At 26.0% G+C, this 72,089-nt stretch overlaps 1 protein-coding gene and 1 long non-coding RNA gene across 3 annotated transcripts; one reads left to right on the top strand and one right to left on the bottom strand.

Annotated features, from left to right (window-relative positions):
* The first annotated feature begins 4,072 nt into the window (after positions 1-4,072).
* On the top strand, positions 4,073-39,225 carry LOC122498526. 2 transcript variants are annotated; one of them, XR_006301240.1, is made up of 3 exons: positions 4,073-4,374; positions 38,367-38,521; positions 38,679-39,225. XR_006301240.1 is itself a non-coding variant. In XM_043606301.1 (3 exons), the coding sequence occupies exons 1-3, from the start codon at positions 23,502-23,504 to the stop codon at positions 38,832-38,834; spliced, it is 375 nt and encodes a 124-aa protein (XP_043462236.1). In that variant the 5' UTR covers positions 23,439-23,501; the 3' UTR covers positions 38,835-39,225. The 2 variants fall into 2 exon arrangements, 1 of the variants encoding a protein (XP_043462236.1); XM_043606301.1 differs by lacking the exon at positions 4,073-4,374 and adding an exon at positions 23,439-23,565.
* Positions 39,226-47,114: 7,889 nt separating this feature from the next.
* LOC122498556 lies at positions 47,115-47,803 on the bottom strand. The gene is made up of 2 exons (XR_006301242.1): positions 47,571-47,803; positions 47,115-47,230 (listed from the first exon to the last, which is right to left on the bottom strand). It is a non-coding gene; the product is annotated as an uncharacterized LOC122498556 (long non-coding RNA).
* Between the last annotated feature and the right edge of the window lie 24,286 nt (positions 47,804-72,089).

Raw genomic sequence — 72,089 nt, forward strand, 5'->3', positions numbered from 1 at the left:
GAAATATGCTTTTTTGAATAACGTCATCTTTTGGGGAAGTTTGTATTATATATACGGAATTAATTTGTCGATCGTACTAATTGAGTTTTTGTATATAGTATGACTTTTAATTTAAAACCGTTTCTGTAAAAGGGGATGAACCCCTTTTTTACAAAACTGTGTTTAATTACTTTCATTTTGGCTGCCCAGCTGAAAAAGTTCTATAGAATATATCACTAGAATCATTCTATATGAATTCTAGTGAATATTCTACAGAATTTCACTAGAATTATTCTATAAAGAATTTCTACATGAATTCTACTAAATTTTAGTGATTTTTTAATAAGAAAGAATTTAAATTCGTGAAATAATATTTTTCAACTTTATATTATATTGTGTAATTAAATTTTACATTTGATATCTATGACAAATTTTATAGAAATCTGTACCAAAATATGGTTCAATTTACCCCACATAGAAAAATGTATATCTCAACATGCTTTAATAGTTTTCGGAGTCACTGATTACGAACTTTGCATCATATTTTCAAAATTCAAAATGGCGGATCCAATATGGCAGATAATAATAAAAAAATTTTTGATTAAAAATAAAATTTTTTTGAAAAATGTCCGCCATATTGGATCCGACATTTTGAATTTTGAAAATCTCATGCCAGATTCGTAATCAGCGACCCCAAAAACCTCCCGAGTAATGATTTTCATAAGGTGATTTCATAAACTTTTTTATTAAATGCACATTATCTACTTATTAAAAAACTTGCTTGTTTAACTAACATTTAAGGTTATGTAACTTTGATAAAACTTTTTTTTATTATTGATAACAAATATTTTTTTAAAGCTTAGAGCATTAGCATTAATTTCCACTTTAGATCATGTAATTCCGATGCATTGTTGACGAGTTATAAAATATTTAGTTACTCCGAGTATACTCGGGACGAACCGTATAGGTTAAGAATTTTTCAATAAAACTTTTCTTTAAATCAATTAATTTTCGAAAAAGTTCTTCGACAATTTTCAAAATCCATTTATTTACAATATTCCATTTTACAATTTTCAATTATTCGTAAATTTTTCAATTAAATATATATTAGAAAATAAAAACTTTAAATAATATAAAAAAAATTCAATTATACATAGTTTTTCAAAAAAAGTAATTTCAAAATTCAATTATTTCTAAAAATTCACGTTATGTTGCTTCTAATATTCAATTATTATCTAAAATTTGAACTGAAATTCATTTTTAAATCAATTTTTATTAGAAAATTCTACTAGAATTTAATTATTTAAATACAAAATAAATAATTTATTGAACAATTGAATATTTCTTAAAATTCAATTTTCATAAGGAATTTTATCAACATATTTTTAAATAATTGAATTCTTTTGACGATTTTTAATAAAATTTTTAAGAATAATTACATTAAAAATAATTACATTTTTCGTGGAACTCGATTAAAATTGTATTACAAATAATTGAAATCCTACGAATGAGTTTTGTTATTAATGAAAATAATAATTGAACTTTTCTAAAGAATTTCATTAAAATTTTCAAAAATAATTAAATTCCCGTGAAAAATTTGCAGAAATTAAATTACTTTCAACAATTTTAATAAAATTCTTGGCATAAATAAAAAATAACAAAATTCTTTGCAGATATTTAATTACTTTTACAAATTTTAATAAAATTTTCCGTAAGAATTTAAATATTTTCGTTAGAATAATAAAAATCTTTTCAGAAATTCATTTATTTAGAAAAATCTTTATATAAAATTCTTGGCAAGTATTTAATAATTAGTCTTATAAATATCAAAATTTTCTCAGAAATTTAAATATTCTCAAAAGTTTTGATAAAACTTTTTCGTAAGAATTCAGGAATTCTTAATACAATTTTTAAAAAATTTCTCGATAAGATTCAATTATTTTAAAAATTTTACTAAAATTTTTCAAAAAAATTCAATTATTCTTAAGAATTTTGATACAATTCTTTATGACGATTAAATAATTTTCAATACAATTTTAATTGAATTTCATGGAAGAATAAAAATGTTTTGAAAATAATTGAATTTTGCAGAATTATTTTCTTATTTATAAAAGATAATCCAATTTTTGACGAGAATCTTTATAAATTTTTGAACTTGATTGAATTTCTGCGAAGAATTTTATATACTTTTTAAAATAACTGAATTTATTAAATTTTTTTTAAATAATTGAAATTCTTTCAGAAAATTTTTTTAAAATTTTTGAAAATAATTGAATTTTGGAGAAGAATTTTATTATTTATAAAGATAATTGAAATTTTGACGAGAATTTTTAATAATTTTTTAAACAGAATTAAATTTTTGCGAAGAATTTTATTACTTTTGAAAATAATTGAATTTCTGCAATCAATGTAGTAGTGTTTATTAAAGAAATTTTTTAGTATTCCAATGAAATATTCCAAAGAATCTATTAGCACTGTTCCATAATTTTTTGATGAAATTTCAATTGAATATTTCTGCAAATATTTAACGTATTATCCCCTATTTTATTTTATTCCCTATTATTATCCCTATTTTTATTTCTTGTTTACAATAATTTTTTGCTATTCCAATAAAATATTCCAATGAAAAATTTCTAGTAGTATTCGATAATTATTTTTCAATATTTTAATGGATTTCAATTCAAATTCTCACTGTGATATTTACATCATATTTTATATGAACCATTTAGTACTGATTTCTCAGTAATTTTTTAGTATTTCAAGGAAATATTCCAAAAAAATGCTCTGGTATAGTATTCTACAATTTTCTTTCAGAAAATTTAAAGGAATTTTTCTGTAAAATACGTTGCCAAATTTTTTGAAAAAAATATAAAATATCGATACAATATTCCAAGAGGTTGTTTGCCTTGGAATATTTTTATTTTATTTTATTTAGTAGTATTCCAAAAAATACTTTTTTGTACGAAAATTTATAATGGAATAATGCTGGAATATTAAAAATATCAAATTTTTGCAATAATATAAGGGAATATATTTTTAACATATTTTGACGGAATATTTTTCGAATAATTCCCCATAAAATCTTGAAAAAATTCAAAACATTCCCTAAGTATTTTTACGAAAATTAGTATTTTTTATAGTCATGGAAATATAAAACATTCCTTAAATTGAAATATTCCATAATTGAAATAGTAACATTCCTATAAATAAAAATAGAAACATTCCAAAAAATACACAGGAAAAAAAAAGTCTGACTCCGTTTACACCTTAAATTCAGCCCATGTATTTCACATAAGTCTGTCCTTGTTTAATGGGGCTGACTCCGTTTACACCTTAAATTCAGCCTCGAAAACAGGCTAAAAGTAAAACTTTTTTTTTAGTGTGTACAAATAGAAAATGTTATTTTTCTTTTCAACATTTTTTATTTCGATTTTGAATTCTCAATTGAGAATATTATATAAGAAATTCGTCATCCACATTAAAAAAACTAATTTTACAAAAATTCAATGTCATCATATAGTATAATTTGAATTTTATTTTACATTTTTTCTTCTTCTATAGACTTTAAAAAAATATATGCAAATCATTGAATAACAAGAGATTCATATTAGCAGTCAGAATGTGCCGCCGAAAAAAAGAATAAATAAATAGAAACAACTACTAGACCTGTAGGTCAAAAAAAGGGGGTAAAGGATAATCAAACAAGGGGGGGAGAAAGGGGGAGGTTTCACTGAAAAAAAATCCACAGTTAACGCGTGCATCAAAAATAGGGACCCCATTCAGTTTATCCAAATTAATTGGTCGTAAATTAAGCGGCCCAGACTGACGACTGCACGGTAAAACGAGAGAGGGGGGAAGGCAGGGAGACTATGGTAGCTAAACATGAAGAAAGAAGATATAGTGAAAGGGTTTAACAAGATGATGGAGGGAGAGGTAAAATGAGAGACAAAGAGATATAGGGGGAAGTCGAAAGAGAGAGAAAGAGGAAGAAAGAGAGAAAGAGAGAGAGAGAGAAAAAGGGTGAAGAAAAGGGAAAGAGAGAGATAAAGAAGATAGAAGGAGAGAGAAAGGAAGAAGAAGAGTGAAAGAGAGAATAAGAGGGAAAGAGAGAGAGAGAGAGAGAGAGAAATAGAGAAAAAGAGAGAGGAGTGGCAATATATAGGAAAGGGAATGGCGCGGGTTGGAGGAAAGGTGGCTGCGCACGAGAGAAAAAGCGAAAAAGGCGACGCTATCTGGGGACAGTAGCGCATCGACACGCCATTATGTGGCGGTTGGGACTAATTTATACAAGAGAAAGAGGAAGACACCGCGGTTAAGTCAAGATTGAGTTTAAGAAGGACAGAATGATTACTTAAAAGAGAGGCCCCTAATTGGAAGGTAGCCACTGTTCTTTTGGTATGTATCCCCGATACTTCGATTCATGTCCATTCACTATTATACTCGCGCTCACGCTTCTAATGAACAATTTTCTTTTCTCCCTTTTTTAAAACTCCTTCCAAACACAAAGATGCAAAACAATTTTCTTTTTTCACATTCCTAACTCGTGGAAAAAAAATTTCTACAATTTTCAAAATATTCTAATAGATTACTTATGCTATTCGTATAGAAAGTAATAAATAAATACCTAAATAATAAATAAATTACAAAATAATAAATTAATAAATAAACAATAATAAATGAATACCTAAATAATAAATAAATTATAAATCATCAAACTAGCAAAAATTCCCGCGGCTAACTTCTTGCTCCCTTTTTTAAATAAAATTAGCAATTTTAAAAATTTTCTAATTTAAATTTTTGTTGAAAACACTAAAAAAAATTTGATTTTGGAGGAATTGTAAATAATTGCAGAAATTCAATTATTTAGAAAAAAATAAATAAAATTCTTCTTATAAAATTCAACTATGTAATGTTCCAAATTTGAAAAAAAATTCTCGTCAAAATCCCAATTATCTTCATAAATAACAAAATTCTTCTCCAAAGTTCAATTATTTTCATAAATATCAACAAAATTCTTATCCTAATTTCAATTAGTTTCAAAAATTTTTCTAATTTCAATTATTTTCAATTTCTACTATTTTAATAAAATTTCCCAAAAAGAATTCAATTATTTAAAACAAATTTTAATAAAATTGTATATGCAGACATTTAATTATTTTCATAAATAATAAATTTTTTTTAAGGAATTCAATTATTATTTTCGTAAAAAATAATTTAAAATTCTAGAAAATAATAATTGAAATATGTTATTCAGTGGTCACGTGCCCCATATACTTGACTATGGAAAAACTTTACACTGTATAACATGACCTTAAAATGATGAAAATAATTTTGATGAAGTTACAGTAACAATATTCTTATAATATATAAGAATAATTTTATCTCTCGGTCATCTTTAATTATTACAAAAACATGAAGAAAGTGATCACTCCGAGTCGAAGACTCGTTCACTTTCTTCATGTCTTATACAGTAAGAAAAGCTATCCGTCAGTCATAGGAAAGTATGGGAATCGCATAAGTCTGTCTCACTCCCACTCATGGGATATGACTGACGTGGAAGGTTTTCATACTGTATATTCTCATAAATTTTTGAATTTCAAGAAGATTTGAATTTGAATTTTTGAATATCTTAATTCCTGTGGAAAATCCAGTTAATTATTTTTTTCACTTTCATAACTTGAAAAAAAATCTGCATAATTTTCAAAATTTTAATAGATTATTTTTATGCTATTCATGTAGAAAATAATAAATAAATACCTAAGTAATAAATAAATGATAAATTAACAAATAATGAATGCATAAATAAATAATAAATGGATAGTAAAACAATAAATAAATAAAAAATTAATGTTAAATTAATAAATAATAAATAAATAAACAAATAAGAAAAATTCTCCAAAAAAATTTTGGAATATTTTCCACAATTTTAATGGGTTATTTCTAAAGGAATATTCTTTTTTTTCTAAAATAGAAATTTTAAAGAAATATTCTTAAATTATTTCGAATTATTTTTGTTTCAATATTCCTGAACATCCTGAATGGAATATTTGTACATTTTATAATACAAATTATAGTTAATAAAATATTCCTAAAATTCTAATGAAATATTTATAGGTATTTTGCATGCAAAAAAATATTTCTATTTGCATAAAATAAAAATATGATTGCGAAAGGGTTCTCAAAGATTGTTTTCTAAAATTTGAAATATTACTTAAATAACTGAATGCAAGATTCAGAATTTTTTTTGAATATTTCTGTAATTGTAGTTATATAAATAAAAATATATGGAATATTCGTATATTTATCGTGGAATTTTTATATTTTTTGTTAAAAACTATTTTTTTATGAAAATTAAATTTAGTTACAAATATTTCAAAATGTATGGAATATTTGTATTTAGAGTGGAATATTTATATTTTTATTAAAAAAGTGTTTTTTTATCAAATGTTAAATTAATTAAATAATTAAACAAAATTTTATCCAAAAAAATACTTATGTTTGCATATAAAAGAAAAATATTTCTTAAAATTTCTTGAAGACTGTTGTCTTAAATTTGAAATATTTCTTAAAATTTCTAAATTCAATATATGACGAAAATATTTTTGTGAAATATATTCCTAATGATTTTAGTGAGAAATATTTTTAAATTGCATTAAAATATTTCTTAAAATTATTAATGTTCCTTAAATTTCTAAATCTTAACATTCCAAAATATGCTGCGAAATATTTTTAAATTTTTATTAGAAAATATTCCTAAAATCCTCTAAAATATTACATTTTATCAATAAAATGAAAAATTCCCCCAATATTTCAAAAAAATTCCTAAAATCTCCTAGAGTATTCCTATTTATCAATAAAATGTTAAGTTTCCTTAATTTTTAAAAATCACTTCCGTAGAATATTCCTGACATATTCCTGGAATTTAATAAGCTGATAAATAATTCAATGCACCTATTCAATATATAATAATATTGCTGGAATATTATAATTAAATTAAATACTCCCTCAAGTATTAAAAAATTTCCTTAAAATATTCCTGGAATATTCCGAAACTTTAATGAACGAATTAATTAATGATTAATTGAAAAGATTAAAAAATTTTCGGAAAAAATTTCGTGGAAAATTTCCACATTATCAGTAAAAAATATTTCTAAGATCCCCTGTAATATTCCTATTGATCGATAAAATGAAAAATTCCCTCAATTTTTATATAATATTTCCGTAAAATATTCCTGAAATATTCCTCGAATTTAATGCGAAAATTTAATTAAAACGGATAATTAATTAAAAAAGTATCACCAATTTAAAAAAATATTAAAAAAGTTTACTTAAAAAGGAACAAAAAATATATTTCTTCTTTAAAATTGTAAAAAGAAAAATTTAAATTATGATAGTAATTCTCAAATTGCTTTGCGCTTTATATGTACCTACATATAATAAAGAAATCCATCTTACTTGCGGTTGAAAATGAAGAAATGAAAATAAAGAGCCGGCGCAGACTCCTTATTGCGAAAAGAAAGTTTTTGGAATTTCGATTGTCAATTTAGCCCAAGGTTACAAAACGCTAGACATCAAAGGCGTAAAAACCGATAAAATTAGGAGAAGAAGAGACTGATGATGGTGGTTGAGGTGATATAAAATACCTCAAAGTGTGGACGTCCGACACGGCGACAGCACGGAATGAGCTCATTAGACATGATTACTAGGGTGCGGAGATACTCCTTTCAATGAAGCACTCTCCCGAGAGTAGCCTGTACCGCTAATTAAACAACTGTTCTTTTCCTCATCCAAATTGCTCTCTGGGAATAAACAAATCAACATTGAATCAATTCCGAGGACATTAACAAACTCACATATATTACATATATTGTATATATACCGGCAGGTGTACTTCATATACGTCATTGTAATGGGAATTTTTAATTTTCAATTATTTTCAGCTGTCGAAATTTATTATTACTTCTGAAGCGTGTGTTTAATTACGAAACTATTAGTCCGGGAGCTAGCGACCAAAACAACTATCTCATTTCATACCGGCTGAAAATTTGAGTATAGATTACTGAAGACATATAAATAACAGAAACCCACGTCTGGCAGGCCGGTGCTGGGGCAGGGGGCGAATAGGTGAAAAATAATGTAAAATTTTCTCATTTCATACCGATTAAAACCTTCATAACTCGAAAGTTTACACCTACACGAGTGTAAAAATGTGCGTCTGGCAGTTCTGGGGTGGGGTAAAGTACGTCTGGCAAAGGGTTAAACACATAAAAAAATCGAAAATTTTTTTCTCATTTCATACCGATTAAAACCTTTAGAAATCGAAAGTTTACATTCAAATAAGTGTAAAAATACAAGTCTAGCTGTCGTGGGGTGGGGCAAAGTACGTCTGGCAGCCCTTCGAAGATGCGGCAAATGGGTCAATAGGTGAAAAATAACTTACATTTTTATTTCATACGATTAAAACCTTTATAAAACGAAAGTTTACATCTACGCGAGTGTAAAAATGTACATCTGGCAGTTCTGGGGTGGGGCAAAGTACAAACTTTCGAGTTATGAAGGTTTTAATCGGTTTGAAATGAGAAAAATTTACATTATTTCCTTGACAGAGTTTATCAGAATACAAATTTTTTCTAAATCGGAAATAAATTTTAAAAAAGTTCTAAGCACCTCCGTCTTTCGAAAAAAGTTCTTTTTTAATAAAAAAAAGCTTCAATTTGGTAAAAAAAAGCCTAAATTTGATATTCGACTCAAAAAATGGTGTAAATAAAATTACAAGACTAGCGTCGTTTTTCAACACACACATTTTTTTTTAATCGGAAATAAATTCTAAAAAAGATCTGAGCACCTCCGTTTTACGGAAAAAGCTCTTGTTTAATAAAAAAAAGCTCCAATTTGATGAAAAATGACCAAATTTGATATTCAACTGTAAAAATTGTTAATTTTATCAAATTTTACCAAAATTTTTTTTTGAATTGGAAATGAATAAATTGTAAAAATGTTCTGAGTACCTATGTGTTTCAGAAAAAGGTATTCTTTAATAAAAAAGGACCAATTTATTGAAAAAAACCCAAATTTGATATTCGACTAAAAAAATTGGGAAATAAAATTACAAGACCAACGTCGTTTTTCAAGACGAAAATTTTTTCTGAATCGGAAATACATTCAAAAAAAGTTATGAGCACCTTCGTTTTACTGAAAAAGCTCCAATTTGATGAACAAAAGACTAAATTTGATATTCAACTGTAAAAAATTGTTAATTTTTTCAAATTTCGCCAAAATTTTTTCTGATTCGGAAATAAATTTAAAAAAAGTTCTAAGCACCTCCGTTTTACGGGAAAAGCTCTTCTTTAATAAAAAAAAAGCTCCAATTTCATGAAAAAAGCCCAAATTTGATATTCGACTCAAAAAATGGTGTAAATAAAATTACAAGACTAGTGTCGTTTTTCAACAAACAAATTTTTTCTGCATCGGAAATAAATTTAGAAACAATTCTGGGCACCTCCGTCTTTCGGAAAAAGCTCCAATTTGATGAAAAAAATCCCAAATTTGATAATCGACCCAAAAAATTGTTAAAATAAATTGACAAGACCAGCGTTGTTTTTCAAGATGCAAATTTTTTTCTAAATCGGAAATGAATTCTAAAAATTTGTTAGCACCTCCGTTTTACGGGAAAAGCTCTTCTTTAATTAAAAAAAAGCTCCAATTTGATGAAAAAAGCCCAAATTTGATATTCGACTCAAAAAATTGTGAAAATAAAATTATTACAAGAGCAGCGTCGTTTTTCAACATACAAATTTTTTTTGAATCGGAACTAATTAAAAAAAAAATTCTAAGCACCTCCGTGTTTCGAAAAAAGCTCCAATTTGATGAAAAAATGACCAAATTTGTTAAAGAAAAATTGACAAGACCAGCGTCATTTTTCAAGAGCCAATAAATTGTTTCTGATTCGAAAATAAATTCTAAAACAGTTATATGGGTACAGTATTTCGGAAAAAGCTCATCTTTAATAAAAACAGCTCCAATTTTTTCCCATGCAACAAGAAGTTCTATGGAATTTTTAGGGGGAAACTTCCATGAAATTTTGCAACGTGGGAAGTATTTTGAATTTTTTTTTAATAAATTTTTCCTTTTTATTAATTATTTTAATATTTATTATTTTTTGTTATTATTATTTGAAATAAATTTTTTTATTTCATTATTTATTATTTCATCTTTACAATTGTAATTGAATTATGCGAAAAAAATAATTTTTATTAATATTTTTGAAATTAATTTGTATTTATTTAGGTAGGTATATTTTTTCAGTCATATTAATTTTTCTCTCTATTAAAATTATTTTTGATAGTTGTAACTTTATCTTGTTTATTTTAATAAATGAATAAACAAATAGATACAAAATTAAATTAAATTTTCCCCAATTTCTTATTGTCATTAAAATTTTGTATTTTTATTTCAAATAATTTTTTTTTATTTCATAATTGATTTTGTTTTATCTATTTCGTAATTCAATTTCAATTGCTCATTAATCATTATATTCCCCATGTCAGTTTTTGTTTCTTAAAAATCAATTTTCGTTCCACTCATTATTTCAAGTTCAATGTCTTTTTAATAAATCCAGTTATTGATAATAATTACCCAAAGAAAAAACAATTAATAACTATTATAAAAATTAATTTCACCTGAAGGAAAAAGTAATCATCAATAAATAAATAAGAAAAATTTGTTATTTATTAATATTTTTTAATTTCATTTTAATTGTTATTTACTTATTTATTTTCAAACCATTACTTTTTCTCTCTTTTGAAATTAATTTTTGATACACAGTTGTTAATTATTTTCAGATAATTATTATCGCAACAAGTGAATTATTAAAAAAAAGAAAGACAATAATTATCAACATGCGACTGCTATGGCGGGACTTAAAAAAAGTTGGACACTTTTCGAAAGACCAAAAGTGTCAGCAATAATACCGTTATAATATACTTTTAATAAGCATTGTGAGTTGAGTACAAAATCATTATTTATCGATACGTATATATAAGTTTCGTGAGAGAGATGCGAGTACATTGAAGAGCGCAAATAAGATTTTTGAAATCTTGTTGGCCGATCACGTTCGTCGTTTCATGGATAGAAAAACCGAGTCAGAAACCTGGGGCAATTAGTCGATATTTTAATGCGCAAAAAATGGTCTTCTCGTTATATTCTTGGTTCATGAGTGAGAGAGAAACTGAAAAAGAGAGAGAGAGAGAGGGAGGGAGAGAGAAAGAGTTGAAACGTTGACCACTTCCCAAAGGACCACCAGAAAAACGATTACGGCGCGGCGCGGCACCTTGTTAGCGCAAAGATTCTGCGGTTGACGGCTCCTCGGCACAATAACACGGACGTTAACCTTATTCACGTTCATCTGGCTAACATGCTATCTCAGAACTTGGCAAAATACACCAAACAATTTCCATTAAGAAATATCGAACACGGTGGTATGATACAACCTTCTCAACTGTTCGCCTTCGCCTCTTTCAAGATTTTGTCCTCAAACATTTTTACTATATACATACACATATACACTATATATGCCATTTATGTAGACACTCTCTTTCTCCGTGATCGTGTGAGAAAAAATATTCCTTTTTTTCCTCCTCCTTCTTCTTCTTCTTCTCTCGAATTATCATAATTAAATGTATTGCTTGAAATTAGCAATGTCTATATTGTATGTATATTAATTGGACGACTAATATGGGGATAAAGAGTTTATTTTTATTTCATTTAAAATTTTGAGAGAGAAATGAATTTTCAGAAAAAAATATTGGAAATGGTGAAAGAATTTATTGGAGTAATGGAGTAATATTTAAATATTCGTTTCATATTTTATGATATCTTTTAAGGAAATTTCGGTGCACAGAAATATTGAACCCCATGGGGTTCAATATTTTTAGTAGAATAAATTGATGAACTTCGAAAGATTTTAAATTAAAATTTTGTAAAATTTCAATTTTGAATGAATTTAATGAAAAATTTTAAAGAACTCCAGGCCCCCTCTTCCCCATTTGTCCCCTTATTTCAATTTTATCACCTCACCTTTCACCAATAAAAAATAAACAAGTTTTTCTTTTTTTGAAATATTTTTCAAAGTGTAATCATAAGATTTAGACTCAATGTTATAGAATTCAGTGCGTTTTATTTTTGATTTAGATTATTAACACCACAACATAATATAAATATTTTTTTTATGTTAATTATTTAAATAATATAGATAACGTAAAGAATTTTATAAATTATAAGGTGGTTCATTCAACAGAATGAAGACCTTTAGAAAAATAATTAATTAACATTCAAATAATTAAAATATTATTATTAATAATTTTTTCTAGAAATTCAAAAATTTTAAAACAAAACCTTCAATTTTTTCCATTTCAGACAATAATTTCTTTTTAAATAACTTAATTCCTGAAGAACTATCATAAAATTATTACTTTGAAAATAAATTTAATGAATAATTTTATTGATCCATTTCAAAATTAATTGAATTTTAAAAGAGTTGCGTTTACAATTTTCATAAATATAGATTAACTTCTAAGGATTTTAATTTCAAATTTTATAAAATTTCAATTTTAAATGAATTTCATTAGAAATTCTAAAAAACTTAAATTTTTGCAAATATTTTCTAAATTATTCTGAAATTAGTTAAATTTTTTAATTTTTACAGCTTTTACAATTTCTATTTCCCGCATAACTAGTATATTTTTAAAAGTAATAAAATTCTTCGCAGAAATTTAAAAATTTTAAGAAATTATCGTCAAAACTTGAATTATTTTTATAGGTATAAATAATAAAAAATTCTTCAAAATTAAATTATTTCCAAAAATTTTAATAAAATTCTTGCAAAAATTTCCAATTATTTGCAAAAATTTTTCTAAATTCAATGATTTTCAGTATACTATTTTAATAAAATTTTCCAAAAGAATTCAATTATTTATTAAAATAATGATATTAAAATTTTACGCAAAAGTTTAATTATTTTCATAAATAATAAAAAAATTTTGAAAAAGTTTCAAATAGAAATCTTTGAAAATCTGAATGTTTCATATTTTTAAAAAACAATTCTGTAGAATTAATTTATTTCAAAAAGTTTAATTGTTGTGCCCTTTTTGTCCCGTTTTTGAGGAAAAAAATTCCTATTTTCACCTTTTTTGAGGAAAAAAGGTACTGTGATGCCTGGAACTCAGATTTTTGAAAAATCTTAATAATTCAAATTCTTCTGAAATTTCTTCTCAATAGGTAATTCAATTATTTTCATAAATAATAAAAATTTTTACAGAGATTCAATTATTTTCATAAATAATAAAAAATTTTTGAATAAAATTCTTTATGAAAATTTAATTTTGAGAAACATTCAATTATAGGGGAACATAGTCTAGGTCGGCCACCTTTTTGACTTTTGTTTATAACTTTTTTTTAAAAATGAATTTGGACAATTGAAGTATATGGTTGGAAAGTCCTGTTTAATAGGAACATTTTTTCTGTACAAAGTAAATTGACAGGTTTAAAAATGAAAAAGTTATAAAGATTTAAAAAAAAAAAAATTTGTAGTCCAGGTTGGCCATTACAGTCAAGGTCGGCCATGTTTAAAATTCAAAGGGCATTAATCGTTAAAAAATAAAATAACATGTTTGGAGTTACGGAAAATTGATTCTTTATTGTTTACAGTTTGTAACTTAATGAAATAACAAAATAATAACAATAAACAATATAAAAAAATAAATATAAATAAAAAAAAGTTTTGCACTAAAATATTAATAAAATTAAATAAAAATATTAATAAGATGATCAATTATATTATGAGTTATACAGAATTGCAGTTTTTGCAAATGAAGTAGCTCGTCCTCAACTTTGCGCATTTTAAACACATAGTGGCCGACCTTGACAGTAAGTAACATTACCGAATTGTTGTAACCATAAAGAAATACGTTTCGGGATTCGATTTTTACTTTGTTTTCCTTTCAACCATGAGTCCCACAAATTTTCTGCATACTTGCCTTGAGGATTCAATTTGTTTTTTATCTTTTATTAATGGTTTTTCACATTATGCACAAAACTTTTTTTGAGCTTTTTTTGTACCGACGTCACAGAAAACACAATTTTCGATTTTCCGAAAATGTAATTGAACAAAAAGTTAGGTTTCACTAAGACAAGCTTCGACAAAAATGCGCGTAGGTGGCGCTAGTGAACTTGACAAAAAAACGCGAGTGGCCTACCTAGACAGTAGGCCAACCTTGACTACATTCCCCTACAATAAATTGTTTATTTTTGTATTTAAATAATTGAATTCTCGTAGAATTTTCTAATAAAAATTGATTTTAAAAATAAATTCTAGTCAAAATTTTAGATAATAATTAAATATTAAAATGTTTCATATTAAAATCTTTGAAAATTTGAATGTTTCATACTTACAACTAACCATTCTGTAAAATTAATGTTTTTAAAAAAATTTGAATGGATTTTTTTAAAATTATTTTTTTATTTTCTAAAATAGGTATATTTAATTGAAGAATTTCCGAAAAATCGAAATTTCATAAAATTGAATGGTAAACAAATAGATTTTAAAATTCTCAAAAAAATTTTTTCAAAAATTATTAAAAATAATATATATAATTGATTTATTTTGAAGAATTTTAATAGAATTTTTGTAAATAATTACATTTTTCGAAGAATTTACTTAAAATTGCATTAAAAATAATTAAAATCCAGAAAAGAATTTTATTATTTAGGTAAATATTGAATTCTTGCAACAACTTTTTATTTTTTTTTTTTTTTAATAATTGAAATCCTGTGAAGAATTTTGTTATTTATGAAAATAAATTCTTGCAATGAATTTTAATACATTTTTTTTAAAAAAATTGAATTTTTTAAGAAATTTTATTAAAATAGTAAATTTTGAAAATAATTTGAATTTCAGCGAAGAATTTTATTATATTGTAAAATGTAATTGAATTCTTGCAAAAAATTCTTGAAATTAATTAAACTTTTCGAAGAATTCATTTAAAATTAAAATTATATTAAAAATATTTGAAAACATAATGAAAATTTTTTATTATTTATGCAAATTACTTGTAAAAATAATTGAATTCTTGAAAAGAATTTTTTTTTAATGTTTTAAACTAATTTAACTTTTTTTGAACATTTTTATGGAAATTTAAATTATTATAAAACATGAAGATATCGATCACTCCGAGTCACTCGGAGTGATCGAAATTTTCATGTTTTATATTAATATTCTTATTAGTTGTTAAATTTTAAAAAAGTTTGAATTTGAAATTTTTTGAAAATTTTAATTTCTATGGAATAATAATATTGATTAAATATTTATTTAAAAAAGAATTTATTGATTATTTCGAATAGTTTTACAGTTAAAGAAAATTTTAATTAAATGTAATAGAACATTTTTTGAGTACTTACTACTTAATGATTTTTAGAGTGAATCAGAATATTCTTTAGGGTCTTGGAAAAAGTTAAAATTTTGCCTGGAAATCAGGGAAAAACAAAATTAATATTTTGTGTCAACTCTGGGATATTCCATCGCAAAAAAAATATTAAATTAATACTTTCTACTGGAATTCTGCAACGAAAATTTTGTCATGTCTTATAAATATTTTATCGAGAATATCAAATGATAATTAAATATTTGAATAAATTTATAATTATACTACTTCAGTATTTCCTAACGATAAATATACCAAGTAAATATATCTAAGAAGAATATTGGCAAAGATTTTTCGAAATTTCGATAAATTTAATTGGTTCTATTTTCGAAAAGGATGAAACGTGATGTATAAATGGCTTCATCTCTGATTCTTGAACCAAGCCTTTTACTGCCAAGTGCCAAAGAAGGATGGTGACAGGGAGTCATGAAAAAGTTGTTCTGTAGTTAACTTTGCGCCATGTATGCAACGTGGGAAGTCTCACTCTCCACTACAATACTTAGTAATTTCTATATAAGATTAAGAAAAGGTAAAAAAAAACCCTCAAGGATCATGTTTACTCAGAACAGTATAGATATTCCCTTTAATTTATTTCTTTATTCCACAATTGATATATTTAGCTCTTCAAATACGATCGGTGAAAAAAAAATTTATAGCCGTTTATAAACTAAAACCAGTTTTTTTCTGCAATTTCTCCACACAGATATGGTAACTTAACTTTGCAAATATTTCTTAGAAATATTCCCAATTTTAATAGTGGAAAAATATTACATGCTTGACAAGTATATTTAAAGGGGAGTAATAAAAGAAGAAAAACAATAAAAAGAAGAAAACAAATAGAAAAAAGGAAAAAAGATAAGAAAAAGAAATAGAATTGAAAGAGAACAAAGTATAAAAGAAAAAAAATAGAAAGAAAGAAAAGAATAGAAAAAGGAAAGAGAATAGAGAAAAGAAATATAATAGAAAGGATGAGAAATATTAGAAAGAAGAAAAATAATGAAGAGAAAAAACGAATAGAAAAAGAAAAAGGAATAGGAAGAAGAAAACGAATAGAAAGGAAGAGAAAGAATTGAAAGAGAACAAAGTATAGAAAAAAAATAGAAGGAAGAAAAAGGAGAGAGAATAGAGAAAAGAAATAAAATAGAAAGGAAGAGAAAGAGTAGAAAGAAAAAAAATAATAAAGAGAGAAAACGAATAGAAAAAGGAAAAAGAATAGGAAGAAGAAATAGAATAGAGAAGAAGAGAAAGAGTAGAAGGAGAGAAAAGAAAAGAAATAAGAATAGGAAGAAGAAATAAAATAGAAATGAAAAGAAAGAGTAGAAAAAGAGAAAAGAATAGAAAAAGGAAAGAGAATAGAAAGAAGAAACAGCATAGAAAGGAAGAGAAAAAGTAGAAAGAGAAAACAAAATAAAAATGAAGGAGAATAAAAAAAATAGAAGAAAAAGAAGAAACAAATAGTAAGAAGAGGGAAAAAGATTAGAAAGAAGAAAGAAAAAGAAAAGAAAGAGGATAAAGAACAAAAATAAAAAAAAGAGTGGAGAGAAGAAAAACTGAAGAAAGAAGAAAAAAAGATTTGAAGTTGACGCAAAATTTATAAATAGAGAAATGTTGAATATAGGAAATTAATTAACTAGCGGAACATTGAGTCGATTAATCACTATGATAATTGACATAACATGATAATTCATGATTTATTTAGGATCCTAATTAGCTGCGCCATTATAGCACGCCCGGACGAGTGGGTACACCTGTAAGTTTGTAGCCGGACAGGCGGAAATGATCGTTAAGAGAGGCGCACGCTCACGAGAGAATAAAACCTTTTCGTGTACATACTTCAAGTCCATTAATTGACGAAGGACGTCATTGGCGAACAGTGAAAAGACACAATATTTACCAAAGACGTTCCATAACTCTCTTCTTACCATTTTTTTTTTCAATCGGAAAGTGATTATTGGCGCTGTATTCTACTTCAGATCACTGTATTTCATTTTTAGCATCAAACATGTCTTTAGTTTTAAGTAAGCCATGAGCATTAAGCGAGCCTTATCTCTCAATTCAGTTTTAATTTTTAGAAGACTTTTTAGCTTTAAACAACTCCTGAGCCTCGAGCCTTAATCCAGTCTTAAGTTTCAAATGAGCTTTTAGCTTCAAACAAGCCTTGATCTTTATGTGAGCCTTGAGCCTTAATCAAGTTTTGAGTTGTAGACCAAACTTAAGTATTAGACGAGTTTTTAGCTTTAACCAAGCCTTGACGAATCAAACAAACATTGAGCCCAAATAGAGCCTCAAGGCTCTATTTATCGCTTAAGGCTTAGCCTTAAGCGAGTCTTAAAAGTCTTAGTTTAGTCTTCAAACTTCAGTCTTCAGCTTCAAACAAGTATTGAGCCTTAAACGAGCCTTATGTCTTAATTTTTTGAAAAGCTTTTAGCTTCAAGCAAGTCCTGAGCTATAACCGAGCCTTAAACCTTAAGCGAGCCTTGAGGTAGCCTTAAGGTAGCCTTGGGGTAGCCAACATTTTTTTACGGGGGTAGGCTCACTAAAGGCGCAATATTGGCTCTATAAAGGGGTAATATTGGCGCAGTAAAGTGCAGTATGGGCTCACTAAAGGCTTAGTGTTGGCTCTATAAAGGCGTAATATTGGCTCCATAAAGGCCTAATATTGGCACAATAAAGGCGCAGTAATAAATCATTATGAGCATAATATAGTAGCGCATTAATGGCATAGTATTGGTATTGTCACAGTAAAGGTTCAGTGCAGGCGTAATATTGGCACATTAAAGGTGCAATATTGATTCACTAGAGGCGCAGTATTGGTTCACTAATGGCACAGTATTGACTCTATAAAGGCGCAATACTGGCACAGTATCGGATCTATAAAGGCGCAATACTGGCACAGTATTGGCACTATAAAAGCGCAATACTGGCTCCATAAAGGCTTTCTATTGGCTCAGTCAAAAATCAGCTCACCCTCATTCAGAACTGGCCCAAAACTGTCAATCCAAACACCGCTACTCTATTGCTCACCCTTCTTGCAAACAACATCACTCAAAAACAAGTAATTTCTGATTGGTCCACAACAAACGTAAACTAGATATACGTATATATACGTGAAGGATATTCGTGAACATCCCTATATACACCGTAAACCGTGATGACAATCTCTTTGCAGGACCAGCTAGGTGTGGTCCCACCAGTAAACAGCGGATTTCCAGGAACGCGAGCCATTAGACCTTCTGGCTGGTGTTATAAATTGTACATCGTTTAATTAGGCTCTTCTCTTCGTTCTCCAAGGCTTGACCGTGTCGGGATCGCGTCGGTTATTTACCATTTATACTTGATCAGGAGAACTTCTTCTTCTCTTCTCTTCTCCTCCTCTTCTTCTTCTTTGAAATAGCTACCGTCTGTGAGGATCAAATTGGCTCAGAATTTTCAAAGTCTCCCACCCCCCTCTCACACCCACACCTCTCTTCATCACTTTGACAGTCGGTAGTGCGGTGTGTGTATCTTTTTCGAGAATTCCCCTCTCTCTCCTTTGCACTAACACGAAATTCTTTAAATTAAAATTACTCCCAAAATCAAAGACATCCGACTTCTGAATTTTTTCTTACCTTGTGATCTATGCGAACGCATTTATATTATAAAATAATTTTATTTTACTGTGAGTATAGTCGTTAGGTTAAAATTTATTTCCAATTTTTTTTTCTCTTTTTGAAGAATTTAACGTGTGTGCTTCTTTTGAAATTGATTGGAGGGACTCTTTTAAAAGGCCATTTTCGGTACCTGTGTATATTTTGCCATATAATGAATGCCTGTCGAGCAACAAATTATTTTGATAGAGATGTGAAGTTGAAGTAACGAGTTAGACATTCCAAAAGGCACGTTGAAATACTGCCGTTTTATATATAGAGACATTTTAATTACCAGGTATATTAGTTTGTTAGTTATATATATACGATTCGTAATCTAGTAATTAACTTGCGACTCTCTTATATAAGAGTATAGCGTTTCTTTGCGGATCCTTTTTTTCTCTCTTTTTGACGAATTTTTCTCCACGTACATACTAATCGCATTTAATGATTATTAAATAATTTTTTTAATTTTTATGTAAGAGCGTTTCATTGCTGAGTCTTTTTTCTCTTTCTTTGATAATTTTCCCCCTTATATGTATACTTATCATTTAAAGATTATTAAGTAATTAGATCAATTTTAATTTTTATTTATTTAATATACTTATATAGGTATCCACTTTCTTGTGAATTTTTTCTTCCTTTAGATGCTAATAATTTTAATTTACTTTTACAATTTTTTTTTATTATTTATTAATAATTAAATAATTATTTTTTTAATAATTCTTTATTTTTTATATTTTTACATTTCTTTTTTGGGGATTCTTTTTTCGTTTTGTCAATTTCTTATCATATATAGATACTAATATATTATTATTCTTCCAAAGGAATTAAATTTTTTTTTTAATTTTTAATTCAAATCAATCCATTTGTTTACAATTCAATTTTACGAAATTTTGATTAATCGGAAATTCTTTAATTAAATATATTTTAGAAAATAAAAGCATCAAGTAATTTCTAAAACTTTATGCTATAATGCTTCTAAATTATTATTTAAAATTTAACTAAAATTAATTTTTAAATAAAATTTTATTAGAAAATTCTACGAGAATTAAATTTATTTGAATAGGTACAAAAATAAATAATTTCTTAATTAATTGAATGTTTCTTAAAATTGAATTTTCATAAAGAATTTTATCAACAAATTTTTAAATAATTGAATTCTTTCGACGAATTTTAATAAAATTTTTAAGAATAATCACATTTTTCGAGGAACTTGATTAAAATTGTATTAAAAATAATTCAAATCCTACGATATGAGTTTTATTATTTATGAAAATAATAATTGAACTTTTCTAAAGAATTTCATTAAAATCTTCAAAAATAATTAAATTCCCGTGAAAAGTTCACAGAAATTTAAATATTTGCAAAAGTTTTGATAAAACTTTTTCATGAAAATTCAGGTATTTTTAATACAATTATTAAAAAATTTCTCGATAAAATTCAATTATTTTAAAAATTTTACAAAAATTTTTCGAAAAAATTCAATTATTCTTAAGAATTTTGATACAATTCCTTATCACGATTACATAATTTTCAATACAATTTTAATTGAATTATCTGAAAGAATTAAAAAATTTTGAAAATAATTGAATTTCGGAGAAGTATTTTCTTATTTATAAAAATAATTCAATTTATGATGTGAATTTTTATAAATTTTTGAACTTAATTGAATTTCTGCGAAGAATTTTATATATAATTTTTAAAATAACTGAATTTCTGCAATATTATTTTCCAAAATTCAATCTTTTTTAGTGTTTTTAACTAAAAATTTTCTATAAATCCATTATTTTTAATAATTAATTAAATATATATTTAAAAATTTAACTAATTTCAGAAGAATTTGAATTATTGAAATTTTTTAAAAATCTAAGTTCTTTAAAATTTCTAATTAAATTCATTCAAAATTGAAATTTTATAAAATTTCAAATTAAAACCTTTTAAAGTTCTTTTATTTATAAAAATTATAAATGCAACTCATTTAAAATTCAATTAATTCTTAATAGAGGCTAATTAATTAATTAATTAAGGTTAATTAATAGAGGCAAACAAAAAAGACACCAAAATTCAGAATTTTTTTTATAAATTCTAAGAATTTAATTTTTTTGTTTTTCTTCAGAAGATTTCAAAGAATAGTGCTAAATTGTTTATTTAATCATTTTTTAATATTAACTATTTTTGATAGTGCCCCAAAAAAAACCCCTAAATTTCAAAATTACAAAAAAATCGTTTAAAAATATTTTTTACTATTTTTATCAAAGTTCTTTCTTAGAATTTAAATAAATAACACAAATGTTAATTTTTAAACATTATGTAATTGCTAATTTCTTTAAACAAATTATTATTGTTTATTTACAACTTTATATCTAATTGAGCTACAGAGTTGCGATTATTCTCAATTTTGCAATTTTTCAGGCCGAATGTAACCAGTTACTAACAACAAACGAAGAATAATAATTTTACCAATTGTTTAAACAAATTACTATATTGTTGAACTTCCACTTTTTATCAAAGTGAGCTGCAGAGTTGCAATTTTTTCTGAATTTTGCAACTTTTCAAGCCAAATGTAACTAATTACTAACAAGAATCTAAGAATTACGATTTTACCAATTGTTTAAACAAATTGTTATTGTTAAATTTAAAGCTATCGCAATAGTAATTTTAATGATGTAAATAAAAATTTTCGTATACCTAACATTTTCATAATAATAAATTGTTCACAATTTTTACTCGATAATTCAGTCTTACCTCACATAAAAAAATAAAAATACCAATTCTACGAAAAAGTGTTTTTTCCCCATGTATTTTACATATGGGAAACTTTGAGCGCTTTAAGCAACCTCTAAATATTTTTTGAAAAATATTTAGAAAAATAGAAAAATATTTTTTGAAAACAATAGGGGTATTTTTTATATAGAACAATCCTAGGGGGTGAGAGCATTAAAATTCCGATTTTACTTTTTTCCCGTGCATTTTTGGACCACCCTTGTACTTAAGCTATAAAAAGTACGGAGAAAGAGATATTTTATAATAATTTAACATATAATTTTGTTAATGTTACTGTCAAATTATACTATTAATATTGTTAAAAATCTTAAGAAGGTATTGTATCCTATTTCTCAAATTCCGACTGATTACAAACAAATGCGCGTTCCTTGAATGAAAAAGCGACACCCGGAGTGAATATGAAGTTGCTAAAAGACATAATGAGTGCTATATGACAGAATGATCTGTTCTTGAAACGATGGCCGTTAGTTTTGCGGGTCCAATCTTTTAGTGAAGGCTTTTAAGTCTCCTTCTCTCTCTCTCTCTCTCTCTCTCTCTCTTTTTCTCCTGGTCCATATAGTGTTAGAGAATGTATAAGAGTAAGACAGTGGCCACAAAATAAGAAACCGGTTAGGATATCCAATTTACTTAACAACAGCCGAGAATCCAACACTTGCGGTTGTTCGAAAAGCGGCTCGTCTCTGTGTCTCCTGTCTCTTTCCTTCTCTCTCTTCTTTCTTTCTCTGTCTCTATTTCACTGTCTCTCGCTCTCTTGCATTCGTGTGGATCTCTCTTGCTGTACGGTAGCCAGCTACTAATTTCGACTTCATCAAGCGAGATAAGACTGGAATTTTTGCCACTGCCAGGAAAACCGGCCGAAAGTAGAGAAAGAGAGAATCTTCTCTCTTCTTCTTCTACTTTCGTAAAGTGAGAGAGAGAGAGAGAGAGAGAGAGAGAAAAGTAGAAAAAAGAAAGAGAAAACGAGTGAAAAAGAAAAGGAGAGGAAATAAGTGCGAGAAGCAAAAGAGCTACGAATTCATTGACATCCCGCTGTTTTAATAAGCTTTGGCTTTTATATACCGGAAAGCAATCACTGTTTAGTATCCATGTACCTTAACAAAGTATCGCCTCGTAATATCAGGAAAAAAGTGGCTCGCGCGACAGTATTTGACACTTCTCACGGAAACACAATCTATACGAGTCGCTCCTCCTTTTCTTTTTTTTTCTCAAAACATTTTCATATATATATACAGTATATAATAAAATCGACTTTCGTGACAGAAATCCGTTTCTGTCATGGACCGGTTGCTCCACTCGGTGTAAATTTATTCGCCAGTTAGTCGGGCCATTTGATTGGCCGATTGAGATAAAAGGCATCTCTCCTTTTCACTTGCGCTACTACAGCGGAATTGCTTATCAGATAATTGCAAACCGTAAGGTGGATTCGACCGGCCCTGAACTGATTTTAATTCGACTTAATCAGTTTTCCATATAATCGGGCGTGCGTGTGTAGAGGGGAAAAAAAAATTTTTTTTTATTATTTAAGCAAAAAAAAATGCGTTATGAATCGTAAATTGATTTCAATTTTTGATAATTCATTGGACGATATCAAAAGTGCGTGTGTTCCATAAGTGCGCGAGAGACTTTCGCTTCAATGGTCTCGCAAGTTTATTATCTTGAAATTACGGAGAATAACTTTTGGTCCAATAAACATCAAGGTTTGTATATATATAAATGTATCCAACAAGGCTATAAAAAATAATTTAGGACCCGCTTCTCTTTCACCTCTGATTAAACTTTATCTTCTTGACAAATCACGAGACAGGAAGATTCTCAGTTTATTGCGAAAATAAACCTTATAACGTTGAGGAAGATCTTCTTCACTCGGTGCCTCTCACTCTCTCTCTCTCTCTCTCTCTCTCTCTCTTCCTCTCGAGGGCCTAATTTAATTTAACTGGACTAATTACAGTATCATGTGAGTTCATCGCCATTAGCGTGTATGCTATTTTAGAATATTATTACAGGAGAGGAAGTAAGTGCCTTGAGGAATTAAAACAAAATTATTTTCCCCAGAAAAATACAGTTTTCATGGCGTGATTTTCTTCTAAGATATAAAGATATAATTTTTCCTGCTGTATGCTTTTTTTTTTTTTTTTTTGCTTTAAAAAATATTGTTTGACAAATCGAAAATATGCAGATATTTTTTCATGATATATAATAAAATAATACTACAAATTAGAAAATTTAAAAAAAATTATGATTAACAAATAAAAAATATACCCATTTTGTTTGTTATATTATTTTTCTATAACAAATTTCGTCTGACTAATGTAAATTATTATGTAAATTATTCTCCTTTTTATTTATAAAAAAGACTAGAAAATTGTTAATTGTTAAAAAATTTTTATTAAGAAGTAGAAAATATATCCATTTTATGCATAATTTTTATTTCTCAATAACAATATTGTTTACAAACTCATTTTTTTCTTTTGGAAAGAAAAACATTAGATATTCCCGTTTCTTAATATTTTTGTAGAAAATTCTCAATTTTTATAAGGAAATAATGTGCATCAATTCTATTTCTTAATTTCAATTGTTTTAATAAAATTCAAAGTTTTTTAAAAATAAAAGAAACAAATGTTTATAAATTATATTTGTCAATTAGAAAATTTAATTGAAAATGAAACTGAAAATTTTTGAATTTTTAAAAAATAAAGGAAAAAATTTTATTGAAAAAAAGTTAAATTTATTTACGAATATTTTTAATTGTAAAATTATTCGAAAACAATCATTCCTTTTGTAAATATTTAAAATATTTAAATATTATTTTTCCATAGGAATTAAGATTTATAAAAAAATTTTAAATTCAAACCATTTTGAAATTAAACAATACTTATAAAAAATTGTTATAAAACATGAAGAAATCGATCACTCCGAGTCTTCGACTCGGAGCAATCGATATCTTTATGTTTTATATAATAATTAAAAATGACCGACTGATAAAATCATTATTTTATATTATAAGAATATTGTTACTGTAACTTCTTAAAAATTATTTTCATATTCTATTATTATCTAAAATTTTAACTAAAATTCATTTTCAAATCAAATTTTATTAGAAAATTCTGCGAGAATTCAATTATTTAACCTTCGGAGAACACACCTCTTTTTCAGATCATTTTTCAATGCTCAACCAATTTTGAATTACTGTTCATCTGATCAACCTAAGGATTTTTAAAAAATATAGTTTAAACTCTATAAAATAAGTCTGTATACTTTAAAATCCTTATAAAAAATGTTAAACAATAGATAAAAAGCTTTTCGTAAAAAACCGAGGGTTAAATACAAAATTAAATTATTTATTGAATAATTGAATGATTCTTAAAATTTAATTCTTATAAGAAATTTTATTAACAAATTTTTAAATAATTGAATTCTTTTAACGAATTTTAATAAAATTTTTTAAAATAGTTACATTTTTCAAGGAATTCGATTAAAATTGTTTTAAAAATAATTGAAATTCTGCAATGAGTTTTACTATTTCTGAAAATAATTGAATTCCTAAAAAGAATTTTATTATTTATGAAAATAATTGAATCTCTGAAAAGAATTTTCATATTTATAAAAAAATTGAATTATTGCGAAGAATTTTATAAAAAAATTTTAAATAATTAAATTGATTCGACGAATTTTAATAAAATTTTTAAGAATAATTGCCTTTTTCGAAAAATTCAATTAAAAATTGTATTGAATTGAGAAAAATTTTTGAAAATAATTGAATTTATAAAAAGAATTTTATTATTGTTAAAAATAATTGAATCCCTTTAAAAGATTTTATTATTTACGAAAATAATTGAATTATCGCGAAGAATTTTATAAAAAAATTGTAGGTAAATATTTGAATTCCTGTGAAATTTTTATTATTTATGAAAATAATTAAATGTTTGCGTACAATTTTATTAAAATTGTTTTTAAAAAATCGAATTCTTTTGGGTAATTTTATTAAAATAGTAGATATTGAAAATTATTGAAATAAGGAAAATTTTTGGAAATAATTTAAATTTTAACAAGAATTTTATTAAAATTTTTGAAAATATTTCAATTTTGAAGAATTTTTTTATTTATAAGTATAATAATTGGGATTTTGTCGAAATATTTTTGTAAATTGTGAACATAATTGAATTTTGTGATAATAATTTTATTACTTTTGAAAATAATAGAATTTCTACAATCATTTGTAACTTCTTCAAAATTCAATTTTTTTTAGTGTTTTTAACTAAAATTCTTCTATAAATCAATTATTTTTAATAATTAATTAAATATATATTGACAAATTTAACTAATTTTAGAAGAATTTGAATTATTAAAATTTTTCAAAAATCTAAGTTCATTAAAATTTCTAATTAAATTCATTCAACATTGAAATTTTATAAAATTTCAAATTGAAACCGTTTGAAGTTCACTTATTTATGATAATAGTAAACGCAAATCTTTTGAAATTGAATTAATTTTGAAATATTTAAATAAAATTATTCATTAAATAATTTATTTTTTTATAGTTGTTCAAGATTTAAGATATTTCAAAAGAAATTTTTGTCAGAAATTGAAAAAAATTGAAGGTTTTTTATTAGAATTCGTAGTAATTTTATAGTTTGTGAGTCAAACGAAAAAGTTGCGAAATTTATTTATAAAATGACTGTGAACGAATTTTCTTTTGATAAAACAGTAATTTATTTTAAATAAATTATTTTCTGATTCGTAAAATCAACTGAATCTCAGTTTAAAATAATTGATTCAAAAAAAAAATATCGCCTACTAAATTAAAATCAGTGGAATTTTCACAAATTCAAATGTAAGTACTGGATAAAAATAAAATGCTAAAAGTGAAAATAAAACATAAATGTAATAAATAACAGAAGAATAAAATTAATACTCTCAAAAATAACAATATAAAATGTCTAATTATCTCGATCGAAGAATAAAAAATTCTCAACCAAAATCGTGTATCAAATAAAGAAAAATAAAAGTTGTTGTCTCGTTTATTTTTCTTAATAAATAAAATAAGAAAATATATAAAAATTGTAAAAAAAAGGAGGACAGAATAAATAACACTTTGTCTAAAATGTCGTGCACTGGATGACCACATATATATTTGTGAATTTTTAGATTGCAAAATCACGATAAGTATTGAGTTTATAATGGGGGATGCTGAAAAACAGAATGCGCGCATCCATTGTAAGTGCAAAACAACTCTTCCTCCTTTCGCCTTACTTTTTATATTCGGTATTTTCTGTTTATGTAACGCGTTCAGGTACAAGTATAAGTCGTTCAATGTTGCTTAAAGTGCAGAGAGAACAGGTTGCCTCTTGTCGAGGAGGTACAATGCCTGTTTTGTGGATCGAAAGGGATTCAACTCTCGTTGGCCACCAATTACACGCTCGGAATTTAAAGATGCGCGTAGTCTCTTCTTCTCTCTCTCTCTCATAATAAAAATAATAATAATAATAATAATAATAATACATCACAGAAAGAAAGAAAAAAAATTGGAAATTATGATTTACTCGAATTCGTTTTACCAACTTTTTTAATGCCCACCCAATGATTTAAAGCATATCAGCTATCAAGTTTTCTTGATCTTAAAGAATTAATTTTTTTATTTGAATTCATAGTGGGGGGCTAGGGATAAGAATAAAGAAAGCAAGTGAAACAATTAGTGAGAGATGAGTTAGTTTTTAAAGTTGCAATGTACAAGTTTATTGAATGAAAGAAAAGAATATAAAGAAGATGACAAAACAAAAGTGGTTGCGCGCACTCAAGTTTTACTTTCAATTTTCCTTTGCCGATCAGTTTAACGATGCTCGTCGATCTTTGCCACCAGGACCACCTCTGGTCCCAGGAATCAAGGGAAAAGGATGACCATGCCCGCGTAAAGGCATCTGGATTATAAATCCTTATAAATTGACAAAAAAGCGGCGATATCAGATGCCGAGATCTCTCTTTCTCTCTCGCAGTAAACCTTTGGTTGTTGGAGGAGAGAGCTTGGCTAAAACAAAAGTCACCAACCATCCCTTTCCACCCGCGTCTTGAAATCTCTGACACACACACACACACACAAACACATGGATATATATTCTTATTGCTGATATACAAGAAGTCACTAACTCGATTTACCTTTCTTTCGTGGAGGGTTATTCTACTATACCACCCTTTTCCCTTCTCTCCTGCACACACATCTTCGACATTCCTGGCAACTCGTTATTCCATTGGCAAATTCAAGAATGACTTGATATCGAAACTAACCGTCTCTGTTTAACATCGTAATTTATCAGGAAATCCGGCGAGGAATATTTTTTTATTGGATTCATGAATATTGTATAATGATTTGTTTAATGATTTTTATAGAATTCTTTCGATTGTTTGTGTATATACCCAGCTGAAAAAGTTCTGTAGAATTTCACCAGAATCATTCTATAGAATCATTGTATATGAATTCTGATGAATATTCTATAGAATTTCACTAGAACAATTCTATAGAATTTCTACGCACAGTAAATTGTGAGGTATTAAAAAGCGCTGCAGATTAAATTAACACCAAAACAGATTAAATTAATCCATTTTGGTGTTATTTTTTACTAAGAATAAAATATGTGACTTCAAATCAAAACCAAGCCAACGATTTGTCAAAAAAGTCTTAGTCAAAAGTCTTAGGCAAAGTCTAAGTCTTAATCTAATTATTAGTCCTAGTCTTATTCTAAGACTTTGACTTTGTCTTTGACTAAGACTTTGAATAAGACTAAGACTTAGACTTAGACTCTGACTTAGATTCACTTTGTTAATTGTTAATCTTAGACTTAGATTCACTTTGACCATTGTTAATCTTAAACTTAGATTCACTCTGACTTTCTTTGACAAATCGTTGATTTTGTTTTGATTTGAAGTAAAATTTCATTCCTATAGTTAAAAATAACATCAAAATGGATTATTTTAACCCATTCTGGTGTTAATTTAATCCTAGAGGAATTAAACTACTCGAACTAGGTCTATAAATCCCGTAAAGATCATATAGTAAATTTACTTCAAGTCCGTAAAATTCAGTTTTTTTTTAAAAAAAAGGTTCGTAATTTGATTAAAAAAGAACGAACAACAATTTTTAAAAATTCTCATAAAAATTTCAATTATCTTTATAAATAATAAAATTCCTCCGAAATTCAAATTATTTTCAAAAATAGTAAAACTCGATGCAGAATTTCAATTATTTTTAATACAATATATTTTAATCAAATTTCCCGAAAATTGTAATTGTTCTTAAAAATTTTATTAAAAATCGTCGAAAGAATTCAATTATTTAAAAATAATATGACGATAAAATTCTTTATGAGAATTGAATATTAAGAAACATTCAATCGCTCAATAAATTATTATTTATTTTTTTATTTAAATAATTGAATTCTAGTAGAATTTTCTAATAAAAATTGATTTAAAAATTAATTTCATAGTTAAAATTGTAGATAATAATTAAATATTAAAAGTTGTTACAAATGATTACAGAAATTCAATTATTTTTAATAGTAATAAAATTCTTGTCAAAAATTCAATTATTTTCAAAATTATTTAAAAATTTCTCGTACAATTTTCAATTATTTTCTTCTCCAAAATTCAATTATTTTCAAAAATTTTAATAAAATTCTTGGCAACATTTCAATTATTTACAAAAATTGTCCTCAATTCAATGATTTTCATTATCTACTATTTTAATAAAATTCTACGCAAACATTCAATTATTTTCATAAATAATAAAAATTTTACAGAAATTCAAATATTTACAAATTTTTAATTAATTTCTTCGCAATAATTCAATTATTTTCGTAAGTAATAAATTTTTTTTATGAATTCAATTATTTGCATAAATAATTGTTAAAAATTTTAATTAAATTCCTTGAAAGAATTTAATTATTTAAAAATTTATTGATAACATTCTTTATGAGAATTCAATTATTTAATAATTTACTTATTTTTGTATTTAAATAATTGAATTCTCGTAGAACTTTTTGATAAAAATCGATTTAAAAATGAATTTCAGTTAATATTTCAGATAATAATTGAAAAAAAGTATTATAGCATAAATTTTTGGAAAGAATTGAATTTTCAAATTAAAATTTTTAAAAATCTGGATTTTTCGTATTTTTAACTGACAATTCTGTAGAATTAGTTTTTTTCAAAAAGTGTAATCAAATTTTTTTTGAGATTATTTGATGTTTTTATTTTCTAATATATAATATTTAATTGAAAAATTTCCGAATAATCGAATTTTTGTAAATTTGAATTGTAAACAAATAGATTTGAAAATTCTCAAAGAACTTTTTTAAAAATTATTAAAAATAATTAATTTAAAGCAGAATTTTAGTTAAAATTTCTAGAAAATATAATAATTGAATTGAAATGATGAAAATAATTTTGAAGAATAAGTTACAATACCTAACAATATTTTTATAGTATAAAATAATGATTGAGTCACTTTTAATTATTATAAAACATAAAGAAATCAATATTATTCCGAGTCGAAGACTCGGGAGTGATCGATATCTTCATGTTTTATAATTTATAATAATATTCTTATAAGTCATTGATTTTCAAAAGGTTTGAATTTGAAATTTTTGAAAATCCTTATTCCTATGGAGTTCAAAAAATCTATAATTTTCTTTACTTATAGTATAAAAATTTGCCGGAGTTAATGACCAACAGAATTAGGAGTGAAAATGTCCAGAATTAAAAATCGACTCTAATATGGAGAGTTAATTATTATCTTTTTTCACCGTTCGTTGAAAAAGTAGATTTAAGAGTCATCAAAATTCTAAGAAGTTGTTTAATATTAACTCTGTGATTACAAAAAAACTCCTTAGGGATTACTCCAAAAGATATTAATCAACTCCAGTTAAGTATTAGTAAACTCCAATTGCGAGTAATGTGTTTACTCCTTTTAGTTGAACTTCAAAGGAGATTGAACAACTCCAGTCAGGAGTCATAATTTAACTCCCTTTGCTTTAACTCCAAAAGAGGCTAAATTAAACTCCAGTTGGCAGCGGTTTTTTAAATCCATTCGCTTTAATTCTAGTAGACTAATAAACTCCAGTTGCGAGTTGTAATTAAACTATATCCTTGCTTTAACTCCAAAAGAGTACTCTCTTTTGGAGTAAAGTAAGTAAGTAATTAAGTAAGTATAAGTAAACCCTAGTAGGGATTTATCTTTTAACTCCCTTTCGTTCCACTCCAAAAGAGACGAGTAAACTCCAATTGGGAGTTATATTTTAACTCCCGTTGTTTCAACTCCGAAAGAGATTAACAAATTCCAGTTGGGATTTTTAGCTTCTAGTAGCAGAAAGATGTAAAAAATAACAATTTAACCTTTTTTTTTACTTTATCGAAAATAAAAAATCCGACCCGCTTCGAAGAAAAAATGCACCTTGGGTTATTGTATTTTCGTAATAATTGCTACCGATTGTGAACCGCCATGCTGCATTTCCAAGTTTTTACCACCTTGCTCCAGCCCTCTCTAACTCGAGGTTTCCCCCCTCTTTCCCCCCCTTTTCATTCTGATATACTCTATCCTTTTCTTTGTTGATATGCCATGCTCGGACACTCTCCTTGTCTCCCTTCTCTCCCTCTACCGTGCTCTCCTACTCCAACGATTCATTCTTCTTCTCTCTCGCTCTCCCTGCCATCAGGAACATGGCCGTTTCAGTGGCGCAATTAGAGGCAGCCTGCGCGGGCGTGCTGACTACAATATCATTAAGATAGCTCCTCTCCTCTCTTTCTCTCTCTCTCTCTCTCTTTGTGTCGATTTTCTTCTCTTTCAACTATATTTCCCTCTTTTTCTAAAGCATTATCTCCCTGCCTCGAACTATCTCTCTTCATCTGCCCCACGGGCTCACGAGAGACGAAGATACAGCACAAGATAATTACTTAATTGTCATTCCCCATCGGTACTCGGTCCGCCCATTCTGGAATCAGCTTCCCACTTTCGCTCGTTTGCACGATCGTCGTATTAACGCCACTGTATAGGTCCATTTTTCATCCCACACATTTATTTTCATTTTAATCACCCTCTTTTGTTGGCCCTTAATAAAAATTATAAATAATTTCTTTCTCTGGGTTTTACTTTTTTTTATTTTTTGCCTTATTATACACATAAACTTGAGATTCAGATTTTTGTCTTTTATTAAAAATTTTTTAATTAAGGTAATTTTAATAATTATGTGAAAAGTAATTATATTTTTTTAATTATTTATTATTATATGGATTATTATTATTATTATTATTATTATTTGTCATTATAAATTTAATTATTTATTATAATAATTTATTATTATTATAAACTTAATTATTTATTACATCCTTTAGTTCATTTTTTATCACCCTTGCAAGCCTAAAATTAATTTATTAGCTCGATAATAATTTTTAAATTTATGAAATTATCTCTGGAATTTCCTATCGGAATTTCTCTGGGAGGAATTCCAAAGTCAACTTTTTGATATTTTTTAACATAAAGTTGGAATTTTCATGTCGAAAGAACTATTCAGAAATTCTATTGAAAATAAAAAAAAGATTTTTTAATACCCTACGGAAATTCCCTACGGAATTCCGTAAAAAATTTCAGTACGCAATTTCTGCAAATACTCCACATTATATATATTTTTGTAGAGTTTCTTTATCAGTTAAGGATTTTTTTCGTGTAAAATTAATAAAAAAAAAATTTTTTAATTTAAAAAATATAGTTATAGGGAAATAATATTAAATAGTATAAAAAACTGTTATACCAATTACAATTGGAGTTGGTAATAGTTTTTTAAACTTTTTAATATTATTTGCTTATTATTATATTTATTTAATTTTTTTTATTAATTTTACAAGGAACGGAATCCATAGCTAATAAAAAACTGTTACCAACTCTGCTAATTGGAATTGGTATAACAGTTTTTTATACTATTTAATATTATTTCCTTATAACTATATTTTTTTAATTTTTAATTTTTTTTATTAATTTTACACGGAAAAAATTCTTAGCAGATAAAAAAATTCTTTGCGGAATTCCGCATAGAATTTCCATATTTTAATAATTATATGAATTCACTGAAAATTATTTCTTTAATATTCCATAGAAATTCCACTGAAATTCTTTATAGATATTCCATTCATCAGCTTAGGAGATAAAAATTCACTAAAAATTACTAATATATTTTTTAGAAATATTCCTTCGATATTCCTCAGAAATTCCACTGAAATTTTTTAGATATAATTTTTTAAAAATTTCACTAGAGTTTTTTTTAGATATTCTAGTCATCAATTCTGAAATCTAGAAATTCACTGACAAATGACTGGAATATTATTACTTGGAAATTCCACTCAAATTATTTAGATATTCCATTTGTCCGTTATGAAATGTAGAAATTTACTGAAATATTTATCGATTATTTTTTAAAAATTCCTTTGGTATTCCATAAAAATTCCACTGGAATTCTTAAGATATTCCACTTGTCATTTTTGAAATCTAGAAATTCAATGAAAAAATAAATTATTTCAGTTTTTGATTATGAAAATTCCCCGAATATTTCTTAGAATTCCCTTTCATATTCCATAGTAATTCCAATGGAATTTTTTTAGAAATCCCATTAGCCAGTTTTGGATTATATAAATTCACCAAAAATTCCCAGCATATTTCTTAGAAATTCCTTTGACATTCCATAAAAATTCCACTAAAATTCTTTACATATTCCATTTTTCACTGAATATTTTTTAGAAATCCCTTTAATATTCCATAAAAATTCTACAAGAATTCTTTATATATATTCCATGGAAATTACTCAAAAATTCTTAAGACTTTCCAGTTCTCAGTTCTGGAATTTTCACTCGAAAATTCCAATCCATGTTTCTGTAGAAATTATTACAGAAATTTTTAACAATTTTTTCATAGAGAAATTCAACGAAAAAATTCTCAAATATTTCTCTAAAATTCCTTTGATATTTTGCTCTCCAAAAATTTCTCCAGTTCTTCAAAATTTTTTAATTTCATTCTTAAAATTCTAATTTAAAAAATGTGTAAAAATTCAACCAAAAATATCTTGATATTCCATATATACAAATTACATGCAAATTTCTTTTCCATAATTCTGAGATATTTAATAGAAATTCCATTTAAAAATTCCTACACTATCACATAAAAATATTTAACTTGAAAAAGAATTTTGTGAAAATACTTCGCTAAATTCTAAAATCTTGTAATTCTCCTAAAATTTCTATACGAAAAAAAAATTATAAAAAGAAATATTATTTCCACACTTTCAGAGAATAATTATTTCACAATAATATAGGTATATTAATTTAATGAGTCGTTTTTAATCGTCAAGTAATTACGTTTTCTTCCCATTAGTTAACAAATGATTATTAATTATTGTTATTAATAAGAATATAATTATCACTTGGGTAAGCATTTATATAAACGAGTCTAAACCGCACATGCTTATTAAAAAATTTAAGAATGTGTCTTGAATCTCATTTCAAAGGTCATTGACTTGTTTACTTCCATATTTTTGATAATTATTATATTCGCCTCATATTTTTTTTTGTTTTGGTCAAAAATTGATAATTGTTGAGTAATTCATTTACGGTTCAATGACCCCAATTAGATGATAACTGGTATATTATTTCATATTTAATTCCTCTTCTTTCATTAATAAGACTAAACTCATCATTCTTATTATCTAAATGATTTAATTTTTTTCTAATTACGAAATGATTATATTTTTTATTACTTTATGTTTAATTATTTCTAATGCTGTTAATTATTTCGTTTATTAGTTCAATAATTGACAATGTTTCAAAATGGTTTAACAATTTTTTAATTCGTTTCATTGGATCACAATCTTAAATTTTTTTAATTTTCTAATGAAAATTTACTTATTTACTTATTTATTTATAAAAATAGATAAATAAAATAATAATATTATTTATTTATCTATTTTGTGTTTACTTATTTATCAGGGTGGCTACATGTCAGTAAAGTCAGTAAAGACAGGGAAATGTCAGTAAAAAAAAAATTTTTGACAGTAAAGTCAGAAAAAAAAATTTCTTGTCAGAGAAATTTAGAAAATTGAGATTTTTTCAACTTATTTTCAAAAATTGTGTCTTTCTCGACGTTCCTTCCAAATATTGCAACAAAATATCATATTTTCAGTATTAAATGTAACTTATTTCGATTTTTATAGTGCGAAAAATAACTATATATGAACAAATTTTTCATATAAATTTTCGAAATATTATAATTAAAAAGATTTTAAATAATTGAAATTTTGTAAAATTGAATTGAAAATAATAAATTTTTTCAAGTATTTTGTTAGAATTTTTGAAAATCAATTTTTGAAGAATTTTAATTCCAAATTTGCAAAATAATTGAATTATCAAAAATTTTAATGAAAAATTTTTAAACGTAAATTTAAATATGAAAATTAATGAAAATTAGCTTCTAATTTTTTTAAATATACTATTTTCAGTACTTTCAATTACACATTTCCAAAAATTCAAATATGTACAAAAAATAATAACATTTTAGAAATATTTTTAACATTTCGGAGAAAAAAAATCATGTTCAAAAAATATTTCATTAAAAGTCATCAAAAAATTAATTAGTTTTTTTTAAATAATAAATAATACCTATTTATATTCTTATTTACTTCCTTATTTTCCAACATTTTGACACTAAAAAAATCCAATTTTGGAAAAATTACAAATAATTTATTGTAGAAATTCAATTATATTCAAGAGTGGTAAAATTCTTCTAATAAAATTTAATTATCTTTCAAATTTAAAAAAAATTCTCGTCAAAATCCCAATTATCTTTATAAATACCAAAATTCTTCCCCAAAGTTCAATTATTTTTATAAATAATAAAATTTTTTCAATTATTTTCAAAAAAAATAATTATAAATTGTAGAAAATAATAATTGATTTGAAATGATGAAAATAAGTTTGAAAAAATTACTGTAATAATATTCTTATAATATAAAATAATAATTTTATATCACACGGTCATGTTTAATTATTATAAACCATTCTTATATGTTATTAAATTTAAAAAGATTTGAATTTGAAATTCTTAATTCCTATATGGAAAAATAATGTTGATTAAATATTTATTAAAAAAAAAGTTATTGATGTTTTCGAATAATTTTACAATTAAAAAAATTCGTAAATAAATGTAACAGAACATTTTTTTGAGTAAATTTTTTATCTATTTTCTAAAAATTTAAAAAGTTTCAATTTCATTTTCAATTAAAATTTGTAATTGACAAATACGAACATGATTATAGTTAATTTACCTACTTATTTATTTCTCTAATTATATATACTGATTTTGATTTCTTTACATATTTATTTATCAACCAGTTTAAAATCATTTGAAAATTGAATTTTCATTTCTAAAATCAATATTTTTTAGATGAATTGAAAATTGGATGTTTTTAGAAATAAAACAAAGTTTTCAAATTAATAAACATGAGAATTATTCCATATTGAAACATTATATTGACATATTACTTGGAAAATATTATTATTGCAAAAAAGTCTATAGATAAAAGTCCTCTCTATAAAATATCACAACTTTCATTTTGAAAGGAAAAAGTGATAGAAAAATGATTTAATGCGCCTACATAAGTTATAAATGTATTCGCATTTATAAAGCTCATTTCGAACAAATAGGCGTCTCTCTTGCCATGAAATGAGTGGTATGTGTCGAAACTAGAAAAAACAATAGAATTCCAATAATTTCAATTGTCGTCAGCCATGCAAGCACGAACATAATTGTCGTCGATGTGAATTTCACAAGAGCAGAGACGCCATGAGCTTTTATAATATTGGTCCCTCTCGGGCAGGTTGAGCTTTTTTTAGGGTGGGGGAATTGCCAAGTAGTAGTGGTAATTGGTGGAAGGGACAAGAGAGAGAGAGAGAGATGGTAAAATAGAAGTGAAAAAGTGAAAGGAGAAGAATAGAACTGAGGGGGTTGAAAATGAGTGGGAAAGAGAGGACACGATGAGGGTTGAAGGAGGTGATGGGGTTGTAATGGTGATTCCCCCACCCCCTCCCGTCACTATTTGGCGCACGCGTAACCACTGCCAGTCAATATTAACCGACTCCTGTTCTCGAGTCACCATCGTATGTACAAACGATTCAACAAAATACTGATAAGTCCTTCTATTATCTGAGAAAACACCTTTCAATTAATTCACGCTGAAATATGTTCATTTATCTTTTTTATTATTATTAGGTATGTGTATATTTTACATGCCCGATTGTTATGTGTCCCAATTGTTTAATATCTACTATAGAAATTGTAGATAAAATAATAAATATTCGATTAAAAGTTTCTAATTTGAAATATTATAAAATTTCAATTTTTAATAAATTTAAATAAAAATTTTAAAGAACTCAGATATTTGAAAAATTTTAATAATTCAAATGCTTTGTGAAATAAGTTAAATTTTTTAATATGTATTTAATTAAAGATTAAAAAAAAATTTGCATTTTGGAGAAGTTACAAATAATTGCAGAAATTCAATTATTTACAAAAGTAATAAAATTCTTCTCCAAAATTCAATTATTTTTAAAAATTTTATTAAAATTCTTGACAAAATTTCAATTATTTTCAAAAATTTTCTTCAATTCAATTATTTTCAATATCTACCATTTTATAATAAAACTTTTCGACAGATTTCAATTATTTAAAAAATTGTTGATAAAATTTAAAGTAAACATTACATTAATTTCAAAAATAATACAATTTTTTTTACCGAAATTCAATTATTTTCATGAATATAATAAAACTCATTATAGAATTTCAATTATTTTGAATACAAAGAATTGCAGAAATTCAATTATTTTCAAAAGTAATAAAATTCTTATCACAAAATTCAATTATGTTCAAAAATTACAAAAAAAAATCTCGTCAAAATCCCAATTATTATCTTTATAAATAGAAACCTTTATAAATTTCTTCTTAATAATTCAATTATTTTCTAAAAATAATAAAACTTATCGCAGAGTTTCAATTATTTCTAATACAATTTTAATCGAATTCCTTAAAAAATGTAACTATTCTTAAGAATTTTATTAAAACTAGTCTAAAAATCCAATTATTAAAAAATTTGTTAATAAAATTCTTTATAAGAATTAAATTTTAAGAAACATTCAATTATTAAATAAATAATTTACTTTATAATTAATATATTTGACTCAAAGTTAACTAGACTTTTTATTTGTTTCAAATAAATTTTATTTAATACAATAAAATTTTATTTGGTTCAAACAAAAGCTTTATTTATGACTAATAAAATTTGTATTTAAAACAAATAAATAACCTAATAGTTGGCTCTAAGACAAATGTACTTTTATTTAACTCAAATTATATTAGGTTTAAATAAAATTTTTCTCTGGGTGTATATTGATTGTTACTAATAGAAAATAAATATTTCAGAACAACAGGACATTATAATTTTTTATCTCTTGCATTACATCACGACAAATGTGCAATGTAAACGAAAAAAGAAAACTAAAATCTATATAGACATCGAAACACTTCCTAAACTAACCAGTGAGGATAAGCGACAGTCCTATCTTTTACACGTTCAGGTAGAATTTTATTATTCATTTGATTATTTAAATTGCGAAAAATTGTTTATTTCAAATTAAGTATTTTTCATTGTCAATGTAAGAAAATAAATATTTCAGAACATTGAGTAAGAAAATGTCATTTACTAACGCAAATTGTTTTTGCTTTTGTCTATAGAAGAAGGATGAGTTGCATTCATCAGTAGAAAAATTGAAGGATTATTTGCAACAGAAAGAATTGCCATTCGAACCGATAGTGGCAATTGTTGGGCCCTTATTGAATATCGAATCATTTCATGTGATAGTGGACGATATTGTGTATACGACAAAATAATTTCTTGAAGCAGTTGATTTAAATTTTAAAGTATTTTACGTCTTCGACCGTGATTATCCCCCCTTGTCGAAGATTTATGGAAGTTTCTTCAAAATGTTCTTTATGAAATACCTCTAATTGGCGAGAAAATGTCAATGCAGCATAAACTCTTAAGTGGAAAAATTGAAATGCTTTGTAAAACGTAATCAAATTTAAGTTTAGCTACTTTTTTCTTCAATTTCAGAGTTACAGACAATATTCAATTTGTTGTAATTTTTTTTGTTCTTCTAATTTGACTCTAATAAGACTTCTCAAAAATGTTTGTTTATTCCACAATTTATGTAATTTTTATATAAAAATTCATGTATTTAATTCATTTAATTATAGTAAATTTGTTTATATTTGGAACAAATCCACTTTAATCAATCGTTTAGAGATAATTAAAACAAAGTGAAAAACAAATAAAATTATTTATAATAAAAGTTTATTGTAACTAATACTCTTTCTAACAATGCAAAAATATATTAGATTTAAGAAATAAATTGTTTAATTTATTTAAAAATAAAAAGTTTCTTAGATAAAAAAAATATGTTTATATCAATTATAAAACCCTTCAAAATTATAAATAATTTTTTTTTTAGAATTCCCAAGTAAAATGAAAACTACAATTATTTTTTATAATTTGTAGAATTAATTCAATAAAGTAAATGCAAAAATTGTTTTAATAGTAGAATTTTTACTAGAAAGAAATTGTCAAACCATTATTTTTTTTATTAATTTAAAATTTAAATTATTTAATTTAATGGATATTTTCAATTTTTGTTCAAAATCGATTGTTACTAATAGAAAATAAATATTTCTGAACAATGGGACATCATATTTTATCTCTTGCAACTATTTTTAAATAGTTGATTGGTTCGAAAATAAGAGAATATTTAACGTTTCTCTTCTATTAATATTCAACATGATGATGAATTGTTGAAATAAAAACCAAAAACTGTGGTTTTAGTGGACTTCAACTAGGAGATCCGCAGTAAACAGTAAAAAAGAAGTTGAAAATTTAAATAGTTTTATTTAAATTCCCAACTATAGGTGCGTGTACTCTTTACAGAATTATAATACAATAAATAATTTATATAAATAAAAAAAATTGTAAGAGTTAAAAGTTTTAACAGTTGAGAGTAAAGAAAAAAAATGTAGGAATTTTGTATCTTCTCCAGCAAAACATCAGTTAAAAAAAAATAAAATAAGTAACAAAATTTTAAAAAACTACCAACAAGAAAAAAATAATTTATATAAATATTTTTAGAAAATATTGCTAACGACATTTTTATAGAAATCTGTAAAGAGTACACGACAGTAAAAATTAAATCTTATTTTAAGACAGGGCAGAGATTAATTGAGTCTTGACAATAAAATTTAGTCTTAATTTAAAATTTAATTTCTGCGAAAATAATTTTAATATAAATAAATATGAAATAAAGTTCAATTTTACGAAGAACGTGAAATTTAGATTTAGTTATAGATATTAATTTAACGCAGGCACTGTCTTAAATTCAGCCGAAGGCTAATGATTTTTGTAGATAAATCACATTTAAATTAAATAAAAATCAGCATTAAAAGTCTATTCTGAAAATCAATAAAGAGTATCTCAAAAATGTTGCAACCTTAAATAAGACTCTTTCTTCCTTAAAATAAGATTTCCTTTTTACAGTAATCACACAAGTACAGTACAATATAACATGATACACAAAATTATCAAAATATCATAAAGGAACATAGTTAACAACATAGTGACAAAAATAAGTATCATGCAAAGTATTCACCTTATTACTGATAAATCCAGTAATTGCAACTCAAATTATGAGTCAAAAGGATCCATTGGAACTGGTAAATTCCAGTAATTGTGACTCAAATTTTGAGCCGAAAATATTTCCGATTTTTCCTACCTATAACTTGTTCTACCTACCCGATTTCTACCTTCCCGATCATTTTTCGTTTATTTAAGCGTCTATTTATTGGAAACCTATTTCTATAATTCACGAACCGCCTGTAAAAAAAGAACTCTCTCAATCACACTTCTAAAAAAATTACCTTCCACCCTATAAATAAAAATTCCTAAATTTTATACTCAAATTTTTGATTAATTAAAATACATTCACTCCACGATCCTCTCTCATACCGCCAAGGTGCAAAAAGCCTACACTAGGGATAAAGGGGCACGTTAGGCTCACCCATACGTCCCGGGACGCATCCGCCACCTTAGCTCAAAAACACTCAAAAAAAGAAAAACAAAATTCCTGAAAGAAAAACACTTAATTGTATCTAATAAATGCCATTTGCCAAGTCTCCAAAGTTCTGAACGTTCAAATTAATGAACGAAATATTTTTTGTCAAAAATATTTTCATAAATTACAGATTAATTTTCATTGATACCAATGAATGAAAGTGATAAACTTTACATTTAGAAACTATATAATTAATTTTCTTTATAGTGACGCAAATTTGTTGTAACAAAAATTTAACTTGAAGAAGAAATTAACAAATTTTGTTCATTTGAACGTTCAGTACTTTTTAATTATTATTTGCGAAAAGTTCAACTTTAAACCAAGAATTGAATACAACATACATTAATCGAATAAAACTTTAAATAATTGATTAAAACGAAAAAATTGAATAAAGATGGAATGTATTAACTAGGAAAAATTTCAATTGCAATGAATTTGAAAATTAATAAAATATCACTGAGATAAAAAATGAAAAATAGAAATCTACTTTTAATAATTTTTAATCATAGGAAAAAGTTACTTGGCATCATAGCAAAAATGGCAAAGCATTGCAAATTAAACAATTGAAAGGTCATAGATAGCAAATAATATAATAAACATTGACAAAAATATTATTTACGTTGTATCAGAAAATACTACGAAATAATAAAAATTGGCAATGGTGTCACTATGTTGTTTTTGTTCTTTCCCTGTTTTAAAAAAATTTCTAAATTTAATTCAATTTAATTTAATTTAAGTTTCAAATCGATAAATATAAAAATTTAAATTCACTTTTTAAAAATAAAAAATATTTGCAAAGTTTATAACTTTAAAGCAATATTCAAAAAATTGATTTTTGACTCTCAAAATTAATTTACTCTACTAATTTTAATAGCAAAAAATCAATTCAAAAAGCGTAATAAACAGGGAAAAAACATTTAAAAGGAAATTTTGTAATATTGAGTCGATTGTTTAATCGACTCACTTGTTTAGTGGTATCACAGTTTGTGATAAACCACTTTGGGATTCCCACGGTGGATGATGAGCCCACGTTGTGGCGATGGGTTCCCTACATCACCCCTTCTGGGCCACCCTTGAAGATCCCTGGCTCTTGATCGCACTTCTGCGCCAGGTCAAGGGCCACACGGGACCGTGAAATTAAAATTTAAACAAAAATAAATAAAAAATAGACTAAATACACTATACTTAAAAAAAAAAAAAAAAAAAATAGACTAAGTAAACTACAAAAAAAAATTAAAAAAAACACGGCAGTGTGCAGGGACCACTTTTCTTCTCCACATCTTTCGAATTAGACACTGAAAAAGAAAACTGATTAGAAAATTAAAGAACTTTAACCTTCTACCTACTTAGTTGACCGTTATCAAAAACAAAAAAAATACAAAAACTTTAGGGGAATTACATTCAAAAGCACCAGAATGGGGATCAGTCAGCGTAGGTAGAGGGTTAAATTAAAACTAAAAAGGATTGAAATTAAAAAAAATGTTCTTCATCAGCTTTTGAAAAGCCATATTTCACTTACGACAGGTGCCTATTACTAAATTCACAAAAAAAACAAATATTAAAAAGTTTTCAAAAGTATTAAAATATTAAAGAGTTTAGTATAAATTTGATCCATATTGTAAAACCATAAATTTTAAACTTTAATTTTACAAATAAAAGAAATACTCACTATTTCGAATTATAGGCGTCGTAGTGGAAGATCTGCATATTTTTTCCATGAGTAAAATAAACTTCCTTTCTTGCAGCCCAGCTAAAAGAAAATAAGAAAAATTAATTCATTGTAAATAAAATAAGAATTTAAAATTCTAAATGAAAAATATTTTCTTTTTTTGTTCCGTTATTTGACACTGTTGATTAAAATTTTCATAAACTGTCATACCTATACCGCAAAGTTACTAAACCTTTGCGCGGTTTTACCGCATTGTAATAAAAATATCATAACAGCTTTCATGACGATATAGTATTCGTAATGAAAGAATTTGCAATAAATAATCAATCCTCCCTCTTTTGGGCCAATAATATTGATGACATTTTCTTCCTTGGAAAAAAAACATCCCCTGAAACTCAGCTGATCCTACCTCCTCCGAGAGCAGCTCCGCAAGAAACTTTCATCCTTCAAGAAATTGCCTCATGTAAATTGAAAGAAAAAACAATTTAATATAACATCTTAAGCAATATGTTGATTTGTTTTTACTCGTCAAAATGGAACTGAATTTTGATGGGTAAAAACAAATTAAATTATCTTCATAGATTTCTTCATGTTTTATAATAATTAAATACGACCGAATGGTAAAATCATTTACAATTCAATTATTATTTACAAGAATTATTAACTAAAATTCTTCTTTAAATCGATAATTTTTAATAATTTTTGAAAAAGTTCTTTGACAATTTTCAAATCATTCGTAAATTCTTCAATTAAATAAATATTAGAAAATAAAAACTTAAAATAATAATAAAAAAATTCAATTAAACTTTTTCAAAAAAATTAATTTAAAAATTCACGCTATATTGCTTTTAATATTCAATTATTATTATCTAAAATTTTAACTGAAATTAAATTTAAATGAATTTTTATTAGAAAATTCAACTAGAATTTAATTATATTATTATATAAATACAAAAATAAATAATTTATTGAATAATTAAATGTTTCTTAAAATTTAATTCCAATAAAGAATCGTTATCAACAAATTTTCAAACTATTGAATTCTATCAACGAATTTTAATAAAATTTTTAAAAATAATTGAGGCTCCGGATCTTAAAAGGGCACTTTTACCATTTAACATCAATACTGTGAAAGTGTCCTTTTAAGATCCGGAGCCTCAATTACATTTTTCGAGAAATTCGATTAATATTGTACCTATTAAAAATAATTGAAATTCTGCAATAAGTTTTATTATTTGTGAAAATAATTGAATCCCTAAGAAGAATTATATTACTTTTGAACAATAATAATTCAATTATTTCTAAAAATTTACGCTCTAATGCTTTTAAAATTCAATTATAATATAAAATTTTAACTTTATTTTAACATAACGAATTTAATCTTTAAATTTTTAAATAATTGAATTCTTTTGACTAATTTTAATAAAATGTTTAAGAATTTTTACGAGGAATTCGATTAACATTGTATTAAAAATAATTGAAATTCTGCAATGAATGCAATTGAATTCCTTAAAAGAATTTTATTATTTTGAAGATAATCGAATCCTCGTAAAAATTGTATTACTTATGAAATTAATTGAATGATTGCACAGAAAATTATAAAAAAAAAATTTGTAAATAACGAAATTTCTGTGAAATTTTTTAAAAATAATTAAAAGTTTGCTTTTTTAAATAATTGAATTCTTTTGGAAAATTTTATGAAAATAGTAGTAGTAGCATTTTTGTATAGGTAAATAAAATCAATACGGTATAATAAATTTCCCTTTTTTATAAAATTAAAGAAACTTATTTGAACATTAATTGGAAAACGTTTGCAAAATATTTTGAAAATGACAACTGTGAAGTCAATTATTAATTTGTAAATTAATTGCTATTAAATGAACTAAATTGATTAAAACATTATTTAAAACAGAGAAGGAATTAGAAGAAATAAATTGAAAAAAATAGGATTAAAGAAAATAGAAATAAAAAAAATTAATGCGTCACAGAGCGGTGAATCCCACGTTGGTCGATGGATGCTATGCCATCGCGCCTCCTCTAGGAAAACAAAAATTTTGTCTTCCACGTCCTTCCTTCCTTCCATCCTTCTGGTTCTTTCTTCAAGAATTTTCTTCTTCCATATTTTTACTAAGTCTCGATTTTTCTTCGAAAATGGAACTGTGAAGCAAATAATTAGCATTTAAAAATGTTAACGAAAAATTAATTTAATTAATTAACAATTAATTAATGTTCATAACGATCACATTATTAACATTAATTATTGAAATTGAGGATTTTTTAAATTGTAGTTAAAAATAATAAATAAGAAAAGATTCGAAATTATTTTGATAGCTAGCAAAAACTAATTATTTGTCATTACTGTAGACAATTTTAGAATAATTTGTTTGTGATTAATTAAAATCATTATTTTACATTCTTTTAGAATCTAATTTTTAGTTTATTTAAGGTTAAGTATTGAAAACTGTCAATCTCTACAATCGTAACTCAACAAGCAGCAGTACTGAAATGAATGCCTTCTTTTCAGTAAAATTAAATCTGCAAATTATAAATGAAAAAAATAATGTAAGATATTTTAATTCCTAAAACATCAGAAAGCGGTTAAATTCTAATTAATCATGCCTGTTGGTTAAATTAAAACAGAGCAAAAATTTGATGAAAACATGTGATAAATAAACTTAAATCAATACTATTAATTAAACATGTTGGTTTAATTAACCTACAAATTTAATAAATTGAATTAAACCAACTTTGTTTCAAAAGAACACTAACTTGTATACAAAACGATATAAAACTATTAACAATTAAATATTATTCGTAAGGGAGCGTTCACAAATGATGTCACGTCTTTGGGGGCGTGGGGGTCACTATACTAAACGTGACACAATGTATTTTTACACGTGAAATTGCATGAAATTGCGTGACAGGGGGGTATAAAATTCCGAAAAATTGCGTGACATCACACTCCCTAACGTGTATGTAGGTGTCAATTATTTTTCGAAACTTTAGAATGGGATATCCTTTTTTTAATTTAATTGTTAAAATGTTTATGAAGCCACCAATAAGAATTATCATAAACACAATTAATTCCAATTCAATAGTTGATACTTGAATTCTTTGAACACATTCCAATTCACGACTATAAACTTTACCACCGATCATATACAAAACAAATTTTTAGGTTAGAAAACTAAGAAGAAAATAAACTGCTTATCAAAAATGATAAACTCCACGAGCTCTACGTGAACGAATTTATTACACAGTATAATAAAACTAATGATTTAATTATAAACAGTTGATTACTTCCGTAATAAACAACAATTGATGTTGATTATTTAACAAAATTAGAAAACACAACAGATCCGATTGTAAAATTTTATTTTTCTAATATTGGCAAACCTGTCTTAGATATTTGTCCATAATTTCTAGGTAATTTATTTTTTCAAATATAATAAAAAGGTAATAACTTCATATTCACCTTTTGTCTAAATCTGTAAAAATTGATTTGCTTTTTGAACTGTACTTAATTTACTAAAACTGTCTCATTTCTCATTTTGATATTTGAATATTAATCAGCAATCACAAAAGTAGAAGTGGGAGGAAAAATCAATATCGAGAATCAATACATATAATTATGCCGACAACAGGTAAAAATCAATAATGGAAATCAATGTGCGCATAAGTGTGAATGTCAGTTCATTAACCACAATTTGATTGGTAAACAAGTATTAATAATTATAATCAGAATTATAATATGAATGCAAATTGCAAAGAAATAAAGAAAAACGATTGACAATTACCGTAAGATCCATTGCTAGAAGTCAAGATAGTGGAGTCAATCAGCAAGCATCACTGTAAACATGTAGAAAGACAAAATAGAAAACATTTTCTTCGAGTTGCGCAGATCCTCCATCGTGAAGCGCTAGTTGCGAAATGCTGCCACTGCGAAAAAACGCCGTGTATTTATACGTGGCCGGAGAGTGAGAGCGGGCAGCCAGTGAGAATCTTCCGGCGCTTTCTGATTGGCTGCGCAGTCTTCCTCCCTGGCAACGTAAATACACGGCGTTTTCTCACAGCGGCAGCATCAGGGATGGGTACGTATTATACATGATGTATTATACCTGGTTTTCTACACGTATAATACGTGGTATTATACATCTTTAGTTTTCTACGTATGTCATGTATTTTACATACATTGCGTGACGCGCGGGATTTTTAAATTTTAGACAAGAAACATGTGATTTTAATAGTATATTAAATAAATTTTAAACATAATTTCAATTTAAAAATTTATTAATTAACATTGAAAAGTTTTTTTAAAATTTATGTTTTAAAGAAATAGCACACAAACAAAGTTCTAACTGTTCGTGGTCAGGTCAGGTTGTCTGCTGCCGCCAGACCCATTTATAGGTTATACATCTCCATGTGCCAGGCCATGTGTCAGTGATTGTTGTACAATATTGCTTTTTTTAAAATAAAAAAAAATTAACAAAAGAGGTGGAAGGCCGAAACACAATTCCTGGGAGGAATTGTGTTTTATTCCCAAAAATAATAAAGGGAAAAATGTTGCCCTGTGTCCTATTTGCAACAAAACATTGCAAAATACAGCTATAATAATAATTTAGTACTTTTGTATGAAAAAGTTTATTTGAAACCCGTTTATTTTCAAATAAATAATAAATTAACGTGTCTTTTTAAAATTGTTCTATATAAATATATAATACAAGTTATGAAAAAATGTGTGTAAAAAACCATATGAAAAATCAATAAATATATATTATACGCATTTTTTTGTAAACTTACCTTATATGTAACCTTTTTTGGTTTTTTCTTGGTATTTTTAGCAACAATTTAGTAATGAAAACCAGGAAACAAATAAAAAATAATCAAACATATGATTTTTATTATTATTGTGAGGTTTGTACGCATGCGCAGAACTGGACATGTATAATACCAGGTTTTCTACAATTTTCTACGTATTATACGTCATTTATGTATTATACGTAGAAAACTCCGAAAAAAACACTTTTACCCATCCCTGGGCAGCATTTCGCAACTAGCGCTTCACGACGGAGGATCTGCGCAACTCGAAGAAAATGTTTTTTGTCTTTCTACACACATAATGACACATAATTGTACATGCTTACAGTAATGGTTGCTGACTGACTGCGCTATCCTGACTCCTAAATGCAGATCTTACGGTAATTATCAATTGTTTTTCTTTATTCCTTGTAGTTTGCATTCATTAATAGTACACATTACACAAGAAGTTCTAAATTAAATAAATAATAAATTAAAAAATACGCTAAATATTGACGACATAAAAGATTTTACAAGATAATTCCTGCTGTTTTTCTCAATGTGGTTAAATAATTGAATAAGTATTTTTTACCATTGTTGTAATATCAATAATGATACATAATGATAATGTACGTAGGTAATTGAGGCAGGGTTGCCAATTACTTGAAATAAAATCTAACAATACCGGGATTATACCAATTTTGCCTGTAGTTGCCACAATCATGAATCATGACAATTGTTGTTTATATCTAAAATTATTTACTTCTTTACATTACAATTGGTAATGTTTGATTAATTATAATTAATTTTGCAAAAAAATTAGTTTTTTCGGTAAGTTTTTATGACAGGGTGAAAAAATTTTCTTTGTAACTGCGTATAACCTAAAAATTTGTTTTGATTTCAATCGGTGTTTGCGCTGAGAATATTTTAGATTCGTAATTTCCGGAAAGAATTCAAGTATTTATTATATTGAAATCATAATTATGATTCAAAGAAAAATTTTAATAATCTTAATAAGAATATTTTCGATTAATTCTACTAAATTTGGCAAAGAATTTATAATTTTTTATAAATATAGTTTTAATGATTTGAGTGACGAAACGCGGATAACGTTTTCATGATTTTCTAACCTAAAAAATTTGTACTGTTTCCTACCGCAATAACAATTTCAATAATCATAATAATTTTTACAATAGATTTAGTAATATTTGATTAATTCTGCTGAGTTTACTGCAAAAAATTTGTGACTGTGAAATTTTTAATGTTTTGAGGAGATTGAATTTTCATCATGATTCTCTAACCTAAAAATTTGTTTTGTTTTCTATCCGTGGATGCCATGAATATTAACATTTCTTGTTGATAATTTCTGAATAATTTAAGTATTTATTACAGTTAATTATGATTACAATAAAAATTTTAATAATCTAAATAATAATTTTGCATCTATAAATTAAAAATTATATTGTTCGAGTTTCAAATTTCGAAACAAAATAACAAGAGTAAATTATTTCGCCCGTTATGAAAAATAAGTAAGTGAGGGAAAACGGGCGAAATAGACACCACACTATACGCATTTTTAAATTATAGTCGAAATAAACAATAAATAATTATTTTAAAATCTGAAAAATGAACAAAATTGCTTCATTTACACTTTCAGTTTGTTATAAATTGAAAATGAATTTACAAATTATTTGCAAGTTATTTTTACTTTTTTCCAAATTATTAAATAATGGTAATTTTTATTTATATTTTATTGAAATTTGTAAATAAATCCTAAACAAAGAATGTGCAATAGAAAATTGCCTTTCTCCTAAAAATAAATGTATTTGTCAAATTTTTTTAAATCTATAATTTACAATTATTTAAATAATATTGAATTCTCGTAGAAATTTTCTAATAAAAGTTGATTTTAAAATGAATTTTAGTTTAAATTTTAGATAATAATAGAATATGACAAATAATTTTTAAGAAATTACAGTAACAACATAAAACATCGTTATCTTTACGTTTTATAATAATATTTTTGAAGTTGATTAATTTCAAAAACGTATGAATTTAAAATTTTTGAAAATTTTAATTTTCAATGAATTTAATCAGAAATTTTAAAGAACTTAGATTTTTGAAAAATTTTATTAATTCAACTTCTTCTGAAATTAGTTAAAATTTTTAATATATATTTAATTAATTAAACATTAAAAAAATTGAATTTTGGAGAAGTTACACATGATTGCAGAAATTTGATTATTTTTAAACCTAATAAAATTCTTGGCAGAAATTCAATTATTTTCAAAATTTTTAATTATTTTCAAAAGTAATAAAGTTCTTAACAAAAATTCAACTACATTTAAAAATTCAAAAAATTCTTGTCAAAATTTCAATTATCTTCAAAAGTCTTCCTCAATCACAGATTTTTAATTTCTACTGTTTCAATAAAATTTTCTTAATTAATTCAATTATTTACAAACAATGTTAATAAAATGCGCAAATACATCCACTTATTTTCATAAATAATAAAAATTTCACAGGAATTCAATTATTTACAAATTTTTTATAAATTTCTTCGCACTCTCTAAATCTGAATATGTGAAATTTCACTTATTGTACGTTATAAGTCGTCCTCTCGATCAATAAGTGCATATACACTTATAAATAAGTGAATTTTTCACTTATTCTGAGTGAAATTTCACTTATTATAAGTGTATATGCACTTATTGATCGAGAGGACGACTTATAACGTACAAATATGTGAATTTTCACATATTTAGATTTAGAGAGCATTTATTTAATTTTTTCATAAATAAAAAAATTCTTTTTTAAGGGATTCAATTAATTTCATAAATTATAAAATTCTTTTTAGGAATTAATTTATTTTCATATAAATAATTAAACTCATCACAGAAATTACATTATTTTTAATAAAATTTTAATCGATTTTCTCGAAAAATGTAATTATTCTTCAAAATTTAATTCAAATTTGTCAAAATATTTGAATTATTTTAAAATTTGTTGATAAAATTCTTTATGACAATTCAATTTTCAGAAATATTCAATTATTCAATAAATTATTTATTTTTGTTTTATAATAATTGAATTCTCGCAGAATTTTCTAATAAAAATCGATTTAAAAATGAATATTAGTTAAAATTTTAGATATAATTGAATATTAAAAGCATTATAGCATGAATTTTTTTTTAAATAATTGAATTTTGAAAAGTTTTCAAATTAAAATCTTTGAAAATCGTCGAAAGAATTTAATTATTTAAAAATTTGTGGTAAAATTCTTTATGAGAATTCAATTTTGAGAAAACATTCAATTATTCAATAAATGATTTATTTTTGTATTTATGATCCCCAAGGTTTGAACGTTCAAATGAACGAAATATTTTTTATTGAAGATATTTTAATATATTACTAATCACAAACAAATTTAAAAACTGAAATATTTACGTTTAGAAACTCAGTAATTAATTTTTTGGATAGTAACGCAAAATAATTGCAATAAACATTTAATTTGGAGAAGAAATAAATAAATTTCGTTCATTTGAACGTTCAGAACTTTAGGATCTTTTGTATTTAAACAATTGAATTGTCGCAGAATTTTCTAATAAAAATTGATTTAAAAATTAATTTTGGTTAAAATTTTGGATGTAATTGAATATTAAGAGCATTATTGAGTAAATTTTTATAAATATTATTATAATTATATTATTATTAGTATTATTATAATTAAATAATTAAATTCTAAAAAGGTTTCAAATTAAAATCTTTGAAAATCTTAATTTTTTATTCTTTTAACTATAACAATTCTGTAGAATTAATTTTTTTGAAAAAGTTTAATTGATTTTTTTAAAAATTGTTTGAAATTTTTATTTTCTAAAATTATATTTAATTGGAAAATTTATAGGCATTTAAATTCAAATTTTTATAATCTTAGTAATTTTTATGAACTTGTATATAATTATATGAATGCTGGAAAAAATTTTAATTACATTTAGAGACTTTAAAAATCACTTTTTTCATCGTGACGCAAAATTTATCTTAAAAAATGTAATTTGAAGAAGAAATAAATAAATTTTGAATTTGAACGTTCAAACCTTTATAGGATTATGAATTTTCTTATATAAACTGTGATTAAAAACTAAGAAATTATGAAATCTTTTTTACCTTTTTTTTAATAATGTAACAAAATTATTTAAATAATTTTCGAATTTTTTTTTAGAAATAAATAAATAAAATGTATAATTTTAATTTGCCGGACAACATTTTTTTAAACAAAAGTTTCATTTTGCTTATAAAGGAAAATAAAATAAATTTACATCTGGATTCGTCAATTATTATTTTTACATTATTGCAAACTTCAAAATAAATAACTTTCTTCAATAAAATGTAAAGAACATGAATGGCTAAAACTGTCTGAAAAATAATATAAAAGACGAAGCTTTACGACTTCTTCATACATAAAGCCTATGTCTGAAACCAAATCGACCAAGAAATGTACGATAATTAAAAAATAATTATTCTAATTATAAACGAGCGAGTAATTAATTGTTTCCAAATGAATATACATATATCTATAAACTAAAAGATTCTCATCTTCTTTTTGATGCCGTTAAGAGCTTCACTTTTCTCCGTCAAGTGATATATATATATTTTGCAGAATCTGTTCACGTCACATGCTATACTTGAATGTTGCATGTGAACGAGACATTTCATAGACTTGTCGGCAATAACGCAGCTGTTTATTGCCCACGCGAATTAATGTTAATCAGATCAAAGATAATTGTCGTTCTTGAATCCGCGTTGAAAGCATACATGGATCCTTTTAAAGATATATGTTCACGTTGCAATTTAAAGTACCATTTGGTCTTTTACGAACAGATAATAAACCAGTTTATTATTTTCGTCTCAAAAAAAAAAAAAAAAATATCTTCACATGAACTTATATATATTTATATTTTATTTATACTCTCAAATGGTTCATAAATTTTCAATTATTCCGTTTAATAAACTAACAATAATGATAGCTTTAAATATTGCTGAAATAATGTTTCTACATTGAATATAAAAATGCGGAATTTATTTTCTTTTCTTGAGGGAAAAAATATTTTCTAATATTCATCGATAAATTATTATTAATGTTGTACTTTTTTTTGATATTTGATGCTGATGACTGGTTGACAAGAGTCCGTCTGAGGACAAACTTTTTTTTCCTCTTTTTGATAAGACGTCGTCGTATCAAGAAAGTCGCGAACGTTTCTCTACCTTAGGTAATTTCCTGCGTTTTATGGACCGCTTAAGAACTCGAGGTTTCACGATCGAAGTAGAATTAGGACACTTATCGTCGTTTTCAGATCAAACAGCGCGAAAATGGAGTAAAAATCAACCAAAATTGCATTTTAGAAAAAAATGAATAAAAATTCGAAGTGAAAGTGATTTTGTACTTCTGTTTAACTTCTATTTTTAATTTATCAATATTTTTGGTGGATTTCGATAAATTAGGACTAATTCGAAATCATCTGTTTTTGTCTGACTAATACGGGTAGTTATCACTAATTACAAATTTAAGAAACTAGGTCTGACTATTTTCGACTTTTATACTTGTACTTTCAATATTTTCTTCGAGTTGCGCAGATCCTCCGTCGTGAAGCGCTAGTTGCGAAATGCTGCCGCTCTGTGATCTCTAATGTACAAATTAGGTTGATGCGGATGCATCTTTACCCTTGTTGTCTCATATTGAAGTTGATTGAGTCCTTGAGGATTGGCGAGTTAAATAATTTTTTAAAAGGGGCCCACGTCCAATATTTCAATTAGACGAAGGCGCCGAGCACTTGGTCGGCAATCTTCGGGTTTATAGTTTAAAATATTTTTAAGTGTCTCATTTTTGTGTTCTTCGATTTGTTTGAAAAATTTAGTAGCTGAGTCGCGGCAGAATCTGCGAATACTAAGAATGTTAAGATCTTTGTGTAATTGTTCATTTGTGACGAACCATGGAGCATTAGTGATCATCCTCAATATTTTGTTTTGGATTACTTGAATTTTGTCGATGTGAACTTTTGCTGCTGCACCCCAAGTTGTGATACAGTAGGTCACGGCAGGCCTGATGATAGATGTGAGAATAAGTCTTTTGCAGTTCAAGTCTAAGTGAGGATTTTGCAGAAGTGGCTTCAGATTTGAGATGGCAGCAAGACCAATTTTCTTCATTTCGCATGTGTGTTTGTTCCATAGTAGTTTTCTATCAATGTGAAGGCCTAGATATTTTGCTTCGTTTGACCAATTAATGATCGCATCTTTGACTTCGATTTTTGCAGATGGTAACTCACGTTTTCTGGTGTGAAAGACTGCTTGCGTTTTTCCATTGTTAATTCCGATTTTCCATTTGTCCATCCATTTTACAATTTCGTCAAGTGATTTTTCAAGTCTGGATACCGTGAGTCTTTCGTTTCGACACTGGGAGATGACAGCTGTGTCATCCGCAAATAGGGCAATTTCAGAGTAGTCATTTTTTGGAATATCGTGCGTGTAAAGGTTATACAGAATGGGGCCAAGAACAGAACCCTGAGGAACACCAGCCAGTATGGGGTGATTTGAAGAGAAGCTGTCCTCCACTTTTACTTTAAAACTTCTTTTTTGCAGAAAAGAGCGGATGATTTTTACCAGGTTTGTGGAGGTCCCTGCTGCATTCAGTTTGTGGATAAGTCCATGATGCCACACCTTGTCAAACGCTTTTGCTACATCCATATATGCTATTGCCGTAAAGTTCTTTTCGGCAAATCCTTTGTGGATTAATTCAACGAGTCTGAGAGTTTGTTGGTTTGTGGAATGACCTTTGCGGAAACCAAATTGCTCGCTCGGTAGTAGATCCAGTTCCTCCACTTCTTTCAATAATCTGGATAAAATTTTGCGCTCAAATATCTTGGAGAAGGCAGGTAGAAGACTAATTGGTCGGTGATTTTCTGGAAACTTCCAGTCCTTGTCTGGTTTAGGAATGGTGATAATATTTGCCAATTTCCAGTCGGCTGGGAAATAGTTTAATCGTAAACTAGCGTTGATGATGTTCAGAAGCTTGACCTTGGCTTTACGAGGCATTTCCTTTATGGTTTTGTTGCTTATTAAGTCGTTGCCAGGAGCTTTTTTGTGTTTAAGTCTTCTGATTATGATTTCTATTTCTTGAAGAGTGGCTGTGCTGATAGGATCTGGTGGAGTTTCGTCTATTTGGTCTATTGTGCCAAGGACCTCCTCCTCAAGTTCTTCCGCGTCTTCATCGTCAGGATCTGGTTCATTTGGCGTACATTGTCTTTCTATGCTGCTTGCCAGAATTTCAGCTTTCTCGATGTTTGTGTATCCCATTCCATTTGTCCCTTGTAGGGGAGGTATTTTTGAACGCTTCGTTTTGAGAGCTTTTATTAGTTTCCATAAACCACTTCGGTCTGAATTTAGCGATTCTATTTTGTTGTCCCATCTGCTATTGTGGAAGTCTCGTAGTTTCAATCTAAGTTGGTTATTTAGTCTAGTAGCATACGAGATATCATCCGGGTGGCATGTTCTTTGCGCCTTTTTTCGAGCTTTCCTCTTGTCCTTAATCATTTGTCGCAACTCAACCGGCAAGACAACAATGTTTGGAGTGTTTGCTGTAATTTCCTTCGTACATATTTTTGTAGCATGTTGAATTTCATGTGTAAGGATTTTTAATTCCATGTCAATTTCTTGAGTAGTTTTCAGTGTCCTAATATTTTCCATATTGTTTTTTAAAAAGATTGTGAAGCGGTTCCAGTTTATAAAAGATTTTGTAGTAGATTGTTTAATTTGCTGGTTTCCAGTGAGTGAAATTTGAATAGGGTTGTGATCAGAGCTGAGGTCTTGGACTACCTGCAAGTTGAGATCTTGTTGAATATTTTTGGTAATTACAATGTCCAAGATTTCAGGTCTACCAGTTGTGCAGTAATGTGTTGGAGCATTTGGGATGTGAAGATCGATGTCTTTATTGAGAAAGTATTGCAGTAGAGCTTTTCCAGATTTATTCGAAGTGTTGCAGCCCCAGTATGTGTTCTTGGCGTTTAAATCGCCCATCAGGATAACCTTGTTATTTAAAGAGAAAAAGGCGTTCAAGTCAGCTTCTGTGATGTGTTTTTTGGGTGAGCAGTAAGTGGCAATGATGAGAATCGGTCCACTAGGCCTTTGGATTTCAATGATAGAGTTTTCTATTTGCGAGTCTTGAGTTTGTTGAAGGGTATGTTGAATGTGTTTCTTGATCAAGACAGCTGTTCCTCCATGTGGTTCGGCTACGCGATCGGTTCTGTATACTGTGTAATTTGGTATAGTAAGATTGTTTCCATTTTTGAGCCAAGTTTCGCCCAGTAGCATAATGTCGATATTTTCTTCCAGTAAGAAGTTTGTCAGTTCGTGTTTTTTGTTGAGTATACCACAAGCGTTCCAATAGAAAATTTTTAAATCATTTTGAGAACTTTTATCCATTATGAATTTGGGCTATTTCCTTGGAACATTTTTCCTAGTTGCAAGGCGACTTCTTGCATTTGGCTATACATGGAGTTGAATTTTGAGAATAGGTCTTGTAACGACATTTCACCAGTTTTAACTGCGGGTTCACTACTTTGTGTGGAAATTCCTTTTGTTACCTCAGCAAAGGAGATATTTTTTGGCGGAGTAATTTTCATAACGGGCTTCATTTGGTTTTTCAGTTTAGGCCAGCTTTTGCAGCCCCTAAAGGATGCTGTATGTTCCTCACCACAGTTGCAACATTTTCGAGCTTTGACTGTGTCCTTCTTGCACTCGTAAGTGTGATGATTTCCTGCACAAAAGACGCAGCGAGGATTTGCGGCACAGCGGCTTTGAGCATGTCCAAAACGTTGGCATCTGTAACACTGCCCTATGACAGCTTTCTGATGTTGGCTTTCCACTGTTATGATTACGTTGACAAGGTGTTTTAATTGAAAAATATCTTTTTCACTTTTTGGGAGTGTAACTAGGACGAGTGGAATAGGAGTTTTGTCCTTACTTCTTTTCATACGTAAGACCGTTGCTGGATGAAATCCCAAATCCTCGAGTTCAAGTTTGACGAGATCGGTTTCAATTGGTTCCGGAATTCCTCTTAGTACAATGTGAAGTAGTTTTTCTGAGGGAAGTTGCCAGGTGTGGAACTGTAGGTTTTCTTCTTTTAGTAATTTAATCAAGTTCCTGAAGTCATCGGAAGAGGATGGTTCGATGCGAATTCCTTCTGAAGTGGTTTTTGCCTTGGAAAAGTTTATCTTTTTTGAAATAAGCCTCGCACTCAGCTGAATCCATTTATCCTTATTGTGGAGTACAATTGGCGGGATTCTCTCCTTCTTTGGTGTATCATCTACAGTAGTGTCACGATTGCCGTCATTTGAGGGTTCCTGGGTATCCATTTGTAAAACTTGAGTTTGAGAATGGGAAAACTGATTTAAGTTGTTGTTGACCTCAGAGCTTTCAATTTTTCTTGAATGTTTGCTCTGTTTTCTCCGTTTTCTGCTTGAAGACGATGACAGAACTGACTCGCACGATGAAAGGTCTTCTTCCTCATCATTCAGAGATTTCTTGGCTTCAATTTGTACCATAAGTTGCTTCACTGTGAGGGTGAGTTCGTTTATTTGGGAGGTTTGCGTTTGCAGCAAGTTTTCAAGCGATTTGATGTGATGGTGGAGTCTGCGATTTTCCGATAAAAGTAAGTTTTCCCTCGCTGAGAAGGTCGTTTCTGAGGATAGAGTATCCTGCTTGTCGTCCATAATAAAACCATGGAGAATGTTCAATAGTTTGGTTTGGTTTAGTCCTGAAGAAGGACTGTGTCGATCGAAGGATTTGATTTGTACGTACGAGCAGTATGAAGGCACAGAACCGAACGACGATGTACGTCCGCGTAGCGCGAAGGCACACAATCGACCAAAGACGCACGTCCGAGCAGTTTGCAAGAACCAAAAGAACTGATGAAATGCTGCCGCTGTGAGAAAACGCCGTGTATTTACGTTGCCAGGGAGGAAGACGGCGCAGCCAATCAGAAAGCGCCGGAAGATTCTCATTGGCTGCCCGCTCTCACTCTCCGGCCACGTATAAATACACGGCGTTTTTTCGCAGTGGCAGCATTTCGCAACTAGCGCTTCACGACGGAGGATCTGTGCAACTCGAAGAAAATGTTTTCTATTTTGTCTTTCTACATGTTTACAGTGATGCTTGCTGATTGACTCCACTATCTTGACTTCTAGCAATGGATCTTACGGTAATTGTCAATCGTTTTTCTTTATTTCTTTGCAATTTGCATTCATATTATAATTCTGATTATAATTATTAAAACTTGTTTACCAATCAAATTGTGGTTAATGAACTGACATTCACACTTACGCGCACATTGATTTCCATTATTGATTTTTACCTGTTGTCGGCATAATTATATGTATTGATTCTCGATATTGATTTTTTTTTTTCCTCCCACTTCTACTTTTGTGATTGCTGATTAATATTCAAATATCAAAATGAGAAATGAGACAGTTTTAGTAAATTAAGTACAGTTCAAAAAGCAAATCAATTTTTACAGATTTAGACAAAAGGTGAATATGAAGTTATTACCTTTTTATTATATTTGAAAAAATAAATTACCTAGAAATTATGGACAAATATCTAAGACAGGTTTGCCAATATTAGAAAAATAAAATTTTACAATCGGATCTGTTGTGTTTTCTAATTTTGTTAAATAATCAACATCAATTGTTGTTTATTACGGAAGTAATCAACTGTTTATAATTAAATCATTAGTTTTATTATACTGTGTAATAAATTCGTTCACGTAGAGCTCGTGGAGTTTATCATTTTTGATAAGCAGTTTATTTTCTTCTTAGTTTTCTAACCTAAAAATTTGTTTTGTATATGATCGGTGGTAATGTTTATAGTCGTGAATGGGAATGTGTTCAAAGAATTCAAGTATCAACTATTGAATTGGAATTAATTGATAATTCTTATTGGTGGCTTCATAAACATTTTAACAATTAAATTAAAAAAAGGATATCCCATTCTAAAGTTTCGAAAAATAATTGACACCTACATACACGTTAGGGAGTGTGATGTCACGCAATTTTTCGGAATTTTATACCCCCCTGTCACGCAATTTCATGCAATTTCACGTGTAAAAATACATTGTGTCACGTTTAGTATAGTGACCCCCACGCCCCCAAAAACGTGACATCATTTGTGAACGCTCCCTTACGAATAATATTTAATTGTTAATAGTTTTATATCGTTTTGTATACAAGTTAGTGTTCTTTTGAAACAAAGTTGGTTTAATTCAATTTATTAAATTTGTAGGTTAATTAAACCAACATGTTTAATTAATAGTATTGATTTAAGTTTATTTATCACATGTTTTCATCAAATTTTTGCTCTGTTTTAATTTAACCAACAGGCATGATTAATTAGAATTTAACCGCTTTCTGTTTTAGGAATTAAAATATCTTACATTATTTTTTTCATTTATAATTTGCAGATATAATTTTACTGAAAAGAAGGCATTCATTTCAGTACTGCTGCTTGTTGAGTTACGATTGTAGAGATTGACAGTTTTCAATACTTAACCTTAAATAAACTAAAAATTAGATTCTAAAAGAATGTAAAATAATGATTTTAATTAATCACAAACAAATTATTCTAAAATTGTCTACAGTAATGACAAATAATTAGTTTTTGCTAGCTATCAAAATAATTTCGAATCTTTTCTTATTTATTATTTTTAACTATAATTTATAAAATCCTCAATTTCAATAATTAATGTTAATAATGTGATCGTTATGAACATTAATTAATTGTTAATTAATTAAATTAATTTTTCGTTAACATTTTTAAATGCTAATTATTTGCTTCACAGTTCCATTTTCGAAGAAAAATCGAGAATTAGTAAAAATATGGAAGAAGAAAATTCTTGAAGAAAGAATCAGAAGGATGGAAGGAAGGAAGGAAGGAAGGACATGGAAGACAAAATTTTTGTCTTCCTAGAGGAGGCGCGATCCGCGATGGCATAGCATCCATCGACCAACGTGGGATTCCCAGCTCTGTGACGCATCAATTTTTAAATTTCTATTTTCTTTAATCCTATTTTTTCAATTTATTTCTTCTAATTCCTTCTCTGTTTTAAATAATGTTTTAATCTCTTTAGTTCATTTAATAGCAATTAATTTACAAATTAATAATTGACTTCACAGTTGTCATTTTCAAAATATTTTGCAAACGTTTTCCAATTAATGTTCAAATAAGTTTTTTTAATTTTATAAAAAAGGGAAATTTATTATACCGTATTGATTTTATTTACCTATACAAAAATGCTACTACTACTATTTTCATAAAATTTTCCAAAAGAATTCAATTATTTAAAAAAGCAAACTTTTAATTATTTTCAAAAAATTAAAAAAATTTCACAGAAATTTCATTATTTACAAATTTTTTTTATAAATTTCTTCGCAATCATTCAATTAATTTCATAAGTAATACAATTTTTACGAGGATTCGATTATCTTCAAAATAATAAAATTCTTTTAAGGAATTCAATTGCATTCATTGCAGAATTTCAATTATTTTTAATACAATGTTAATCGAATTCCTCGTAAAAATTCTTAAACATTTTATTAAAATTAGTCAAAAGAATTCAATTATTTAAAAATTTAAAGATTAAATTCGTTATGTTAAAATAAAGTTAAAATTTTATATTATAATTGAATTTTAAAAGCATTAGAGCGTAAATTTTTAGAAATAATTGAATTATTATTGTTCAAAAGTAATATAATTCTTCTTAGGGATTCAATTATTTTCACAAATAATAAAACTCATTGCAGAATATCAATTATTTTTAATAGGTACAATATTAATCGAATTTCTCGAAAAATGTAATTGAGGCTCCGGATCTTAAAAGGACACTTTCACAGTATTGATGTTAAATGGTAAAAGTGCCCTTTTAAGATCCGGAGCCTCAATTATTTTCAAAAATTTTATTAATATTCGTTGATAGAATTCAATAGTTTGAAAATTTGTTGATAACGATTCTTTATGGGAATTAAATTTTAAGAAACATTTAATTATTCAATAAATTATTTATTTTTGTATTTATATAATAATATAATTAAATTCTAGTTGAATTTTCTAATCAAAATTCATTTAAATTTAATTTCAGTTAAAATTTTAGATAATAATAATTGAATATTAAAAGCAATATAGCGTGAATTTTTAAATTAATTTTTTGAAAAAATTTAATTGAATTTTTTATTATTATTTTAAGTTTTTATTTTCTAATATTTATTTAATTGAAGAATTTACGAATAATTGGAATTTCGTAAAATTGAATATTGTAAACAAATGGATTTGAAAATTGTCAAAGATCTTTTTCAAAAATTATTAAAAATTATCGATTTAAAGAAGAATTTTAGTTAATAATTCTTGTAAATAATAATTGAATTGTAAATGATTTTATCATTCGGTCGTATTTAATTATTATAAAACATGAAGAAATCTATGAAGATAATTTAATTTGTTTTTACCCATCAAAATTCAGTTCCATTTTGACGAGTAAAAACAAATCAACATATTGCTTAAGATGTTATATTAAATTGTTTTTTCTTTCAATTTACATGAGTCAATTTCTTGAAGGATGAAAGTTTTTTGCGGAGCTGCTCTCGGAGGAGGTAGGATGCAGCTGAGTTTCAGGGGATGTTTTTTTTCCAAGGAAGAAAATGTCATCAATATTATTGGCCCACAAGAGGGAGGATTGATTATTTATTGCAAATTCTTTCATTACGAATACTATATCGTCATGAAAGCTGTTATGATATTCTTATTACAATGCGGTAAAACCGCACAAAGGTTTAGTAACTTTGCGGTATAGGTATGACAGTTTATGAAAATTTTAATCAACAGTGTCAAATAACGGAACAAAAAAAGGAAATATTTTTCATTTAGAATTTTAAATTCTTATTTTATTTACAATGAATTAATTTTGCTTATTTTCTTTTAGCTGGGCTGCAAAAAAGGAAATTCTTTTTACTCATGGAAAAAATATGCAGATCTTCCACTACGACGCCTATAATTCGAAATAGTGAGTATTTTTTTTATTGGTAAAATTAAAATTTAAAAATTATAGTTTTAAAATTATGGATAAAAATACAAAACTCTTTAATATTTTAATACTTTTGAGAAGTTTTTAATATTTGTTTCTTTTTGTGAATTTAGTAATAGGCACCTGTCGTAAGTGAAATATGGCTTTTCAAAAGCTGATGAAAAACATTTTTTTAATTTCAATCCTTTTTAGTTTTAATTTAACCCTCTACCTACGCTGACTGATCCCCATTCTGGTGCTTTTGAATGTAATTCCCTTAAATTTTTTGTTTTTTCTTTGTTTTTGGTAACGGTCAACTAAGTAGGTAGAAGGTTAAAGTTCTTTAATTTTCTAATCAGTTTTCTCTTTCAGTGTCTAATTCGAAAGATGTGGAGAAGAAAAGTGGTCCCTGCACACTGCCGTGTTTTTTTTAATTTTTTTTTGTAGTTTACTTAGTCTATTTTTTTTTTTTTTTTTTTTTAAGTATAGTGTATTTAGTCTATTTTTTTATTTATTTTTGTTTAAATTTTAATTTCACGGTCCCGTGTGGCCCTTGACCTGGCGCAGAAGTGCGATCAAGAGCCAGGGATCTTCAAGGGTGGCCCAGAAGGGGTGATGTAGGGAACCCATCGCCACAACGTGGGCTCATCATCCACCGTGGGAATCCCAAAGTGGTTTATCACAAACTGTGATACCACTAAACAAGTGAGTCGATTAAACAATCGACTCAATATTACAAAATTTCCTTTTAAATGTTTTTTCCCTGTTTATTACGCTTTTTGAATTGATTTTTTGCTATTAAAATTAGTAGAGTAAATTAATTTTGAGAGTCAAAAATCAATTTTTTGAATATTGCTTTAAAGTTATAAACTTTGCAAATATTTTTTATTTTTAAAAAGTGAATTTAAATTTTTATATTTATCGATTTGAAACTTAAATTAAATTAAATTGAATTAAATTTAGAAATTTTTTTAAAACAGGGAAAGAACAAAAACAACATAGTGACACCATTGCCAATTTTTATTATTTCGTAGTATTTTCTGATACAACGTAAATAATATTTTTGTCAATGTTTATTATATTATTTGCTATCTATGACCTTTCAATTGTTTAATTTGCAATGCTTTGCCATTTTTGCTATGATGCCAAGTAACTTTTTCCTATGATTAAAAATTATTAAAAGTAGATTTCTATTTTTCATTTTTTATCTCAGTGATATTTTATTAATTTTCAAATTCATTGCAATTGAAATTTTTCCTAGTTAATACATTCCATCTTTATTCAATTTTTTCGTTTTAATCAATTATTTAAAGTTTTATTCGATTAATGTATGTTGTATTCAATTCTTGGTTTAAAGTTGAACTTTTCGCAAATAATAATTAAAAAGTACTGAACGTTCAAATGAACAAAATTTGTTAATTTCTTCTTCAAGTTAAATTTTTGTTACAACAAATTTGCGTCACTATAAAGAAAATTAATTATATAGTTTCTAAATGTAAAGTTTATCACTTTCATTCATTGGTATCAATGAAAATTAATCTGTAATTTATGAAAATATTTTTGACAAAAAATATTTCGTTCATTAATTTGAACGTTCAGAACTTTGGAGACTTGGCAAATGGCATTTATTAGATACAATTAAGTGTTTTTCTTTCAGGAATTTTGTTTTTCTTTTTTTGAGTGTTTTTGAGCTAAGGTGGCGGATGCGTCCCGGGACGTATGGGTGAGCCTAACGTGCCCCTTTATCCCTAGTGTAGGCTTTTTGCACCTTGGCGGTATGAGAGAGGATCGTGGAGTGAATGTATTTTAATTAATAAAAAATTTGAGTATAAAATTTAGGAATTTTTATTTATAAGGTGGAAGGTAATTTTTTTAGAAGTGTGATTGAGAGAGTTCTTTTTTTACAGGCGGTTCGTGAATTAGAAATAGGTTTCCAATAAATAGACGCTTAAATAAACGAAAAATGATCGGGAAGGTAGAAATCGGGTAGGTAGAACAAGTTATAGGTAGGAAAAATCGGAAATATTTTCGGCTCAAAATTTGAGTCACAATTACTGGAATTTACCAGTTCCAATGGATCCTTTTGACTCATAATTTGAGTTGCAATTACTGGATTTATCAGTAATAAGGTGAATACTTTGCATGATACTTATTTTTGTCACTATGTTGTTAACTATGTTTCTTTATGATATTTTGATAATTTTGTGTAACATGTTATATTGTATTGTACTTGTTTGATTACTGTAAAAAGGAAATCTTATTTTAAGGGAAGAAAGAGTCTTATTTCAGGTTGCAACATTTTTAAGACACTCTTTATTGATTTTCAGAATAGACTTTATTTGCTGATTTTTATTTAATTTAAATGTGATTTATCTACAAAAATCACTAGCCTTCGGCTAAATTTAAGACTGTGCCTGTTAAATTAATATCTAACTAAATCTAAATTTCACGTTCTGCGTAAAATTGATATTTATTTCATATTTATTTATATTAAAATTATTTTCGCAGAAATTAAATTTTAAATTAAGACTAAATTTTATTGTCAAGACTCAATTAATCTCTGCCCTGTCTTAAAATAAGATTTAATTTTTACTGTCGTGTACTCTTTACAGATTTCTATAAAAATGTCGTTAGCAATATTTTCTAAAAATATTTATATAAATTATTTCTTTTGTTGGTAGTTTTTTAAAATTTTGTTACTTATTTTATTTTTTTTTAACTGATGTTTTGCTGGAGAAGATACAAAATTCCTACATTTTTTTTTCTTTACTCTCAACTGTTAAAACTTTTAACTCTTATAATTTTTTTTATTTATATAAATTATTTATTGTATTATAATTCTGTAAAGAGTACACGCACCTATAGTTGGGAATTTAAATAAAACTATTTAAATTTTCAACTTCTTTTTTACTGTTTACTGTGGATGTCCTATTTGAAGTCCACTAAAACCACAGTTTTTGGTTTTTATTTCAACAATTCATCATCATGTTGAATATTAATAGAAGAGAAACGTTAAATATTCTCTTATTTTTGAACCAATCAACTATTTAAAAATAGTTGCAAGAGATAAAATATGATGTCCCATTGTTCAGAAATATTTATTTTCTATTAGTAACAATCGATTTTGAACAAAAATTGAAAATATCCATTAAAATAAATAATTTAAATTTTAAATGAATAAAAAAAATAATAGTTTGACAATTTCTTTCTAGTAAAAATTCTACTATTAAAACAATTTTTGCATTTACTTTATTGAATTAATTCTACAAATTATAAAAAATAATTGTAGTTTTCAATTTACTTGGGAGTTCTCAAAAAATAATTATTTATCAGTGTTTCAATAATTTTGACGGGTTTTATAATTGATATAAACACATTTTTTTTATTTAAGAAACTTCTTTATTTTTAAATAAATATTAAACAATTTATTTCTTAAATCTAATATCTTTTTGCATTGTTAGAAAAAGTATTAGTTACAATAATCTTTTATATCAATACAAACTCGTCTATCTCTGCATTTCGTAAAATGGAGTACGTCAATTATTTTACGTAAATTTTTATACAAAATACAATTCACATCACTTTACAAATTTGAGAAATAACGAAAGAAAAATTAATTTTCATTTATATAGAGCAATCTGATAATGGAAAATAATTTTATTTGTTTTTCACTTTGTTTTAATTATCTCTAAACGATTGATTAGAGTGGATTTGTTCCAAATATAAACAAATTTACTATAATTAAATGAATTAAATACATGAATTTTTATATAAAAATTACATAAATTGTGGAATTAAGAAACATTTTTGAGAAGTCTTATTAGAGTCAAATTAGAAGAACTCTCTTTTGGAGTTGATTTTTAACTCGAAAAATTTCACTCCCAACTCCCAAGTCTGTTAACTCCCTAAATTTTTTACAGTGTACTTCAGGAACATTTTTCAAGTTGTAAGGAAATGTTAAACATTTTCATTACTTTTAATTGCAATTTCAGTAGTAAACAGTACACTGTAAAAAATTTAGGGAGTTAACGGACTCGGAAGTTGGGAGTTAAATTTTTCGAGTTAAAAATCAACTCCAAAAGAGAGTTAATTTCTAACTCACTTCATTCAACACCCGCGCGAGTTATTTTTTCCTTGGGGAGTTAGCATTTGGGTGTGAAATTTTAACTCTCTTTATTTAACTCCCCTGGCATTAACTCCCCAGTGGGTGCGACCTTTATAGACCCCCCGGGGGAGTTAAAATTTAACTCCCTTTTTTTACAGTGTAAGTTTAGTCAGACAAATTAGCTAATTTATTGTTTGGTAAATGTCAGTTCAGTAGTAAAAAAAAAGTTTTAGTCCACAATAATATAAATAAAGAAATTAATTTTTAAATCCATTTTTATTAGAAAATTCTACTAGAATTCAATTATTTAAATACAAAAAAATAATTTATTGAATATTTGAATGTTTCTTAAAATTGAATTCTTAAAAAGAATTTTATTAACATATTTTTAAATAATTGAATTCGATTGACGAATTTTAATAACATTTTTAATAATAATTACATTTATATTTATCGAGGAATTAGATTATAGTTTTATTAAAAATAATTAAAATTTTATTACTTTTGAATATAATTGAATTTCTGAATCATTTGTAATTTCTCTAAAATTCTTTAAATTATATCGTACAATTTACGAACTTTTCGTCATTTTTTAATCAAATTACGGACTTTACGGACTTTTTTTTAAAAAAAACTGACTTTTACGGATTTGAAGCAAAACCGACCTTTACGTAATTTACGGACCTAGTTCGAGCCCTGTAGTAACCATACAATAATATAATGTTAAAAAAATTATTTCACGAAATTTATATTCTTTCTAATTAAAAATCAGTAAAATTTAGTATAGAATTCATGTAGAAATTCTATAGAATCGTTCTAGTGAAATTCTATAGAATATTCACTAGTATTCATATAGAATGATTCTATTGGAATTATTTATTATTAATGAATATTCAGCAAATAAATTATATTTCGGAAAAATTGAAGTTACGAACATAAGTCCGAATGCAGTTTGCATGTTTGACTCAACGAAATCTACGAGAGTGGGGGAAGCAAATTGCAAGGAACTATAGACTATTGAAAACATATCGTTTCTGATATGTGTGTGACATTTGAGATTTCACGTTTGTCGTGGAAAGTTTCGGAAAGAGGGTCGCCAGTGTGGAGTAAATATATATATGTATATTTATATGAAGGGATGATGTGGGTGAGGTTGAGTAGTTAGGTGGAAGGGATGTAGAGTATAGAGAGTGAGAGAGGTTGTTGGATCCTGAGCACGTCTGCGGATGATAGGAGTAGCGCTCGGCAACAATACCCAGGAAATTACATAACTGTTGGAAATATCAACCAATACCAGTGGGTACCACCGCCCCGCGAGCCGACGGCGCCAACCCCTCGCATTATTATAACTGGTATATAGGTGGCGTATTATACGCAGCCGTCGAGGGAACTCAGGCAGGCGAACGAGATAGCGCCCGTACTGGAGAATGAAACGAGAAATTGAGTTGTGCAGAACAGAATGCTCCACCTAGCAATTGATACGAACCTCTCTAGAGTCATTTGTTCAAATCGAAAAAAGATCAAAAAAGAAATTAATATAAATAAAATAATCCTTTCTCTCCTCAGTTTATTTTCTCTAATTCGCTAATTTTATCAAATTCACATAGTTTTTCTAAGAATATCAAATTCAGACTTCGCACTCGATAATTAATTTTGAAAAAGTAGCTTTCAAACTAAAAAAAAGTATAGTAAAAAATTAAATTAAATTAAATTATCGAAAAATTAAACTTGACAATCAAAAAAACTCATTTTAGAAACTTCACAAAACTGACAAAAATTTCATTCTATATGACTTTTTCCTAATTTTCATCAAAAATATTTACTTCTTTCTTATCCTGCTAATAAATTCAATTCCTGCAATGAATTTTATTATTCATCAAAGAATTTAGATTTTTTTATTATTCATGGAAAAAATTGAATTCTTACGAAGATTTTAACAAACTATTTTTTAAATAATTAAATTCGGTTTGGAAATTTTAGTAAAAAATATTTTTGGAAAATAGTAGATATTGAAAATTATTTAATTGACGAAAATTTTTGAAAATAATTGAATTTCGGAGAAGAATTTTATTAAAATTTTTGACAATAATTGAATGTTTGTGTGACATTTTATTAAATTTGTTTGAAAATAATTGAATTCCTAAAAAGCATTTTATTATTTATGAAAATAATTGAATTCTTGCGAACGATTTTATTAGCATTTTTTTAAATAATTCAAATTGAATTTCCAAGAAAAAATGTATTACTTTTAAAAATAATTGAATTCTTATGATGAATATTGTTATTTGTGAAAGTAACTGAATTTTGCAAAGAATTTTATTAAAATGCCTCAAAATAATTGAATTTTAGGGAATAATTTTATTATTGATATTTAATAATTGAATTCTTTCCAAAAATTATTTATGTTTGTAAATAATTGAATTCTTGCGACAAATTTTATTAAAATGTTTAAAAAGAATTGAATTTCTGTTAAAAATTATTTTATTTTTGAAAATAATAATTGAATACTTGGGGAGAATTTTATTAAAATCTAAAAGAATAATTGAATTATTTAAAAAAATTTAATTATCCATAATTGTATTTAAAATAATTGATATCTTTCGAACAATTTTATAAAAATATTTGAAAATTTTTTGAGGAATTGAAATTAAATTTTAAAGAATAATTTTCTCAAACAATTCTTGTAAAATTGTATTAAAAATCATTAAAATCCTGCTATGAATTTTATTATTTTAAAAATAATTGAATAGTTGCTAAGAATTTTAATAATATTTTTAAAAAAAATTGAATTCGTGAGAAGAATTTTATTATTTTTTTTCAAAATAATTCAATTATTGCGACAAATTTGATTAAAATGTTTAAAGAGAATTGAATTTCTGTTAAAAATTATTTTGTTTTTGAAAATAATAATTGATTTCTTCATGAGAATGTTATGAACATTGTTTTAAATAATTAATTTTTTCCAAATATAATAAATATTATGGAAATTTTATTTTAAATAATTGAATTCTTGTGGAAAACTTTACTTGTGAAAATAATTGAATTTTTCGATTAGTTTATTTAAAATAGTATTAAAAATAATTGAAATTCTTTGATGAGTTTTATTATTTATGAAAATAATTGAATTCTTGCTTCGAATTTTATCAAAAAATTTTTTTTTTAAATTGAATTTCCAAAAAAAATTTTATCACTTTTTTTAAATAATTGAATTTGTTTGTGAAATTTTATAAAATTATTAGATAATTGAATTCTCGTAAAAAAATTTTAAATAATAGGTAATTTAATTTTAAAAGAATTATAGCATAAATTTTTAGAAATAATTGAATTTTAAAAAAGGTTTTAAATTAAAATATTTGAAAATTTTAAGTTTTAATACTTTCGACTAACAAATTCTGTAGAATTAATTTTTTAAAAAAAGTTTAATTAAATTTTGTTTTTTAAATTATTTGATGTTTTTATTTCTAATAATCTAATTCATATATTTAATTGAGAATTTTCGAATAATAGAAATTTCGTATAATTGAATTGTAAACAAATGAATTTGAAAATTCTCAAAGAACTTTTTTAAAAGTTATTAAAAATAATTGATTTAAAGAAGAATTTTAGTTAAAAATTGTAGAAAATAATAATTGAATTGAAATACTGAAAATATTTTTGAAGAAGTTACTGTATCAATACAGTAAAACTCTTTTTAACAATTCAATAGTTTTTCAAAATAATTTTAATAAAATTCTTTATAGAAATTTAATTAATTTCAATAATATTTATCGAAATTCAATTATTTTCAATATCTACTATTTCAATAAAATTTCACAAAAGAATTTAGTTATTTAAAAAGAAATTTAAAAAAATTCGTCTCAAGAATTCAATTATTTCAATTATCTTTATAAATAATAAACTTTTTCTCCAAAATTAAATTATTTTAAAAAATTTTAATAAAATTCTTAACAAAATTTTAATTATTTTCAAAAACTTTTCTCAATTCAATCAAATTTTTTCACGGAGATTCAATTTTTTTTAATACAATTTTAATTTTATTTCTCGAAAAATGAAATTATACTTTAAAATGTTTTTAAAATTCGGTCAAAAAAATTTTAATTACCTATTTAAAAATTTGTTGATTGTCAGTTACTAATTCCAAATAGTAAACATTTTTACTAATTTTAATTTAGAATAAATAATTTATTTAGAGAAGAATTTTAGTTAAAAATTGTAGAAAATAATAATTGAATTGAAATACCTACTGAAAATAATTTTGAAAAAAATTACAAGAACAATATTCTTATAATATAAAATAATGATTTTATAATAATATTTGTTTATTTATTCTTTTAAAAATTTATTTTATTTATTTATTATTCTTTTAAGTTATTGAATTTCTAAAAGGTTAGGATTTAAAATTTTTCAAAATTTTAATTCGTATGAAGAAATTTTCAGATGAAATTTATACCCATCACTAGAAGATTCACAATGAGAGCGAGGAAAGATATCGCGACAGTCGTTGGTGTATATACACACATACACATTCATATACGTTTATACAAAAGCGACAGCTCGTCGAGTGCCGAGTAATTCGCAAAAATTAATTACCAACTTGTTCGTTTGGTGAAGGGAGAGTTGTGCATATATATAGAGAGAGAATATATTTCTCGGTGACTGTAGAAAATGGAAACAAATGGGTGTACGAGTTATTTCAGAAATCATGAGACAATAGTTGAGTATGAGTAGTATCTAATATACTCCGGGAATATGTATCTACCATTAACAAAGTTGCAATTCTGTTACCCGGCATATAATATAACCGCAAGTGGAGAGAACTGTTATCAAACGCTATTCACATATCTGCTTGACATGAATTGTTTCCCATCGACGATGCTAGAGAGAAAGAGGGAGAATTCGAATATATAACAATTGTAATGAAACTTTCATTACACATATATATACATATGACTCTAGAAATATAACGAATTTGACACAATTCCGGAAAGTATTTCAATATCTTTCAAATTAAAAATATGGCAATTATATTCTTCTCCCACAATCTCCATTTGACATTTTAACTTTGTGTTATATACTTGTATATATATTTCGTTTAAATATCATCACTACTAAGTGAGAAAGTGGAAATCAATAAAAATTGACGTTTTCTTTTGTGTGAAAGTTGAATTTAATTTTCAGATAAATCGGAGTTCGTTTAGAATAACTGTCATTTTCTCACCACTATTTTATAATTCATTTTAATTGAATACAAATTAAGACAGTCTTAAGATGATTATATATAAAATATTCTAATTAAAAATACTTTGAGCAATTACTACTGCATTGTGATAATTTAGAAACTTAAAATTAAAACTAAAAAATCTTATTTAACAATTATTTAAATTTTGAATAATGTCTAAATTAATTTTAAAGTTAGTAGGACAAATTCTTTTTTCAACTACTAACAATTAATTAGGTAACTATTAATTTAATTTAACTTAACTATCAATTTACCAACCAATAGTTTATTGAAATTGTCTGACTATATCTGCACATTACTACTGATCGCAATATGATGAAAATTTTAAAAATTATTTTACATTTTAATACTATACTTATTGTTTGAAAACTTTTCTAATGTATAAATCGAAATGTTCAGTCTGACTGCAACAGGTCTTTTCTACTTAGACAAAATTAACCAATTTTATTGTCTGACTATAAAATTCTGTTACTACTGTTTTCAGAGTGAAAAAAGTTTGTTTGACTACAAATACTTTCTATCACTGGTTTTAGCGAGAATTATTATTATTATTAATATTATTTTTATTATTATTATTATTTTTATTACTATTATTATTATTAATATTATTATTAATATTAGTATTCAATTTACATTTATAAAAATTGTTATTGGTATTTCAGAAAATGTCAGAATTAATTTAAATTTAGTGCAACTTCAACTTTTTTTTACTACTGAACTGACATTTACCAAACAATAAATTAGCGAATTTGTCTGACTAAACTTACAGTTTACTAGGTACTGAAATTACAATTAAAAGTATTGAGAATTTTTAACATTTCCTTACAACTTGAAAAATGTTCCTGAAGTACATAAAATATTTTAGTCTGACTATAACAGTCGTCTTCTACTTACACAAAAAATTATGTAAATTTTCCTGTCTGACTGTAAAATTCTTTTACTACTGTTTCAAATTGAAAAAAATAGCTAAAAACTATAGTCTGACTAAAATCGACATTTATTGCTGGCGTGAAAATTACTTGAAAAAATTTGTCTGGATGTGAATAGAATGTTTCACTGATTTTGACAAAAATTATTATT

The sequence above is a fragment of the Leptopilina heterotoma genome, unplaced genomic scaffold, assembly GCF_015476425.1.
Source record: "Leptopilina heterotoma isolate Lh14 unplaced genomic scaffold, ASM1547642v1 Lhet_10, whole genome shotgun sequence".
Lineage (NCBI taxonomy): Eukaryota > Metazoa > Arthropoda > Insecta > Hymenoptera > Figitidae > Leptopilina > Leptopilina heterotoma.

Bases quoted from the DNA above. Each gene is read 5' to 3' on its own strand.
- LOC122498526 (XM_043606301.1), top strand. From the start codon at position 23,502: ATGGTCTCGCAAGTTTATTATCTTGAAATTACGGAGAATAACTTTTGG. The intron at 23,566-38,366 runs GTTTGTATATAT...TAAATATTTCAG, and splicing joins TTGGTCCAATAAACATCAAG to AACAACAGGACATTATAATT. The intron at 38,522-38,678 runs GTAGAATTTTAT...TTTTGTCTATAG, and splicing joins CCTATCTTTTACACGTTCAG to AAGAAGGATGAGTTGCATTC.